This window comes from Mustela lutreola, chromosome 12 (assembly GCF_030435805.1).
Source record: "Mustela lutreola isolate mMusLut2 chromosome 12, mMusLut2.pri, whole genome shotgun sequence".
In the NCBI taxonomy this organism is placed as follows: Eukaryota; Metazoa; Chordata; class Mammalia; order Carnivora; family Mustelidae; genus Mustela; species Mustela lutreola.
Genome location: NC_081301.1, coordinates 72,008,005 through 72,079,332, shown reverse-complemented (window position 1 = coordinate 72,079,332; position 71,328 = coordinate 72,008,005). Strand labels below are relative to the sequence as shown.

Sequence of the window (71,328 nt, the reverse complement as noted above, 5' to 3'; positions counted from 1 at the left end):
TCTTCTGCCTTATTTATCCTAGCAGTTAGAGCCTTCATTTTTTATTGCATCTCCTTAATAACCTTTCTGATTTTGAGTTGTTTCAATTTTAGTTCTGTTATTTCTTCAGAAAGAGATTCTCTAGTGTCTTGCGATGATGTGGGTGGAGCTGGAGCGTATTATACTAAGCAAATAAATCGTCAAGCAAAGACAAATACCACACAATTTCACTCATATGTGGAATTTAAGAAACAAAACAAATTATAAAGGAGAAAAAAATAGTAAGGAAAACCAAGAAACAGACTCTTAACTATAGAGAACAAACTGATGGCTACCAGAGGGGAGATGGTTAAATAGGTGATGGGATTACGGAGTGCTCTTGTCATGATGAGTACTAGGTATTGTATGTAAGTGTTGAATGAGTACACTCTGAGCCTGACACTAATATTACATTGTATGTTAACTAACTGGAATCTAAGTAAAAACTTTAAAAAATTCAGAGTTCTTGGGATGCCTGGTTGGCTCAGTAGGTTAATCCGCTGCCTTTGGCTCAGGTCGTGATCTCAGAGTCCTGGGATCAAGTCCTGCATCGGGCTCCTTGCTTGGCATGGAGCCTGCTTCTCTCTCTCCCTCTGCCTGCCTCTCTGCCTGCTTGTGTGCTCTCTCCCTCTCTCTCTCTGACAAATAAATAAATAAAACCTTTAAAAAAAAATTCAGAGTTCAGGCCAGAATCCCTCAAGTCATTTGTTTGCTTAGCTACCACATATATATAGATTCTGGTTGCTCACTTATATTTGCTTTTAAATGGAACGATTGCCTTGGAAAGTCCCATGCATATGCCCTAATATCAGGGCTTTATGCTTACCCCAAGTTTTAGGATGCTCTTTGTCTCTCAGTGGGCTGTTCTGGATTTCATGCGGTTATTAATGAAGCCCCAAAAATTCATTCAGTATGTCTGCCATTCTAAGAGAACTTCTAAGACAGGTGTGGGAGAAGAGTCAAAAAATTTCCAGACCAAGTGTGTAAAGTCTGTTCTAAATTGGAAGAGGGATACAAATCATTTACAAGTGATACATTCCCTCACCAAATTCTGAGGGATATCGCAAGAGAGGCCATGTACTCTGTGGTGGAAAGACAATGGTGTGGTCTGCTGGGTTGGAAGCTTTCTTGAACCCCAGTGAAAAAGAGTTGGCGATCCCATGGAACCAAGTGGCAGTCAGTCAACAGGATGCTGGGACCTAACTTTGCTCCCCCAAAATGAAACTTCAGATAAGTTTCTTCTTTCTTTCATTTCAAAGTGAACTTCTCAAAAGTGCAGTTTCCTGTACCTCTCCTTCGAAAGGTCATATTTTGCCAGCACACATAAACCCATTGAGGGCAAAAGTGACAGGTTGTGAATTGTGAGGTTGATAAAATCAAAATTATTTATACGCTCTCAGTCTTGAAGATGTTTCATAGTCTCTTCCACTCTAAGCTAAAGAGTGTCTCTTCTAGAATCCATGAAAGATGATTTTTATGTTATGACTAAAAAATAAAACTCCTATACAAAAAGAAATACCATAAATCTTGTTGGAGTAGAGGTTTCGAATGAGAACAAAGGCATCAGCCCATGAATGACCAATAGCAGGTGAACAGGCTGACCACACCAGGACCCCTTGTAGATCTTACCACAGGATGAGTTCCCAAATGGAAAACCAGTCAAGAGAATAATCACACAAGTCAGAAAAGAACCACAAATATCCGGCAGCAAATGGGAAAATGCTAATAAAATAATAAATGTTAATAAAAAGCAATGTATACTAAATGCTAAAATACTAAATGTATACTAAATATTAAAATACTAAATACTAAAATGCACATGACACTGGCAAAAAGGCAAAAATTTAAAAGATGAGTGTGCTCAGTAGCATGGGAAAATAAGCATTCTCATGAACTGTGAGTGAAAACATAACAGTCACAAGCTTTCCAGAGGTCAATCTATCAGTATGATTTCAAATTTTAGGTATCCATACCTTTTGACTCAGCAGTTATCTCAAATTCCCCCAGAAATTTATCCCAAGGAACTAATAGTTCAAATAAAAGAAAGATAAATGCACAAAGATATGCCACTGCAGAATTGGTTATGTAAACAACAAAAGGAACAACTGAAATGTGCATCTATAATGGCTGGTTAATGTCTTCTGGGGTATCCGCGATATTCCAGAGATATACTGTGTTGCACATCTATTCATGCATAGAAAGGTTATCATTCTTTACATATTGATAACAAAACATGTTCACAAAATATGCAGTGAAAGAAACAGGTTACGGGACTGAATGTATTCTCATATATATATGTAGAGATGTATGCACATGTGTGCATGCAAATATGTGTATATACATATATAAACATACATACAAATATATAATATATATGTATATGCATATGTATGAAATATGTGTGTATGCACACACACACACACACATATACTATGTACATTCTATGTACATATCCATAAAGTGTTTTCTAGGGGTGCCTGGCTGGCTCAGTTGTTAAGTGTCTGCCATTGGCTTACGTCATGATCACAGGGTTCTGGGATTGAACCCCTTGTCAGGCTCTGCGCTCAGTAGGAAACCTGCTTCTCCTTCTCCCTCTGCCCTTCCCCCTGCTCATGCTCTCTCTGTCTCGCAAATAAATAAATACAATCTTTAAAAAAAGTGTCTTCTAAGAATGTGTCATCTTATTGACAGTGATTTCTAGAAGTTGATGTTATAATGTTGTTCACTTTCCTTGTATTGTGTGAATATGTGCAATGATCACATGTTGTTGAAAACAGATCATTCCAATTCTGCTTATAGAAAATGACAAAAGCATTGTCATTTGAAAACACAGAGAGTATGCAATGAAAAAAATTATTGAGAAAAACTATGTCAGGTAGTTAATTATTAAAAATTGTATATTCTTTCTCTGGATTTTATAATGTTTAACATAGTATTAGCTTTTTAAAAACTGTTATATGTTGTGATTTCGTTTTCTACTTTAAATAAGTATTGACATTTGCACCAACAATAAAAATGAGAAGAAAGAAGACAGATCATTCTGATGTGAAAAACAGAACAGGGTCTCCCTTTATTTTGTCCTCCCCTCCTGGTTCCCTACAGCACAGAGCCCAGGGGTTGGGAATAAGGGAAACCCTCTCTGTTCAATGTCATCCAGAGAGAGTGTTTGTCGGGGACCGCCTCTGGCTGGGAAAGTCCCCGCCATTACAAGATGGCGCTTGGCTCACTGCCAGCAAAGTACGCTGCAAGTAAACAATGAACTTTCTGGTGAAGCCCGCCTAAAGGAGGACATAGTCATTGGCTGTATCAAATTTAATCAGCATAGTAACAGGACTCTCATTGGCTCTCCCCATTGCTTGGCCCCTTACTGGTCACCCTGCTGCATATAAGCTAAGGAAGTTGATGAAATAAAGGAGAGACCGAACCAGGCTTCTTGTCGTCCTTGTGGGGCGAGGGACACTAAATGGCGTGAAACCCGGGAACTAAGTAAAGGAATCTTGCAAGGTAATCCGCAGGAAAGCGGGGACATTAGCCACATTCAAAAGTGGGAATTCCGCGGTAAAGCAGGGAGTAAAAGTCCGCAGGTAAGCGGGGTAAAGCCAAATGGTGCTGAGACCCGGGAAATATTAAGAAAAATCGAAAACCCTTGCAAGGGAAAGGTCCGCAGGTAAGCGGGGTAAAACCACGACAAAGGTGGTGGGAAACTTGTACAAGTCCACAATAAGAAGCGGGGCGGCCTTAGAGCCGGGATTTAGCGGCGAGTATGGGATCTGGACTGTCAAAGTCGAGTTCTTTGGAAGGATATCCTGACGGGACAATGGAAAGGCCCGGATCCTGTATTAATCTGGAGCAGAGGTTCCATTTGTGTTTTCCCACAGGACAAAGAAGTGCCGAACACAGCAGTGAGAGCAGAGCCGAGCTATAGTACAAGCCCTTATGTCAATAGAGGCTGGGACATCTCCCCAGATATGGCTAAGCATGCTAGATCGGTAGTCAAAGACAGGTAAGATCAGTAGAGAAACATACCAACCTAAGACAGGACAGAGATCATCGATATCTTGTGTCTGATGACGGGTAAGGATGTTTTCTGCTACTGACGACCTAAGACAGGCACTATCTCTGCCATAAAACAAAAAAGGGGGAGATGTCGGGGACTGCCTCTGGCCGGAGAAGTCCCCGCCATTACAAGAAGGCGCTTGGCTCACTGCCAGCAAAATATGCTGCAAGTAAACAACGAACTTTCTGGTGAAGCCCGCCTAAAGGAGGACATAGTCATTGGCTGTTTCAAATTTAATCAGCATAGTAACAGGACTCTCATTGGCTCTCTCCATTGCTTGGCCCCTTACTGGTCACCCTGCTGCATATAAGCTAAGGAAGTTGATGAAATAAATGAGAGATGAAGCATTAACACCAAACCAGGCTTCTTGTCGTCCTTGCGAGTCGAGGGCAATAAGTGTTCTGGCTGGAAAAGTCAGATTCAGGTTCTAGTCTCACTAGGAACTGGGCAGGTGACAATGAGCCCTCCTTCAGCCTCTCAGTAAAAGTGGAGCTCTTAGAAGATATTTAAGATCTTTTCAAATAGCCAAAGGAATATTGAAAAAGAAAAACAAAACTGGTGGCACCACAATTCCAGGCTTCAAGCTCTTTTACAAAGCTGTAGTCATCAAGACAGTATGGTACTGGCACGAAAACAGATCAGTGGAATAGAATAGAGATCCCAGAAATGGACCCTGAACTGTATGGTCAACTAATCTTCAACAAAGCAGAAAAGAATGTCCAGTGGAAAAAAGACAGTCTCTTCAACAAATGGTGCTGGGAAAATCAGAGAGCCATATGCATAAGAATAAAACTGGTGAACTCTGTACTAAGCAAATCATGCCTCAACCTAGAACATTCCTGCCTTTTGCTGCAGGAGTGCACACAGCTCAGATGGAGGAGAGTGGGGAGCGGGAAAGCACATCCCCAGCCAGGACTGAGAAACTAACATCTGAGGGCACGAGTCTGATGCAGCCAAAATGTCCTAACCTATTAGAGAGACTCTGACTTAAGCGTTTGTTAACCCTAATCCTTGCTAGCATCTGAGAAGGACTGGAAGTTAAGGTGATGCCCCTGGATCATAGGACAAGCCTTAAGAGAACGTATAAACCTCAGTTCCCCAGAGTGCATCAACCCTCCGCCACCTCCTTCCATTTTCTGTGAGCTAATCAGCCTTTTTCATACTCAACCTGAATGTAACCCAGACGTTGGGCATAATTACTCTCCACACTATTAAGGACTGGTATATTCCTTTACTCTTAAAACAAATGTAATTTAGAATACCCCAGTGCAAACTGTCATCTCTTTCATTCACGGATACTCTCCTTCTCCCAAGGGCTGTGCAAGTGTCCTGGGGTTTTATAACAATTTGTGTTTTTGAAGCCCTTCGTCATCCCAGGATGTGTGATCTGCCCCCTCCTTGCCTATGGTTGTGCTTGGGAAGCCTCGGAGCACCCCACCCCAGACCAGCCTCACACAGAATGAGTGAGAGCAGGTTATAGCCCTCAGCCTTTGAGAAACCCCTGCCCCTCTCCCAGTGTCGGGGGGAGACTCTTCTCCCTTCTTCCTCCCACGCCACTAGACAAATGGACACTTCATTCCTTGATGACAGTGATCTTATGGGAGGAATTCTCTATCCTTGGGATTAAGATTTTTTTTTTCCTTCACAGTTGGCCTTCAGGGTCCTTGTGGACTCAGGAATTCTAACTGGGCTGTCGAGTGCTGAACAGTGACTCTTACTTCTCTTTGCATTCCTGCTGTTGAAATCTTGATTATCCGTGAGACAAGAATGTCTCTCTAAGGAGGGGACAAGTCCCTAGAAATGGAGCACAAACAGGAGGAGAACCCAGACATATTCAGAAAGTATCAGTCCCCTTGCCTCACACATGGCACAGGTCTGCAGGCGGCTATAGGACCCCCTCAGCATCTAAATACGGTCTCCCCACAGCCCTGCCAACCATACCCAACCTGCTCTAGAGGAAATAACTCAGGAGTGGAGCGTCTTCTGCCAGGGGTAGTGGTTCCTTCACAGAGAAGAGAGGATATTCCTAGAAGTCTGTGCACAGTCACAGAGCACAGGAAGAACTTTCCAGAAATGCTGGAGTGGCCAGGGTGGCAGAGGGTTGGCCATGGTGCCTGGGGCAATGATGTGGGGCCCCAGGGAGGAGTGTGTTCCCTTGGTTGCTGTCCCCAGGACGGAAGCATGAAACATTAGCTGTTGTCCTCTGCAATTCTTTTTTTTAACGATCTTTGCTGATGGCCAGGCTTCCATCCCAGGTCTGCTCTGCCCTGTGTGCTGCCTTGTCTGGAGTAACAACTCCTAAGATCAAACCCTGGCCCCCTACTCCCCAGCTGGGGAAGCTGCCAGGCCCCTCGTAACTTTGGTTCATTCATCTGGAACATGGGAGAAGGGCTGTTATGGTGCACAAAGGCCACCACCCAAAGCAGAGTGTTTGTGACTATGTCCCAGCTATCCATTGGCTTCTAGAGCCCACAAGGAGGTGGAAAGGAGGTTGGCTGCATGTTTTTTCCATTTTGTTTTCATTTATTTCATTTCATTTTTTAGAAAGTACACACTCTAAAGTTACTTGTTTGTTTTTTAATAATAAGAAAAGGAACAGAAGAAGCTGCTGGAAGGCCAGTGGCCATCATCCTCTGAGATCCTTGACCGCAGCTACTACTAAGTCGTTCAGGAAAACTCCAAGGGGAGGAGACAAGTCAGGGCAATGGTGCATGATTGTCCCATCCCCAGGAGCACAACACGGGAAAGTGTGACCCTGCTGCTCACAAGCCAGGTAACTGGTTTGGTTCATTGTTCCTCTGGTAGTGAAACATTCACACTCTTCACCTTTACAACAAACCACTGCATTCCCTTTAGATTCTGGATAGGCCCAGGACATAGAGACTGAAGTTTTAAGATAATCATTTAAGTCATGTTTTCTGGCAAGTCCGATATGCCAGGACCATTTGGAGAGTGAAGCCACTGGAAGTCTCCAAAGTGGCTTTTGGCTTGGTTTTCTGAGAACGTGCAAGAGAAGAGCGGGAAGAACACCAGCTTCCCAGACGGAGCACGGATTAGCAGAGTTCACTGAGGCAAGGCCTGGACACAGCATTGCCTTCTGCCAACAGTCTGCCCCCACACGACCCATTTCAGTGCATCGTGTGCATTTGGGAGCTCAGCGGGCAGGGAAAGCCAGGGGCGAAGCCATGATGATGGAAGCTTGTTTGGTTGAGAGCCTCCAAGGTCACCTTAGTTCTTGATTCTCCATCGGAGTTCTTGCTCCATTTGAGCACAGAGCACCCATGAGGCTCCAGCTGAGAGTTGTGGTCTCGTATTCTTAATCCTTTGCCGGTCTCTGCTGGTCCTGTGACCTCACGTGCTTACGTGCCCAGACCTCAAGGTCTTGTCACATGTTCCATTATTTTTCTGTGTTGTCTGATAATTCCATAATCTTCAGTGATAGATCTAAATTATGACCCCAGCTAGGGTGTTCTGATGGTTTAAGGGCCCTCATAAATTCCAGAACATCTTTAGGAATAACAGTAGTAGCCACATGCAAGGGACTGTGTGCTCACCAAGGTATAACGTATCCTCTATGACCCTCACCATCCCCTCAGAATTAGGCATTTTTTCCATCAGTCTTAAATACTACCCAGTGCTCATTTCAGCACATACCCTCCCCAATGTCTATCACCCAGTTACCCCATCTGCCTGCCCCCTCCCCTGCAGCAACTCTCAGTTTGTTTCCTGAGATTAAGAGTCGCTTATGGTTTGTCTCCCTCTCTGGTTTGGTCTTGTTTCATTTTTTCCTTTCTTCCACTATGATCCTCTGCCTTGTTTCTCAAATTCCACACATCAGTAAGAACATATGATAACTGTCTTCCTCTGATTGACTTATTTCGCTTAGCATAACACCCTCTAGTTCCAACCACATCATTGCAAATGGCAAGATTTCCCTTTTTCATGGCTATGTAATATTCCATTAGAGATATATCCCCTTCTTCTTTATCCATTCATCTGTCTATGGACATCTGCGCTCTTTCCTTAGTTTCGTTATTGTAAACATTGCTATATATAAAATTTTATCTGATATACATAAAAAAGGGAATCAATAGTTTAATTTCTTCTTTACTAGGCAATGAATTACATAGGAAGAAGCTCAAGACACTGTAGAGGTATTTTTGTTTTCCAGTAATTTCTCTGCTACTCTAAGTAAAGTCTTGGTATCCAGAATCACTTCAAGCCTGTCAAGTGGAGAAGAGCAGTCATCTTCAGTTCTCAGGCTAAACCATCCTTCTCCTTGGACTTTAAAAGAAACTCCAGAAGAGAGATTGACTGTGTGCCCAGCCCTACAGAGACTTGCCTCCATGTGTGGAAATCAGGACTCCGCTCTCAGCCATGCATAAAAGCCGTCTTAGTCTGTTCTAGCTGCGATGACAGAATAGCAAAGATAGGGTCTCGTACACAACAGAAATGTATTTCTCACAGTTCTGGAGGCTGAATTTCCAAGAACAAGGCACCACTAAATTTCAGTGTCTCATGAGGGCCCTTTCCCACTTCATAGATGGCCATCTTCTCGCTGTGTCCTCGCTGTGACAAACCATAAGCGACTCTTCATCTCAGGAAACAAACTGAGAGTTGCTGGAGGGGAGGGGGGCAGGCAGATGGGGTAACTGGGTGATAGACATGGGGAGGGTATGTGCTGAAATGAGCACTGGGTAATATTTAAGACTGATGGAAAAGATGCCTAATTCTGAGGGGATGGTGAGGGTCATAGAGGATATGTTATACCTTGGTGAGCACACAGTCCCTCGCATGTGGCTACTACTGTTATTCCTAATGATGTTCTGGAATTTATGAGGGACAATAAGCCATCAGAACATCCTAGCTGGGGTCATAACTTAGATCTATAACTGAAGAAATCGCTGTGTCCTCACACAGCCAGAAGGGATAAGGAGCTCTCTAGACTCGAATCCTATCCCTATGGGCACCAAGCACCTCCCAAACACCCCATGCCCTGATCCTACTCTCGGGGGTTAGGATTTCAATACGTGAATTGATGGGGGACATGAACCTTCAGTCTACAGCAAACACGCCACGGTTCTTGGCTCTGGGTCCATCCCAATGCCTACAAGCCACCACCATCTTTCCATCAGTTTGAATTTGTGGAGAACTTTCCCAGAGCCGATGCAATGCTTCATGTGCATTCGCACAGCTTACCGATCAGAACAAGTTTCTCCTTCCTGTTTCACAGAATAAGAAAACTGGAATCGAGAAGAGCGAGGGGAGCCTGAGGTCCTTGCGCAGGGAAGCTGGCAGTCTGTGCCAGAATCGGCACCCTCCTCTCGCGTGCCCTCTCTCACCTGATGGGAGAGCAGCCATGGGCTTCAGGTGACCTTGGGTGATGTCTGAGAGGCTGTGGGTTTTTTATAGGCCAGCCCGCTGCGCATGCTAGCCAGCGAGTCAGGCTCGCCAAGAGAAACGTCGTCACTTCCAGCCAGGACGGAGCCCAGGGTCCAGGGAGAAACTTCTCCTCTAGAAACCTGGCTCTTGTTCTTCTTGGAGGAAATAATTTCTTCTGCCTATTGCATGGTGCCCACTAGCACTCAGGGCCCTGGGGGTGCACCCTGTCCCAAGGGGGGCTTGAGTCTTTGAAATACTATTGTTTGTTTTTTTTAAGATTGTATTTTCCAGAGATATCCGTATCAATATCTCCAATTACACGTTTTGTTTGTTTATTTCTTTTTACCAATTGACACTGTCACACCTTCCTTGAATGATGGGGTCTGTGTCCTCTCTTCTTGAACCTGGTGGGATCTGGTGACAGCCCCAGATACAGAACAGGGGAAGTCATGCGATGTGACTTACAAGACTGGAACTTAAACACGCCACGTCCTCCCCCAGTTGCCAGGTGGATTCTTATTCAGAAATATTCAATCCCTCGACATCCCTGCGAGAGCAGAGTGTACCTCCCTGCTCAGTTGGGGTGAGTCCATCTGGTTCGTCTGTGTGACTCGCTTTCTCCAGTGTAATAACATGAAAGGGACAGGGGCACCTGGGTGGCTCAGTCATTGGCAGTCATGGTGTGTGCCTTCGGCTCAGGTCATGATCCCCAGGTCCAGGGATCGAGCCCCGCATCGGGCTCCCTGCTCAGCGGGAAAAGCCTGCTTCTCCCTCTCCCTGCTTCTCCCTCTCCCACTCTCCCTGCTTGAGCTCCTTCTCTCGCTGTGTCTCTCTCTGTCAAATAAATGAATATAATCTTAAAAAAAAAAAAAAAAAAGCAGAAGGAGCAGTGTGCCGGTTCTGAGCTGAGGCCTTAAGAGGCCACGTGTGTTTCCGCTCACTCTGTTTAATTTCTGCTGTTGCCCTGCAAGGAGCTTGCGGTGGCTAGCCCAGCGAGGAGGGGAGACACACGGAGCAGAGCCCACGGGCCCAGCAGGTCACAGAACCTCCCGCTGACGCACAGCCTGGTGAGAAACAGGGAGTGATGGTCGTTTTCGGGCCGAGTTTTGGTGTGTGGAGTTTTCCAGCCATAGTTAATTCCAGCAGGACTTCGGTAAGTTCTTGACCCGCTGATGGGACCAGCCGTGGAAAGAGGCTGTGGTTGCACAGACAGACGCGATCTGAGCTCCCATGGTGGGCTTCACCTAGACCTGGGGGGAAGCAGAAAGGTCTCATCAACATCTCGCCCCATCAAGTTGTGAGTCCATCTGCATTGTGAAAGAGTGTGATCTGACCTGGGCTGACATCACCCAGGGAAGCTGTGAGGTTGGTGGTTTTATATGAGCAGCTGCAAATAGATAAATACTGTGGTACTCCGCAAACGAGGCACCTGCCAGTGGAATCAGAAAACGATTTTACCACAGCAGCAACCTATTGGCTCCATGGCCCTGGTGCATTGTTCATCAGAAAATTCTGCAAAATCTTGTCATGAAGCTTTCTCGTGGCTTCAAATAAAGCAAAGTGGCTGCTGGGAAAGCTGAAGGTCTATGTTTTGTCACCACTGCTTGTGCATTCCTGTGCAACCTCAGTGCCTCCTGTCACTAAATGCAAAGGAGAGCCCATGACTGCAGAGATGCAGAGACAGTCTCTCTGCATGAGACGACCGCAGTGCACACTGGTTCTGAGGATATCCTCAAAGTAGCCACGAGGGTCTCAACGAAGATTTGGAGAGAAAGGAGACTTGTTACTGTTCTCAATCGAACGGCACTGCCGACCGTTTCGCATTCCCGGGCAGGCCGCATAAACGAGCCGTGGTCAGCACCGGGTCTGTGCGTGAGCCTCAGACAGAACACAGACAAGGGCAGCCGCCCTCCCTTTTGACTCTGAAATAGCTCCTGACATACGCCCATCCGGGGCACAAAGGGGAGTGCTGGAAACTTCTTATCTTCACCGAGGAAGACACGCAGATGGCGATGAGCACAGGAGGAAATGCTCATCACGACTAGCTGTTAGCGAAATGCAAGGTCAGCCAGGATGACACATCGTCCCACACCTACTAGATCGGGTAGAATAGAGTCGTGGCAGCACCTGATAAGGATGTGCACGGACTGGGTCCCTCAGCCTTGGATGGGAGACGGGAAGTGGTGCAGCCATTCTGGAATGTCATTTAGTGGTTTCTTTTCTCCGTTTTACTGAGATATCACTGACCTATAACATTGTATTAAAGAGTATAACATAATGACTTCATATGTGTATAAACTGCAAAGTGATCACCACAATATCTTTATTTAACATCCCTCCCCTTGTGTAGTTATAATTATTTTTCCTTGCAATGGGGACTTCTAAGTGTTAATCTCTTAGCAATGTTCCAATGTACAACGTGGCATTGTTCACGCCGGTCACCATGCTGGACGTAATGTCCCCAGACTTATTAACTTATTAACTGGAAGTTTGTACCTTTGTCCCCCCTGCCTCTGTATTCCCCTCCTTTATAAGCAGTTTCTTATAAAATCAAAACTTCAGGGGCGCCTGGGTGGCTTAATGGGTTAAAGCCTCTGCCTTCGGCTCAGGGCATGATCCCAGGGTCCTGGGATCAAGCCCCGAGTCCGGCTCTCTGCTCAGCGAGGAGCCTGTTTCCCTTCCTCTATCTCTGCTGCCTCTCTGCCCACTTGTGATCTCTGTCTGTCAAATAAATAAATAAAATCTTTTAAAAAATAAATAAAATCAAACTTTCAATGACCCTGTGACCCAGCAATGGCCATCTTTCCCCCCTTTTCCATCACCCCCTCCTACTCGGGAGTGTTTTTGGTGTTGCCCACCAGACCTGTCCCTGGGACCGAGCTGAGACCTGCCCCTTCACCTACACTCTACAGAGATGATTTAAAACGAGCACCTGCCACAGCCCAGTAGAGCCAATGGAACCGTTCCAACACCGTCTGCGCGATTCGGCAGGATCCTTCCCCTTTTCTGAGGATGCCGTCCTGAGAAGTGGATGAGTCTGTAATTGCCAAGAGTGAGTCTGAGAAGTCCGAGAGCGGAGCCCGGAGCCGGGAGCTAGAGAGGATGGGGGGGGAAGGACTGTGCACAGGGCGCGGCGACAGGGCTCAGGGAGGTTTGTCCCACACCCACCAAGCTTCTGAGGAACTCCCGCTGTGCTTCGAGATCACCTGCCCTGTTTCACATGCAAACACAAGAACTTGTGTGAAAGCATGTTGAGTTAGGCTTCTGTCACCTGGGAGTATCACGTCTAATGGAGAGACCGGGACGTGGACATGGAGCATTAGAAGTAACAGTCTATGAAACGTGGCATCGGCTGAGCTGGCAGAGGGCAGAGGCAGCCAGGGTGACTCTCTCCCTCCCAAGTAAGTGAAGAAGCTGGCAGTGTGTGCTGCGGGGTCGTTGACCTGGAGCCCATCATACCGAGGGATATAGACAGCGCCTAACAAGGTTGGATGCCAGGAAACTTGACAGAAAACCTTCAGAACGTGGGATGTGGCGGTTACTCCTTGCCGCCTGCGCTAAGCTCCAGGACGAATTGCACTTCCTTTTCAGAGAAGCTTCTCTTCCGTGCGTGCCAGCCCATCTGGAAACAGTAGGAAGACAATAAAGCCTTGTTAAGAGAGACCCTTTCTGCACACAGTAATTGAAGGTGTCTCAGCTTCTGCTCATCCCCTTACCCGCAGGGGAGAGGCACTAAACTCTGTGCCCCAGGCTAATGCTGGAACGGCAGCTAAGGATGGAACAGAAGTTGAGATCGCAGGAGGACTCAACAGCTTTTCCTGTCAGGCTCCCTTTTCTTTCTCTTCGTAATATTCTTTACCTTTTGACCCTGCTACCCTTTTCTCCCACCCACAGCCCTTGTATCTGGTAATCATCCTGTGCTTTCTGTGTCCGTGTGCTTAGTTTAGTGTTTGTCTGTTTGCTCGATTTTTGTTTTTGTTTTGCTTCCACACAGAGGAGAGATCGTATGGTATTTGTCTTTCTCTGTCTGACTAATTTCACTTGAGATGGTGCCCTCAAGGTCCATCCATGTTGTCACAAATGGCAAAATTCCGTTCTTTTTTATGGCTGAGTAATATTCCATTGTGTGTATATGCTACGTTGCTATGCATTCGTTCACTGATGGACACTTAGTTTGTTGCTATGTCTCGGCTTGTTTAAGTAATGCTGCGATGAATATGTGGCACATAGATCATCCTTTTGAGTTTTGTTTCCACTTTCTGTGAGTAAATACCCAGAAGCAGGATTTCTGGATGTTATGGTTGTTCTACATTTAATGAGCTGGAAACTCTGTACTCTTTTCCGTTGGGGCTGCACCAGTTTGCCTTCCCGCCACCAGTTGCACAGCGGTGTCCTTCCCTCACATCCTCACTGAGCTGTTCATTCCTTGTCTTTGATGGTGACATCCTACCTGGTGCGAGGTCACATCTCATGGCGATGTTTACTTTCCATTCCTGATGATTAATGATGATGAGCATCTTTTCTTATACTTGTCGACCATCTGTGTGTTTTCTTTGGAAAAATGTCTATTCAGATCTTCTGGCTATTTTTAATTTTTTTTTTTGTTTTGCTATTGAATCCCATGAGTTCTTTAATATTTTGGATTTTAAACCCTTATCAGATGCATGATTTGCAGATACTTTCTCCCATTCCGTAGGTTGCCTTTTCATTTTGTTTCTTTGTTTTGCAGAAGCTTTTTAGTTTGGTGGAACCCCACTTGCTTGTTTTTGCCTTTTTTGCTTTTCCTTTTGGTGTCAGATTCAAAAACACCACTGCCAAGACCTATGTCAAGGAGCTTATTGCCTCTATTTTTTCAAGGCACTTATGCTTTCAGAAATAACAGTGGAATCTCTAACTCATTTTGAGTTCATTCTTGCGTACGGTGTGAGACGGTGGTCCGGTTTCATTCTTTTCACGTAGCTGCCCAGTTTTCCCAGCACCATTTACTGAAGAGTCTGTTCTTCCCCTTTCGTATATTCTTACCCCTTTTGTTGTAAGTGATGTGACCATATACGCGTGAGTTTATTTCTGGGCTTTCTATTCTGTAGCATCGATCTGTGTGTCTGTTTTTATACCAGTAAAAGGGACATTGGATTTCTCTGTATTATTTCTTACAATTGCATGTGACTCTATAATTTTCTCAAAAGAAAAAGTTTAATGAAAAGAAAGCATTTATCTGTGTGTTGAGAAGCTAAATGGGAGCTGCTGTGTTGAACCAAAGCTTTTCTCAGCCACCAGCATCCACTTCCTCTGGTCTTGGTAGGAGCACTGTGGGTTCTTTGGGGAAACTTGTTTCTTCCCCATTGCATGGAGTCTTAATGGGGCTGTAATTAAGATGCCTTCCCTCCCCTAGACATGAGATGAGATATCGATAGACATTGTCTCCCAGGTTTTTGGAAGCAGAATGATGCAAGGATGAAAGAAACACTGTGAATTCTTCCTTCCAGCAACAGAGCCCTGACAATATTGCCTAATAGTTCCTGCTGCTGAGACCCCAGATTTGCCCAAGATTCCAGTTGTTTCGGTCCTGATTTCTGTTTCTTTCTTCAACATTGCTATCAACTCTGTCTATATCCCGATGTCTTTGCCAAAATTCTATTTTTAAGAAAAATGATTTCAATTGCTTTGGGCTACCTATCACTTGCTCTTCAAGGAGATCTTACAACTGACTGCTTGAGCCGTTAATTACACAGGTTTTACATCGAGTCAGTTTTCTTAATCTTTGCATCGACTAAATTGGAATTCCACAACTCCAAATTTCATCTTTGGGAAGGGCAGCAAGTGTTCAAGATTCTCTCAGGTAGAAGTTACTGTGAAAGGAAATGCAGTGATATATTGAAAGCATTTAGCAATGCATAACGTACTGCAAGATGTTGACAAAGATGACCACGGTGACGATGATGATGGTGATGATGGTTTCCTGACTTCTAGAATATCTGAATCAAACGTTGCAAGTAACTTGCTCTTGTTGCTGAGAAAGTGGAATGGTTAATAGTAGCTGATATATTTGTAATTTTCTGGTCATTTGAATGCAGATGACAACGATACTAACCATGTTATAAGCATTTTTTCTACTAAAAAATTCAAAACATTCACTGCACTTGCTTGAACATTTATTTATTATGAAATTCTTTGTTCAATACAGCGTGGAAGGAAAATTCATCTGCCTTGGATGGATTATCACAGTGTATTAGTTAGAAAAAGACACCGGAAGAGATGTAAACATTAATGTGGCTATTTCAGCTCCATTTACTCCTTTTAATGTGACCAAAATCAGAGCCACTTTATGCATGGATGTACTTTGCATAATAGGAGAAATTTCAAAATCTAAAGCAATTGGAAGTCATTTGGCTCTGCTGCCTGTACTTTTCGTGCATCACGTGACCTTATTTATTAATCAAACACCCGTGACCCCGTCATTGAGATAATGGGTTCCGTGGTGTAGTAGACATGAACATGAGTTTGAGGAGCTCATTCCGGCAAGGTTAACAAAAAATTATAAATCACAAGAAATTATAATATAAAACAGGCACCCTGATAGCTTGAAGGTCCAGAAGCTGTGGAAACAAGGAAACTGAGGAAACCCATTTACTGGCTTTTCATAGGGGACTGGAGGCAAGAGCACGATCTCACCAGGCATTTCAAGAGGTGGAATTGGGAAGGAAGGACATTGCAGGTGGGAGGCACTGCTTGGTCAAGGCACTGAGGCACAGGAGAGCTGCTCAGGGCAACAACAGGTCATGGCTTGTCTGGGGTGCACTGCTCCTGGCCAGGAGTGAGAGGCAAGGCTGGAAATGCTCTTCAGGACCTGTAGTGAGAATGTTGGGACGAAAAGATTCTGATGGTAGTGATGGTGCTCCTTCAGAATGGGACACTAGGGAGCGTAAGTGTGGCTCAATCGTTAAGCGTCTACCTGCAGCTCAGGTTGTGATCCCAGGATCCTGGGATCAAGCCCCTCATCGGGCTCCCTGCTCAGTGGGGAGTCTGCTTCTCCCTCTTCCCCTGCCTGTGTTCCCTCTCTTGCTCTCTCTCTCTCTCCCTCTGCCAAATAAATAAAATCTTTAAAAAAAAAAAAAAAAGAGTGGGAGAAAAGGACAACAGGCTCAGCGCTAACCCTGTGAAGGACTAAGTAGCAAACACTCACGGACAATTAACCAGGGAACAATTGTTAGGGCTTCACACCACACGAAATAAAACACTTCCTGCCTATATCGCGTGAGGGTGGCGGGACGTTGCCTGCTTGAGGAACGTCACTGTGAACATCTCTTCGACTTCCTGTTAATGGATTTTTTTCTTCTATTAATGGATCATTCTGGTGCTACCCAGAAGATACGAAATATTTGGAAATTATAATGAATGTGATAGAAAATTTAAAAGTATGAAAAAAAAATTTTTAAGGATTGTATTCATTTATTTGACAGAGAGGGAGAGAACAAGCAGTGGGAGCAGCAGAGGGAGAAGCAGACTTTGTGCTGAGCAGAACCGGTTGCAGGACCCGATCCTGGGACACAGAGATCATGACCTGAGCTGAAGGCAGACGCTTCACCGACTCAGCCTCCCAGGCGCCCCAAAAGTGTGAATTTTAGATGACTCGTAGTCCCCATAATTTGGATACTGAACCAGATGGCTGCCCTCAATAAGTGGCTCACTGAAGTAATGAATTTTTAAAGATAGATTTCCCCAAGATGCATAAACACATGGTAAATCCTTAAAAGCAAGCACGTTGTATGAAATGACTGACATAGTTTAGTAGAAGCGAGATCCCTCACATGGAGACACAGGCTTTCCAAACACAAAAGTCAAATACAGAAGAAAAAAACCTGCTTTTCTCCGGAAAGAAAGTCAGTTCCCTCGTCTCCCCCTCTCTTGCTCCTTCCCAGCAGAAGCCTCCCTGGGAGATGTTCTAATACTTCTTTAGAAACACTGACTAAGTAGAATGTGATATTATCTCTAAGGATCCAATAAAATATTTATTGTTTTACAAATAAAACGTGAGATCAGTGACTAATGGTTCTCCCTCGGCTTTAAAGATGGAAGAATGGTATTAAACCCTGTGTCAGCTGAGTGCCTTAGGATAATGTACAGAAGAAGAAAGCAAGTTCCGGGCAGGTGAACAGGCTTCCCAGCAGCTCATCCTGAGTTGGGGCTGCTCTGTCTGCTGGACTGCTGTCCCTGTGGCTTTGGATGAACCCAGGCTGCAGGTGCCAGGAACATGGAGAAGCCAGAGGCCAGATTTTCATTTCCCAGCTGCACGTCAGAGGGAGACCTGCTGTTGCTCCTTTTTCTCACCGAGTCAAGGAACGCAGATGTTAACAGTCTTCCTGGGGGCACAGCTCTAGGGCCAGTAGAAAGATTCTTGGCTACTTGCTACAGATTTGTCTTTTGAGAGAAAAGGCAGGAATCTGCTCAATATCCTGATACAGATTTCTGGGTGTTTTTTTTTACAATGTAACTTTTTTTGCCTTGATCTCAAAATTTATCCTGACAAAGTTTCTGTTGACGTAGAATTTTGCATAGGGTAAAATGGATAGGTCTTATGTATATAGGTGGGTAAGTTTTGATTAATGTAGGCACCCGCGGAACTAGCCCCCAGATCAAGATACAGAATTTCCCAACTTTCTAATACATTTTCTTATGCCTCCTTCCAGCTCATAATTCCCCTGCAAGACCATTGTTCTGATATCTGTCACTGCAGATTAGATTTGCCTTTTGAACTTTATATAATACAATTAATTATATGTACTTTTTAATATGTACCTTCTTTTGCTTGACATGGTGTTTTCAATGACGGGGTGTTGGAGCAGAGGGAGAGGGAGAGAGAGGGCTCCACACCCAGTGTGCAGTCCCACATGGGGCTTGATCTCATAGCCTGAGATCATGACGGGAGCCGAAATCATGAGTTGAACACTTAACTGACTGGGCCACCCAGGCAACTCCTGACGTAGTGTTTTTCAGAATCATCTCTGTTGGGTTGCCTGGTGGTTGAGTCGCTGGGGCCGTTTCTTTCGGTTCGGGTCATGATCTCGGGTCCTGGGACCGAGCCCTGAGTCAGGCTCTCCGCTCAGCAGGGAGCCTGCTTCTTCCTCTCCCTCTCTGTCTCTCTCAAATAAATCTTAAAAGGATCATCTGTGTTGGTGCACACAGAGAAAGCTTCTTCCTTTCAATCGTCAAGTGTGAACATACTACAGGGTGTTCGTTCATTCTCCTGTGTTTTCCCGCTGGAAGTTACAATGCGTAAAAGAACATGCTCACGTGGGTAGAAACCTGACCCTAGAAATGCTGAGTTAGTGTCGGGTGTGCAGTTCCTGTTATAAGAAGCCGCAGAGCCCCTGCCACAGTGGCTTACTGTTTGCACCCGCACCGAGAGCGGCCGAGAGTTCCCACGACTCCACGTGCTCACACACACAGGTGTTGCCCCTCGTCACTTTCATCCATGCTGCTGGGTATGAAACATCATCTCGCTGTTACCCCGACAGCTTTTAGAGAAACATCAGCTGCCTTAGCACCTTCGATGACCTCCTAAACTGTGATAGGCAAAATAAGCTATCTGTAGTTGAAAATGTGATATTAGCTCTAGCATAACGGGTCAAACGTGAGACAACATTTTAGGGACTGTGAACATAGTCCTAGGATATGTGTGTCCCTTATATATCAATTTGGGAGCAAGATTTAAGAATGTTAACTAGAGGGGAACCTGGGTGGCCCAGTGGGTTAAGCTTCTGACTTTGGCTCAGGTCATGGTCTCAGGGTCCGCATCAGGTTCTCTGATAAGCAGGGAGCCTGCTTCCCCCTCTCGCTCTCTGCTTGCCTCTCTGCCTACTTGTGATCTCTCTCTGTCATAAATAAATAAAATCTTTAAAAAAAAAAAAAAGAGTGTTAACTAGATGTAGCTTGGCTTTTTAACATATAGCCTTACTTACCTATACTTTAGGGTTCATTTCATTATGTGGTTACCTGGCTCCCAGGATGTAAAGAAATAAGTAGGAGGCCCATGTAACAATAAATATGAATAAATATTTTCTGAATTAAGTGAGACCTTTGGAAGGATTTTCCCTTTGACCTCACAAGAAAGCAGTATGGAGTGAGCTCTACTCTATGCTAATGCATGACCTGTGTTAGCTCATTCAGTCTCACAAGCATCCTCTGAGGAAAATCAAATCACTGCCCCACATTCTGCACAAGGAAACTGAGTCTAGGGGTGCTGCAAAGCCTGCCTCGGTGGGGGGCTAGTTGAGACGGGCAGAATTCTCATGCCGGCCCCGCCCTGACTCCCGGCCCCTGTATGGGACCCCTTTCTCCCCTGCCCTCCCTGAGCAGAGCAGAGAAGGGCTGGAGATGTGTGGAGGCTCACTAGGGGGTCTCACGGACGGAGGTCCAGAGAAGGAGGCTGTGACCCACTGTCTAGACGCGTGGAGTCGTGTTCCTAAGAAGAGCAAACTGGTCATCAGAGGGAAAATTCATGGTCTGCTGATGAACGCTTTTTTTTTTTTTCCTCTTTAGAAGAGCTGATTTTCTAAAACATTTAAATTTAAATCTCAAGAAAAGCACATTGGACACTGAGAAACACAATCATCCATGAGGCAGAGAGAGGGGGGAAAAAGCAGTTTCTACCTTCCGTCTTTCTTCCCTTTGTTAAACCATATTTATCTGGAAGTAAATCATTTCTGTTGATTTTGAGAAAGGCTTGGGAGGGAGGAAGAATCCCCGTGGGGGCAGTCAGGACAGGAACATTCCAAAACACCACACCATCCCTGGACACTCCTGCCATCAGTCCCTTTGCTGGAAAGCACTTGAGCCTTGCCCAGGGCATACCCTGTTTGGACAGTAGCCCATTGTCTCCAGATTCTCCCAAGAGCAGAGGCAGCCCCTCCTGAAACAGTGATAACAACTATCCCCCGAGGGCTCTACTTCCTCCAGCTGCCCCGTTGCTTGGCATAAACAGGAACAATAAGAATAGATTATCCTGTTCTCAGTCCTCACGGAGATTTTAACCAAAGACTAGAGGATAGGCAGGGTGATGCTGGAAACCCACTTGGGGCTCCCTGTGAGCCTCTTTTTGTGAACCACCTGCCAACACATAAATTCCTGTTATTTAGTTGATCAGGGTCCCTAGGAAGGTGCTGGATCCCCTTCTACAGGGCTTTCCCAAGTCCTCTCACTTGACTTTCCCGGGTCCGCTGAGGCAGGCACAATCTCCCCTGGGACAAGTAGGGACCCAGCTATCACATGCCCCAAGGCTCCCCCACCTCCAGGGCACAGAGACTCCGCCCACAGGCAGGCTCAGCCAATTGCTATGCAGGCAGGTGCCAGGGGCAGGACCAGCAGAGCCAAATCCCAGGCTTAAATGGACAGTCTCCTACCCATCAGCAGGCATACTGGACACCTCCGACCTGCACCTCTGACTGCACCTGCCTCAGGTGAGATCCCAACCTGGACCCGAAGGGAAGGGCTACCCCTTAAAACATGGGGAGGTGGGTACCAGCCTTGGGGGCCAGGGGTTTAGGGCTCCGGGGAGGCACTCTTCCAGGGCCTGGTCCCTCCAGGCATGGCAGCTTGACCCCTACACCCCAGACTCAGGGCTTGTCACTCCCTGTATTGCCACCTACATGCTCTGGAAGCAGCAGGTGGGTTGCGGGTTGCAGGGCGGGGAACAGGCCAGCAGGCCCCCTGCACGCGCCACCTCTCCACAGCCCCGTGGAAACACTTGGGAGGAATAACGCAATGTCTTTACTGTACCAGAGTGGCTCTAACATCTCAGAATAAAGGATGGCTCTTTAGATGATTTGGTCTAATCCAAAACTCATTTCATTTCCCTTCCTAGGTTTTGGAACATGCATCCTTCTCTCTACTTAGCTGCCCTTTGCCTGGGAATAGCCTCAGCTGCTCCACAACTCGATCAGAGCTTAGATGCACGCTGGTCCCAGTGGAAGGCGGCCCACAAGAGACTATACAACAAGGTTGGTAACATCTGAGCTGTCCACTGAGACCCCAGGGAATGTTCCATGCTGGTGGGAGTCCACAGTGGAGAGTAGCTTCTGGAGGCCCCTGGTACCCAGGCAGGAAGTAGAGTACTGTGACTGTGCACGATGGGGACAGATATCCTGCTGTGTGGTTGCTGGAGAGCAGCTCCTGGAGCACCAGCCCAGCCCCAGTCAAGGTCTCTCCTCCCCTCTGTGAGCACATCCACTTGGTGCAGGTGAGCTGGGCTTAGAAAGAAATCAACAGGATGGGTTGTATGTCTGTCTCTAGGATGAAGAAGGACGGAGGAGAACAGTGTGGGAGATGAATCTGAAAGTGATTGAACAGCACAACCAGGAGCACAGCCAAGGGAAACACAGCTTCACGATGGCAATGAATGACTTTGGTGACCTGGTGAGTGCAGCTGGAGTTGCTGAATGTTTTGTGCTTCCTCTAAGGATTTTTTCCAAAAAATCTCATGCTTGTCAACATTCTATTTCCTTTTCCTTGAAGACCAGTGAAGAATTCCAACAGGTGTTGAGTGACCTTAAAATCCAGAAGCAAGAGGAACAGAACGTGTTCCAAGCACCTCTCTTTGCAGAGATCCCCTCATCTGTGGACTGGAGAGAGAAAGGTTACGTGACCCCCGTGAAGGAACAGGTGAGACAGTACTCAGCTGCTCCCTTTCCAAGAGCAAAGCCAAGACGGACCAGTGCCCTCGTGATGGAAGTTGAGAAACCATATACAGTTTGTTATGCTTTGGAAGAGTTTTCAGATGTAAGGGCTGTTGTCAAGGCTTGCTATTAACTTTGTAGACTAAGAGCTGTACCATTTTGTTTTCAGGGTCAGTGTCAATCTTGTTGGGCTTTTAGTGCAGCTGGTGCCCTTGAAGGACAGATGTTCCGGAAAACGGGCAAACTTGTGTCACTGAGCAAGCAGAACCTCGTAGACTGCTCTTGGTCTCAAGGCAATGAGGGCTGCCGCGGTGGCATGATACATTTTGCCTTCCAATATATTATGGACAACGGAGGCTTGGAATCCGAGGAATCCTACCCGTATCTTGCAAGGGTAAACAGACTTCCTTATCTTTTATCAAGTTGAGTATATTCAGTAAAACAAAGCCTATATTTCATATTCTCATTTTAGACTGTAGACTCTGTATCTGCACATAGTCAGAACAGATTAAAATCTGTTAGCCTGGCACAGTTCTCCACCTAGAGGATTACCATATAGGTGTTCCCAATTCTCAGCCACACAGCAATACAAATATCGTTCTAAATACAGTACAGATCTCCAGAGTGAAAAATCTATGCACAAGTAGACCAAAAGAGTGTCTCATTAAATAGATATTGCCTCATTTCTCAATTTCAAAACAAGCAATCATATTTTGCCTCTTGAGATGTTTTATAACACACTCGACTTGGACATCATTCAGCTGCAAACTGTCTTGAGCTCGTGTTCCCCAGGAGGTGGACGGTATTAATCAAGTCCCTTCCCCTTTACCTTTGAAAGAATGGCTACTGCAGATACAGGCCTGAGAAATCTGCCGCCAATATGACTACCTTCTTGCACGTCTTAAGTGAGGAGGATGGTCTTATGACCGCAGTGGCAACTGTGGGGCCCGTCGCTGCTGCTGTAGACTCAAGCCCGTATTCCTTCCAGTTCTATAAATCAGGTGAGCATTTGTCTATGTAGAAAATTGGCCAGAAAATACAGGTAACCAGCATGACATACAATAAGATGAGCTCTTTTGTATGTGGGACTCAGGAGGGTATGGATTTAGCATGGTGGCTCATTCTGTGTATGTAGTCCTTGTGCTTGTTGTCACCATTTGACATGACTTGACCCATATCCCCAGGCTTTTAAGCACTTCAGAAATATATTTAATTATTAAAAATATTTTATTTATTTATTTGGCAGACAGATCACAAGCAGGCAGAGAGGCAGGAAGACCGGGGTGCAGGGCAGGGAGCAGGCTCCCTGCCAAGTAGAGATCCTGACATGGGGATCCATCTCAGGACCCTGGGATCATAACCTGAGCCAAAGGCAGAGGCTTTAACCCACTGAGCCACCCAGGCACCCCTACAAATATATTTAAATGACTACATAACTTGACTGGTATAGTTTACTTCACTTTTTTCCAATGTTTGGACCTTGAAATTTTCCAAGGAATTTTACTACTGAAATAGACACTGGAAAGAACCCCTTGACTCAAGTAATTTTCTGTTCTCTGCTGCTTCTTCGGCTGACATCGTATGGTAGAATGACAAAGTTTCAACAAGTGCTCTTTTACGCCTCTCACTGTTCTTCACAAAAGAGACTGTGGCAACATATATTTCTGGTAGTACTAGATGATGTCCTAAATCCCTAGCCCAGCTAAACGAAAAGATCTGATTTCTAAATCTTATCTCTATAGATATCACAACCGGATTTTGAGATGCCGCCCTTGCTGTGGTCACTAGGTTGTTGTCACATGTTATCATGTCACTTGGGTGTTCCCGCTCAGCACTGAATCTCTCTTCTCCAGGCATTTACTATGATCCAAGCTGCAGCAATACACGCCTGAATCACGGCGTTCTGGTGGTTGGCTATGGCGTTGAAGGAGAAGAATCGGAGGACAAAAAATACTGGATAGTCAAGAACAGGTATAAAGAGCCAAGAACACCTACCTTGGAAATTGAAAAGGGAATTCTTTCTAGAATCAGTGTTTGGAGGCAGATCCTCAAACCCTTGAGCACGCTTCTGAAATCCCTGACGTGTTTATGCCATTAAGGGGGAAGGGACATACTCATGTGATGACGGCAGTAGCTTGCTAGGGTCCTGCCATGGTTTTGCTACCATTGCGTTTCTCAACTTGAAAATTTTCTCATTTCTGCAATGCATCTGGCCCCAAGAGCTTCTTTTTTCTGTGTTTCCATTCGTCGTCTGCAAAAGGTCTGGGGACGGAATCCTGTGCTGGGTTAGAACTCAAGCAGGAACAGGAACGGACTCTCCGGATTCTTCCTGAATCTGTCCTGGCCTCTGGTGCCCTGCTCAGGGTCGGGTGTGATGGTTCATGACGGGAAATGTGGTTGATTGTTTGTAATAAGTGGCAAACCCTGTCTTCTTTCAGCTGGGGTACAAACTGGGGCATGGAGGGCTACATGCTGTTGGCCAAGGACCGGGACAACCACTGTGGAATCGCCTCCATGGCCAGCTTTCCTGTCGTGTGAGATGAGGGCGTACAGAAGGCTTGACTGGGAACCGAATATCGAGAAGATGAATTTTGTTCGAAAGCCGACCACTTCTTATGATATGGAATAAAAACACTTGAACCATTGAAGACCCAAGCTGGGATTTGACTGTGTGGATTTTATATGAGGAATGTTACCACTTCGCTCGTTACTGATGTAAAAGCCTTTGTATGACAGACTTGTCTAATAACTTTTGGATTTTCATTTTTTAAAAAAATGTATGAAGTTTTATTTTTTAATAAAAAACTTCAAAGTAGAAGGGAGGTAAAATGTTACTACATTAACTCTTTATAGAGACAAAATGTGACTGGGCTCTAGGATATCGGTGGATAGGCCAGTGGTCCACTGGGAGAATACTGGGTGGTCCGATTGTTTTAAGTATAAATGATTGTTACATCTGTAACATTGTTACAATGTTACATTAGTTTCAGGTGCACAACCCAATAATTTGCCAACCCTGTACAGTACGCTATGCTCACCGCAAGGATAGTTGGTGTCTGTCAGTCTCACACTGTACCTTTACGGTGCTATTACGACACCATTGACGATATTCGCTATGCTGTGCCTTCTATTCCCGGGACTTACTCATTCCATAGCTGGAAGCCTGGACCTCCCATTCCCCTTCACCCCTGTTATTCATCCTCATTCTAATCTATGTCCTCTTTACTCTTTGCAGATTTCCCACCCCTCATTTACTAACTGGGTTTCTCTCTCCACAGTCCCCAGCTCAGCTAGTAGTCTGTAAACATATCGGGGAGTTTTAGAGGAAGAGACGGTGGGGGCCAGGGAGGACACCCCAAAATGCGTCATAATGGTACATGGATTATCTGGATACGAAGCTCCTTGGGAGACAGCGGGTGTGAGGGCGCCCAGGGGTCCTCTGTCCCCAACAAGCAGGAAACGAGTCTGCCATAGCACAGGTGCCCTCCCTGCACTGCGAAGTACAGAGACAGCCTTTGCCGCACACTTGGGACTTCAAAGCTGGGAAAGCTGTAGAAAGAAACCTTGTGGCTTTTTTACTAATCTACAACTTCAGCACAAATTCCACTTAGCATTCCTGCTGGTTGAAAGCTCCCACATAGCAGGAAAGCTGGCCACGGTGGCCATTCTACACTGGTTGTCCAGGGCCCTGGCCATCAGCATGGAACCCTGTGTGCCCCAGTCCGTGCCCCAGTTGAAAGAAGCCAGGGTTTGCCAATGATTCCAGAGGAACAAACACATTTCCCTTCATGAACAATCACACCTGACCCTGAGCAGGGCACGAGAGGCCAGGACAGATTCAGGAAGAATCCAGAGAGGCCGTTCCTGTTTGTGCTCGAGTTCTAACCCAGCACACAGTCCTTCTTTCCCAGACTTTTCACAAAACTGAAACATGAGCAGGAAAAGGAAAATCTTTGGGCCAGATGTGTTTCAGAAAATTTTAAAATCCAATTTAAAAATCCAGTGGTGGAAATCTATCGCAGGACCCCCCCGCCCACCTTGAGATAGTACCTTCCTGTGGTTGTCCCATGATATGCCTGTGTTCCCGCCACGTGGGATAAACGCTTCTGGGATTTCACAAGTGTGCTCAAGGGTTGGAGGACTTGTCTCCAAGCACCAATTCCAAAAAGGATTCCCTTTTCAATGTCCAAGATAAGTATTCTTGGCTTTCTATACCTGTTCTTGAGAATCCAATAGTTTTGTTTCTCGGATTCTTCTCCTTCAGATCCATAAACAAACAGCAGAACGCCGTAATTCAGGTCTTCACTGCCTCGGTATGGAGCACAATAAATGCCTGGAAAGTAAAATCTAATGTTGGGCTGAGGTTTCCCATGTGACATGCGATAGTAGCAGCCTATCAGCCTATCAACCACAGTAAGGGAGATGTATCAAAATTCAGTTGCACTATAAATCCAGCTAAGATTAAAAGTCAGATAGTTTTGTTTAGGTAAGCTAGGGGTTTAGGCCCTCCTCTGATTTTAGCAGAAACACAAAGTGTCGCAATCTCTTTTGTAAACAATAGTCAAGAGGCATAAAAAAATGCCTCTTGTGATTCCCCTTAAAGGCTGTGAGCCTACGGAAACAGCAGAGAACACAAAATGACTTGCCTAAGGGCTCCTTTCCAGTGTTAATCTCAGTAGTAACATTCTTTAAAATTTTTCAAGGTGTAAGAATTGGAAAAAGGTATAGCAAGCTATACCAATCAAATTATGTAGCCATTTCCATATATTGATAATGTGTTTTAAATTATGGGGATTTGGGTCCAGTCATGACAGGTGGAAACAGGTATCAGTGTTAGGGGTGCAGGATGAACTGTGTGAAATCCACAGCCCCCCCCAAGTTCTACATTGAATTCTGCATACCATAGTGTCACTCCTGCTATATCTTAGGGTGGTTTTCCAATCTTTCTACCTCTATTTCTCCATAGACAGATGCGTACCCTCTTTATAGAACCCGAAGGTGTCCAGGCTTGCACGGAGAGCAGCAGAGACGGGCCCCATAGCTGCCACCAGGAGCATAGGGGACTCCTCCTGCGGAGGCATGCTCACCGGGCCGGTGGCGCTGGCAGCAGGAATTCCCGGGTCTGTATGTGCAGGGTCCGTCCTTTCAGAGGAAAAGAGGAAGAGACTTGATCACTACATCCACCTCATGGGGAGCATGAACTCAAGACAGCTTACAGGTGAGAGATTTCCAAGCCAAATTTGTCGTAAAGCATCCCAGGAGCTGAAATGCTATTGGTTGTTTTGAAATTGAAAAACTACCTTGTATGTGTTCAATGAATTATTCAGGGTCTACGTGTCCTTACGAACTGGTTCATTCCAGAGAAATCTGTACCCTGCAGAGAATGGTATGTATGTCTCCCTGTAACATAGAAATAAAAATAGTCATGGGGTCCCCACTTAGGCAGGCACTGTGCCTGGCTTGTCTGGTTTAATGACAGTCCTGATAGTTTGCAGCTGTAGGGTTCACCATTTAACGTGTGAATATTATGGGAGCCTGGGTGGCTCAGTGGGTTGAGCCTCTGCCCTCGGCTCAGGTCATGATCTCAGCATCCTGGGATTGAGCCCCTCATGGGGCTCCTCCTCGGTGGGGAGCCTGCTTCCCCCCTCTCTCTCTGGCTGACTCTCTTCCTACTTGTGATCTCTGTCTGTCAAATAAATAAATAAAATCTTTTTAAAAAGATAAAATAAAATGCAAATATTAAACATAGTATCTGTGTTCTTCAAAAGCATGTGACTCTGGGAGCAGAACTGGACGGAGACACGTGAAAAGCTCCACTGACCCCTGGACGATATGGATAGGATTCCTCTGAGTCCAGGCCTTCATTGTTCAGAATGTACTGGAAGGCATAATTCATCAGGCCACCGCAGCAGCCTTCACTGCCTTGAGACCAAGAATAGTCCAGCGGGTTCTGCTCACTCAGTGACACAATTTGGCCTGTTTTCCAGAATCTGTGTACTTCGAGGGCACTGGCTTCCCTAAAAGCCCAACCAGAAGCACACGGACCCTGAAACCAAATTAGAAAGCTCCCAGCCTAAGCAACAAACAGCAAGCCTTTGCCAACAGCCCATGAATCTGAAAACTCTTGTAAAACACAGCGAGGGTGTGTTGTTCCCCAGCAGGGACCCATCGAAGAGCTGCTGTTTTCTTTTCGGCTTTACTTTTGGAAAGAAGTGATCCTTTTTTTTGGTGAGAAGGGATCCTTCAAACTCATAGGACTTACCCCGGCTGTCTGTCTCCTGTCCACAGGTACAATGAAATCAGCAAAGAAGGGTATTTCAAACACTTTCCCCTCTGTGTCCTTCTGGATTTTAAGGTCATTCATCATGTGTCTGAATTCTTTACTGGTCTTCAAGGAAAAGAAAGTAGAATGTTGACAAGGATGAGAATTCTTTGGCGAAGTACCAAAGAGAGAGAGAACAAAAGGTTCAGGAACCCCAGCCGCCCTCACCAGGTCACCGACGCATTCACCGCCATTCGAGCGTTTTCCGATTCCTCCCCCACACTGCTCTCCTCCGTCTTTCACTCTAGAGACAAACATATAACCTACAATTTTTATTTCTATTTAAAGCCAACTCACCTACTCGAAGTGGATGTGCTCACAGAGAGGAGGAGGGGCCTGGACCAGGGCTGGGCTGATGCTCTGGGAGCTCTTCTCCAGCAACCACAGAGCAGGACATCTGTCCCCATCCTGCACAGTCACTGGGTCCCGTTTCCTCTCTGGGTAAGAGCAGCCTCCAGAGGCTACTCTCTGCAGTGAACTCCCACCAGCGTGGATGTTCTCTGTGGGGCCCTCCAGACAGCTTAGATGTTCCCAACCATGCCATAGAGTTTCCCTTAGGTTGCCTTTTATTGGATCCACTGAGCATCTAAACTTCGACCAAATTTTGTAGTAGCTGAGACTATTCCCAAGCAAAGCACAGGCAGGAAGAGAAAAGGATGCATATTTCAAAACCTAGAAAGGGAAAAGAAAATGAGCATCTGAACAGACCAATCTGTGTAAAAAGCCATCCTCTTCTTATGAGCTGTTAGAGCCACTAGGATGGACTAAAAGCATTGACTTTGACTTAAGCCTCCCAATATATACACAAGGACGGGACTGGCCCCACCAGTGGGGGGAGGGGGTCCTCACCTGACTGTAGCTCTGCAGGTGTGACAGCAGGTGTGGCTCCTAGGGGGTTCTCTGATGTTGGGCTGTGGCTTTAAGGTCATTCATCGAAAGCCCTGGGGTTTGGCCTGGCTGGTCCTGCCCACACCACCTGGGCACACTGTGATCCTGTTGGTTTTGCTTTTGTTGGCCAAGCCGATGACTTCTATTCTGATGTTTTCTTGATTAGATCTTGTTTTTAACAGAATAAAAACATCTGGACAATTGTGTAGACTTGTATCCCTACCTTAACTGGTTTGACTAAAAACAGTGAGCTCACAGTGATTCAGTTAAGTGACTAATGAGTTCGCAAGGGTCTGGCTTAGAAAAACAAGTCTATGCATATTCAGTAAGGAAATGGATGTCCAACTCCTGTTAACTGTCATGATAAGACAGGAAGGAAGTGCGCCATAGAAGCGCATTGAAATGTATTTCGTGATCGCATGCTATCTACTATGTGTCTAGCACTGGGAAAAATAATCTGTATTTTTAGACATTTTTCTTACAACTCAGGGTTCCAGAATCCTGCAATAAAGCAATAGCATAATGAAGTGAATTAAAGAAATTTTTTGGTTTCCCATTGCATACACAAGTCAGGTTTACCCTCTACTGTAGTCTATTTAGTGTGCAATCGCTTTATGTCTAAAAAATGCACAGGCATTAATCAAAAAACACTTCATTGCTAAAAAGTGCTAACCAAAATCATGTTTCAGCAAACATGATCGTTCTGCTGGTGGAAGGTCTGTGCCCATGTTGACGGCTGCTGTCTGATCACGGTGGTGGATGCTGAAATTCGGGGTGGCCCTGGCAGTTTCTTAAAATAAGACAACAGGGAAGATCGCTGCAATCGCCTTCTCTGGGGCATGCAATGCTGTTTGTTAGCATTTTACCCACGGTAAAACTTCTTTCCAACAGAGTCCCACGCCCTATCACAGCTTCATCAACTCCGATTATGTAATATTCTAAGTCTTTTGTGGTCAGTTCAATGATCATCATAGAATCTTCACCAGGAGAAGAGGATGCTTTTCCATCTCCAGAAACCATCTTTTCGTTCATCTAAGAAGCAGCTCCTTATCTGTTCAAGTTTTTTTTGTACACATAGGATTTTATTTTATTTTATTTTTTCACATAACAAACAATGTATTCTTGGTTTCAGAGGTAGAGGTCAGTGGTTCACCAGTCCTGTATAACACCCAAGGCTCAGTGCACCGCGTGCCTTCCCTCATGGCCATCACCCAGTCGCCCCATCCTCCCCCCCCCCCCCAGCAACCTTCAGTTCGTTTCTTATGATTACGAATCTCTCATGGTTTTTCTCCCTCTGTGACTTCACTTTCATTTATTTTTTCCTCTTTTCCCCTGAGATCCTCTGTTTTGTTTCTTAAATTCCACATATCCGTGAGATCATATAACTGTCTTTTTCTGATTGGCTTATTTTACTTAGCATAATACCCTGTAGTTCCATCCAGCTCGCTGCAAATGACAAGATTTCTTTCTTTCTTTCTTTTTTATGGCTGATATATATAGATAAAGAAATACAGACAGATATAGATACATAGACATAGATATATATCTAGATATATCTAGATACAGATATTTAGGGTTTATATAGATATATAGAGACATATATAGAGAAATATAGATATATATCTAGATATCTGTGTCTATGTATCTGTATCTGTCTGTATCTATATACCTATATCTATCTATAGATATATATCTATATATCTTTGCTGTGCAAATGCTTTTTATCTTGATGAAGTCCCAATAGTTCATTTTTGCCTGTTTCCCTGGCCTTTGGAGATGTGTCTGACAGGGGCGCCTGGGTGGCTCAGGGGGTTAAAGCCTTTGCCTTCATCAGCTCAGGTCATGATCCAGGGTCCTGGGATTGAGCCCCAAGTCAGACTCTGTGCTCAGAGGGAAGCCTGCTTTCTCCTCTCTCTCTGCCTTCCTCTCTGCCAGCTTGTGATCTCTGTCTGTCAAATAAATAAATAAATAAATAAAATCTTTTAAAAAAAGAGAAAGATGTGTCTGACAAGAAGTTTTTATGGCTGAGGTCGAAGAGATTGTCACCTGTGTTCTCCTCTAGGATTTGATGGATTCCTGTCTCACATTTAGGTCTTTCATCTGTTTTTGAGTCTATTTTGTGTGTGGTATAAAGAGATGGCCCAGTTCATTCTTCAGCATGTGATTATCCAATTTTCCCAGCACCATTTTTTGAAGAAACCGTCTTTTTCCCACTGAATAGTCCTCCCTGCTCTTGTCAAAGATTAGTTGACCATTCCATTTCTGAGTTCCTATTCTATTCCATTAATCTATGTATCTTTTTCGGTACCAGTACCATACTGGCTTGATGATTACAAGTTTATAATAGATCTTGAAGTCCAGAATTGTGATGCCACCAGACTTCGATTTTTTTTGTTGCATTTCGTTTTGTCTTTTTTAGATTTCATTTTCTTTTTCAACATTCCTTTGGCTATTCAGGGTCTTCTCTGGTTTCATACTCATTTTAAGATTATTTTTCCCACTCTCTGTAAAAAGTTAATGGTATTTTGACAAGGATTGCATTGGATGTATAGATTGTCCATGGTACCATAGACATTTTAACAGTATTTGTTTTTCCAATCCATGAGTATGGAACATTTTTCAATTTCTTTGAGTCTTCCTCAATTTCTTTCATGAGTATTCTATAGAGTTCTGAGTATAGATTCTTAACCTTTTCGGTTAGGTTTATTCCTAGGTATCCTGTGTTTCTTGGTGCAATTATAAATAGGATTGACTCCTTAATTTTTCTTTCTTCTGTCTCATTGTTAGTGTATAGATATGCAACTGATTTCAGTACATTGATTTTATATTCTGCCAATTTTCAGAATTCTTGTACGAGTTCTAGCAATTGGGGGTGGAGTATCATGTCATCTGCAAAGCCGAAGAGCTTGATTTCTACTTTGTCAATTCAGGTGCCTTTTATTCCTTTTTGTTGTCTGATTGCTGAAGTTAGGACTTCTAGTACTATGTTGAATAGCGGCAGTGATAGTGGACATCCCTGCCATGTTCCTGACCATAGGGGAAAAGTTATCAGTTTTTCCACATTGAGCATGACACTCACTGTGGGCTTTTCATGTACGGCTTTTATGATTGAGGTATGTTCCCTTTATCCCTACACTGTGACATGTTTTAATAAAGAAAGGATCTGCTCTTTGTCAAATGCTTTTTCTGCATCTATTGAGAGCATCATATGGTTCTTGTTCTTTCTTTTATTAATATATTGTATCACATTGATTGATTGTGGATGTTGACCCAACTTTGCAGCCCATGAATAAATCCCACTTGGTCATGGTGGATAATCCTTTTAATCTACTGTTGGATCCTATTGGCTAGAATTTTGGTGAGAACTTTTACATGTTCATGTTCATCAGGGATATTGGTCTGTAATTCTCCTCTTTGATGGGGTCTTTGTCTGGTTTTGGGATCAAGGTAATGCTGGCTTCATCCACTGAGTTTGCAAGTTTTCCTTCCATTTCTGGAGTCGGACGCCTGTTCCTTCCTCCAGATTAGGGAAGTCTCTCCTATAATTTGCTCCAGTATACCTTCTGCCTCTCTCTCTCTCTTTCCTCTTCTTCTGGGATTCCAGTCACTCTAATATTGTCTTGCTTTATGATATCACTTATCTCTCGAATTCTCCCCTCATGATCCAGTAGTTGTTTATCTCTTATTCTCAGCTTCTTTATTCTCCATTGTTTTGTCTTCTTTATCACTAATTCTCTCTTTGCCTTATTTATCCTAGCAGTTAGAGCCTTCATTTTTTATTGCATCTCATTAATAGCCTTTCTGATTTTGAGTTGTTTCCATTTTAGTTCTGTTATTTCTTCAGAAAGAGATTCTCTAGTGTCTTGCAATGATGTGGATGGAGCTGGAGAGTATTATACTAAGCAAATAAATCAGTCAAGCAACTTTCTAGAAGTTGATGTTATAATGTTGTTCACTTTCCTTGTATTGTGTGAATATGTGCAATGATCGCATGTTGTTGAAAACAGATCATTCCAATTCTGCTTATAGAAAATGTCATTTGAAAACACAGAGAGTATGCAATGAAAAAAATTAATGAGAAAAACTATGTCAGGTAGTTAATTATTAAAAATTGTATGTTCTTTCTCTGGATTTTATAATGTTTAACATAGTATTAGCTTTTTAAAAACTGTTATATGTTGTGATTTCGTTTTCTACTTTAAATAAGTATTGACATTTGCACCAACAATAAAAAGGAAAAGAAAGAAAACAGATCGTTCTGATGTGAAAAACAGAACAGGGTCTCCCTTTATTTTGTCCTCCCCTCCTGGTTCCCTACAGCACAGAGCCCAGGGGTTGGGAATAAGGGAGACCCTCTCTGTTCAATGTCATCCAGAGAGAGTGTTCTGGCTCGAAAAGTCAGATTCAGGTTCTAGTCTCACTAGGAACTGGGCAGGTGACAATGAGCTCTCCTTCAGCCTCTCAATAAAAGTGGAGCTCTTAGAAGATATTTAAGATCTTTTCAAATAGCCAAAGGAATATTGAAAAAGAAAAACAAAACTGGTGGCACCACAATCCCAGGCTTCAAGCTCTATTACAAAGCTGTAGTCATCAAGACAGTACGGTACTGGCATGAAAACAGGCACTTAGATCAGTGGAACAGAATAAAGATCCCAGAAATGGACCCTGAACTCTATGGTCAACTAATCTTCAACAAAGCAGAAAAGAATGTCCAGTGGAAAAAAGACAGTCTCTTCAACTAATGGTGCTGGGAAAATTGGAGAGCCATATGCAGAAGAATAAAACTGTATAATTTATTTATACCACACACAAAAATAGACTCAAAATGGATGAAAGACCTCAATGTGAGAGAGGAATCCATCAAAATCCCAGAGGAGTATACAGGCAGCAACCTCTTTGACCTCAGCCACAGCAACTTCTTGTTAGACACTTCTCCAAAGGCAAGAGGAAAAAAAAACAAAAATGAACTATTGGGACTTCATCAAGATTAAAAAGCTTTTGCACAGCAAAGAAAACAGTTAGCATAACCAAAAGACCACTGACAGAATATGAGAAGTTATTTGCAAAAGTTTTGTCAGATAAAGGGCTAGTACCCAAAATCTATAAAGAACTTATCAGACTCAACACCCAAAGGACAAGTAATCCAATCAAGAAATAAGCAGAAGACATGAACAGACATTTCTCCAAAGAAGACATTCAAATGACCAACAGATACATGAAAAACAGCTCAACATCACTCTGCATCAGGGAAATAAAAATCAAAACCACAATGAAATACCACCTCACACCAGTCAGAATGGCTAAAATTAACAAGTTAGAAAAGGCAGATGTTGCTGAAGTTACAAAGAAAAGGGAACCTTTCTACACTGTTGGTGGGAATGCAAGCTGGTGCATCCACTCTGGAAAACAGTATGAAGGTTCCTCAAAAAAGTTGAAAGTAGAGCCACCCTATATCCCAGCAATTGTACTACAGCATATTTACCCCAAAGATACAAACATAGTGATCCGAAGGGGCGATTGCACCCCAATGTTTATAGCAGCAACATCCACAATAGCCAAACTATGGAAAGAGCCCAGATATCTGTCAGCAGATGAATAGATAAAGAAGATGTGGTGTGTGTGTGTGTGTGTGTATACACACAATGGAATAATACTCAGCCTTCAAAAAAAGGAAAAATAAATCTTGCCATTTGCAATGAGGTGGATGGAACTAGAGGGTATTAGGCTAAGTTAAATAAGCCAATCAGTAAAAGACAATTATCATATGATCTAACTGATACATGGGATTTAAGAAACCACATAGTGGATTATAGGGAGAGAGAGGAAAAAATGAAATAAGACAAAAGCAGAGAGGGACACAAACAATAAAAGGCTCTTAATTATAGGAAAGAAATTGAGGATTGCTGGGTGGTGGGTGGAGGGATGGGGTAACTGGGTGATGAACACTGGGGAAGGTATAATATAAAACTGATAAATCATAGACTTGTACCCTGAAATAAATAACACATTGTATGTTAATTAATTTAATTCAAATTAAAAAATAAAATCAGAACAACAACAAAAAATAAGATATTTAGGATCTTTCCCAATTCCATTTTAACTTTTTCTCCTCCCAAATAACACTCTCTGCTCTTTGAAGAAAAAAAAAAGAAGTTTCTCTTGTAACCTTTCACACAGGTCAGCTTAGATAGTTTGACTATGGCTAGAAGAAAGACACTCAGGTTCTCAGGTAAATCTGTACTTTGTAGTTTTACAAAATGGAGTAAATGCCTTACAGGGATCTCCAGTTTACCAAGGGAAGCTCTAGGAGTAACAAAGGTCCATCAGGGGGCACCTGAGTGGCTCATCAGTTAAGCCTCTGACTCTTGGTTTTAGCTCAGGTCATGATCTCTTGGTCATGACCCCTGGATCATGAGATTGAGCCCCAGGAAGGGTTCCGTGCTGAGGGCAGGGTCTGCTTCAGATGCTCTCTCCTTCCCCTTCTGCTCCTCCCTGCACTTGTGCTCTCTCTCAAATAAGTAAGATCTATTAAAAGAAAGAAAGAAAACAAGAGAAAGAAAATCTCATTAGAGTAGTATTTTTGAAAATGTTTTTTTGACTATGACCATTAATGACAGATGCATTTTACATATAATTCAGAGCCAATGTGTGCAAGCATGCACACACACACCAAAACAGACTGTCTACTGTGCTCTGATATTTTTTCATTCTTTTCTTTTTTATTCAGTTCCAGTTTGTTCTAATGTGATATGATCCATTCTGTTCTGTTCCATTCCATTTTTTTAGACTGCATTTTATTTGAAAAAAAAAAATGTTAGTAATGATCCGTTAAATGGATTTTATGACCCATTAATGAATTTTCACCCACACTTGAAAAAGTGCTGAACTGGGCAGCTTCTTAGACATTTTACTACATCATAAAAGTAAGCTACAGATTCAGAATGGAGGCAGTGAGACAAAAATAAAGGGAAGTGTGCATTACATACAGAACAGGTTAACATCACTCAAATAGCCCATGGATGGCTGCGATTATTGCATCCAGTATGTGAATTAGTACGACTCATGCAGTTGGAACTAAACAGCAGGTTATTCTGATCTCCTTGCTCAATAACAGTTGTTCGGTGGAGCAATCCCTCCTAGAAAACAGAAAGTCAGTGTTCACATATCATGGAAAAGGTAGGCTATTGAGCACAACATATTAATCAGTATTTCCATATCAATTTAAAGATGAGACCCCTCTCAACAGCAAAGGAAGGTACATATTCCCCAACATAAAGCAAGTCTCCAGAATCTTCCTGTTGTTTTTTAACGTGTAACTCCAGATTTAATATACATCTTCCCCTAGCATAAAAGGAGTTGTTTTGTCTCTAGGTGATTTTGGTTTTGCTTGCTTGCCTTTTACACAAAATCCCTTACAAGTTCCATAAATCGAAAACTAGGTATTGGTTCTGGCCCAGAAAGTTTAGTCTACATGTAACAGCAGGACACCAGTGTGAATGCTTGATAATTTCCTCAGGCCACGCTTGATAGTCCAGGGAGGGATTTTCTTCTTAATGTAAAACAAAAACAAAAACAAAGAAAGAAAGGAAAGAAAAAGATCATTTTGATGGAAGTGCTGGTTCAGATTGGGAATTTCCAATTCTAACTGATAAGACAAGCAGAGTTACAGTGAAACCCGAAGTTGGATTCCAGAATTTCCTCCTATAGATACAAAAAGGAATTGTGACTTTGGACAAAGAGGAATACCTTTAACAGAGCGGTGGGCATCTTCCTGGATATGGTGGAGGTTGGCAGTGATCCCTTAGAAAGATTAAGAGGAGGGAGAGGAAAGATGGCAGAGAAGTAGGAGACCTAAATATCCCAGAAGCTCAGCTAAATAGTTATCAAAGCATTCTGAACACTCACAAACTCATCAGGAGATAAAGAGAAGAGCAACAGTTCTAGAAACAGAAAATCGACCACTTTCTGGAAGGTAGGACTTGTGGATAAGTGAATCTGAGGCAACATTTGGGAATATAGAACATGGGGAGAGGGGCTGGCTCCCAGCAAGCAGTAGAGCAGCAGAGCACAAAGTCAGGACTTTTAGAAGTCTGGTCCACTGAGGGATGTTGTTCCAGAGGCTAAGTGGGGGGTGGAGCCCTCGCAGGGACAGTGTGGTCTCAGGACCTGAGGGGTCACAAAAAGACCTGGGGAGTCTGAGTGTGGCAGAGCTCCCAGGTATCAGATTGGGGAGGCTGGCTGCAGAGATGGGGCTGAGGAGTGAGTTCACAGCTCGGAGTTACCTTAAACCATGATCTGAGACACAGTTGGGCCACAGTTCTTTGAGCAGAGATCCCACAAGTGGCAGATCCTGAGTGACCCTCTCCTTCCTACTCCAGAAGTAGCAGTGCAAGAGTACACTGGAGGAATCAGCTGGGTTTGGAGACTCCAAATGGGGCCATTCGCCAAAGATAGAATGCTCGGTCACAGCCCAGGTGAACTCAGAGTGTGGTAGGAGACCAGGAAGAAGGGAGGGATTGACTGCTTTTCTCTGAGGGTACACTGAGGAGTGGGACCCCAAGCTCTCAGCTCCTATGGGACTGGAGATTGGGAAGCTGTCATTTTCTTTCCCGTCCTCCATAGCTATATGGAAAACATTTAGGGAACAAAAGCTTCTGAGAGAAAACCTGAGAAGATTACTTAGCCTGGCCCCTGACAAAGGTGGTGCAATTCCACCTCAGGCAAAGACATTTGAGAATCATGGCAACAGGCCCTTCCCCCAGAAGATCAGCAAGAATATCCAGGTAAGACCAAGTTCTCTAATCAATGAGAACTGCAGAACTCCAGAACTAGGGGAATGCAACACATAGAATTCATGGCTTTTTCCCCATGATTCTTTAGTCTTTTAAAGTTAAATTTTTAAATTTTATTTTCTTATTCTATTTTAAAAATTTTTCCTCTTTCCTATTTGTTTTAAAAGATTTTATTTATTTATTTGACACAGAGAGATCACAAATAGGCAGAGAGGCAGTCAGAGAGAGAGAGAGGAGGAAGCAGGCTCCCCGCTGAGCAGAGAGCCTGATGAGGTGCTCCATCCCAGAACCCTGGGATCATGACCTGAGCCGAAGGCAGAGGCTTTAACCCACTAAGCCACCCAGGTGCCCCTCTTTCCTATTTTAATTTTTTAAATTATTTTATCTTATCAATAAAATTATTTTATCTTATCAATAAAAATCTTTTAAAATTTTCATTTTATGGTCATATTCTATCCTTTCATTATATTTAACCTTATTTTTTGTATACACATAAGTTTTTCTTTCTTTAAAATTTTGGGATATAGTTTCTTCTAACAGATAAAAATGTACCTAGCTATATCTAATGTATGGCTGTGTTCTGTTCTCCAGCCTGATCATATTCTCTCCTTTCTTTTTCTTTTCTTTTTTTTCCAAACAACTTCTTATCTTATCAATTACTTTTTTAGAATCTTTTAAAATTTTCATCTCTGCAGTCATATTCCATCATTTCATCATGTTTACCCTTATTTTTGTGTATATATAAGTTTTTCTTTCTTTAAAATTTGGGGATGCAGTTTCTTCTAATAGACTAAAATATACCCAAAACCAATGTGTGGCTATGTTCTAATCATGATATATCATATAATATATCATATGCATGCTGTTATATGTGTTATACTATTATATATCATATATATGCATGTGTGTGTGTATTTTTTTTCCTTTCTCCTTTCTTCTCTCCCTGTCAGTTTCAGGGCTCTTCTGATTTCGTTAGCATATATTTTTCTGGGGTTGTTGCTACTTTTTTAGTATTCTGTTCTCCCATTCATCAATTCTTATCTGGATAAAATTACAAAGAAAAACTCACCACCCCCCCAAAAAAAGAACAAGAAGCAGTAACAATGGCTAGGGACCTAATCAATACAGACATTAGCAAGATGTCAGAGCTAGAGTTCAGGATGATGATTATCAAGGTGCTAGCTGGGTTCAGAAAAAGCACAGGAGATACTAGAGAATCCCTTTCTGGAGAAATAAAAGAACTAAAATGTGACCAAGTTGAAATAAAAAGGCCTATTAATGAGGTGCAATAAAAAATGGAGGGTCCTTCTGTTAGGATAAATGAGGCAGAAGAGAGAATTAGTGATATAGAACACCAAATGATGGAGAATAAAGAAGCTGAGCAAAAGAGAAAAAACAAATACTGAACCATGAGGGAAGAATTCGAGATAAAAGTTATACCTTAAGATGAAACAATATTAGAATAATTGGGATCCCAGAAGAAGAAGACAGAAAGAGAGGGGCAGAAGGTATATTGAGCAAATTATAGTAGAGAACTTCCCTAATTTGGGGAAAGGAAAGCATCAAAATCCAGAGGCACACAGAACCCTCTCAAAATCAATAAAATCAGGTCCACACCCCATCATCTAATAGTAAAACTTACAAGTCTTGGTGACAAAGAGTAAATCTTGAGAGCAGCTCAGGACAAGAGGTCTGTAACATACAACAGTAGAAATACTAGATTGGCAACAGACCTATCCACAGAGACCTGGCAGGCTAGAAAGGACTGGCATGATATATTCAGATCACTAAATGAAAAAAATAAGCAGCCAAGAATACTATATCCAGTGAGGCTGTTATTGAAAATAGGAGATCAAAACCTTCCAGGACAAACAAAAATTAAAAGAATTTGCAAACATCAAACCAGACCTATGGGAAATATTGAAAGGGATCCTCCATGGAAATAGAGAACCTGAAAGTAACAGACCAGAAAGGAACAGAGACAATATACAGTAACAGTCACCTTAAAGACAATACACTAAATGGCACTAAATTCATATCTTTCAACAGTTACCCTGAATGTAAATGGGCTAAATTTCCCCAATAAAAAGACATGGGGTATCAGAATGGATTAAGAAAAAAAAAAAAAAAAAGACCCATAGATATGCTGTCTATAAGAAACTCATGTTATACCCAAAGACACCTCCAGATTTAAGTGAGGGGGTGGAAAGCAATTTACCATGCTAATGCACATCAAAAGAAAGCTAGGGTGGCAATCTTTAATGTCAGATAAATTGGATTTTAGGCCAAAGACTATAATGAGGAAGGACACTATATCATACATAAAGGGTCTGTCCAACAAGAAGATCTAACCATTTTAAATATCTATGTCCCTAACATGGGAGTCACCTATTATATAAACTAATTAATAACAAAATCAAAGAAACACATTGAACAATACCACAATAATAGTAGGGGAATTTAACACCTCCATCACCTAAATGGACAGATCATCTAAGCAAAAGATCTACAAGGAAATAAAGGCTTTATATGACACACAGGACCAGATGGACATCACAGATATATTTAGAACATTCCATCCCAAAACAACAGAATACACATTCTTCTCTAGTGCACACGGAACCTTCTCCAGAATAGATCATATCCTGGGTCACAAATGAGGTCTCAACTGGTACCAAAAGACGGATCATTCCCTTCATATTTTTAGACCACAATGCTCTGAAACTAGAACTCAATCACAAGAGGAAAGTTAGAAAGAACCCAAATACATCGAGGCCAAAGAGCATCCTACTAAAGAATGAATGAGTCAACCAGGAAATTAAAGAAGCATTTAAAAAATTCATGGAGGGGCACCTGGGTGGTTCCCTGGGTTAAAGCCTCTGCCTTCGGCTCAGGTCATGATCTCAGGGTCCTGGGATCGAGTACCTCATCAGGCTCTCTGCTCAGCGGGGAGCCTGTTTCCCTTCCTCTCTCTCTGCCTGCCTCTCTGCCTACTTGTGATCTCTGTCTGTCAAATAAATAAATAAAATCTTATAAAATTTTTTCTAAAAAAAAAAATTTCATGGAAGCAAATGAAAAAGGAAACACAACCATTCAAAATCTTTGGGACACAGCAAAGTATATAGCAATACAAGCCTTTATCAAGAAACAAGAAAAGTCTCAAGTATACAACCCAGCACCTTAAGGAGCTGGAGAAAGAACAGCAAAGAAAACCTAAACCCAGCAGGAGAAGAGAAATAATAAAGATCACAGCGGAAATCAATGAAATAGAAACCAAAAAACAGTAGAACAAATCAATGAAACTAGAAGCTAGTTCTTTTAAAAACTTAATTAGATTGATAAATTCCTGGCCAGACTTTTCAAAAAGAAAAGAGAAAGGACCCAAATTAATAAAATCATGAATGAAAGCAGAAAGATCACAACCAACACAAAAGAAATACAAGCAATTATAAGAACATATTAAGAGCAACTATACAACAGCAAATTTGACAATCTGGAAGAAATGGATGCATGCTTAGAGATGTATGAACTACCACAACTGAGACAGGAAGAAATAGAAAACCTCAATAGACCTATAACCAGTAAGGAGATTGAAACAGACATCAAAAATCTCCTTACAAACAAGAGCCCACAGCCAGATGGCTTCCCAGGGGGAATTCTACCAAACACTGAAAGAAGAATTAATACCTATTCTCCTAAAACTGTTCCAAAAAATAGAAATGGAAGGAAAAATTCCAAACTTATTTTTTTTAAAGATTTTATTTACTTACTTGTCAGAGAGAGAGCAAGCGAGAGAGCAAGCACAGGCAGACAGAGTGGAAGGCAGAGTCAGAGGAAGAAGCAGGCTCCCTGCGGAGCAAGGAGCCCGATGTGGGACTCGATCCCAGGACGCTGGGATCATGACCTGAGCCGAAGGCAGCTGCTTAACCAACTGAGCCACCCAGGCGTCCCATTCCAAACTTATTTTAAGAGCCCAGCATTACTTTGATCCCAAAACCAAAGACCCCATCAAAATGCAGAATTACAGACCAATATCCTTCATGAACACAGATGCAAAAATTCTCATCAAAATACTAGCCAAAAGGATCCAAAAGTACATTAAAAGGATTATTCACCACGACCAAGTGGGATTTATTCCAGGGCTGTATGGTTGGTTCAAAATCCGCAGATCAGTAAATATGATACAATACATTAATAAAAGAAAGAATAAAAACCATATGATACTCTCAGTAAATGGTGGAAAAGCACTTGACAAAGTACAGCATCCTTTCTTGATCAAAACTCTTCACAATGTAGGCATAGAGGGTACATACCTTAATATCATCAAAGCCATCTATGAAAAACCCACTGAGAATACCATTCTCAATGGGAAAAAACTGAGAACTTTTCCCCTAAGTTCAGGAACAAGACTCAGATGTTCACTATCACCGCAGCTATTCAACATAGTACTAAAAGTCCAAGCCTCAGCAATCAGACAAAAGAAAGAAAGAAAAGGCATCCAAGTCAGCAGAGAAGAAGTCAAACTTTCACTCTTTGCAGATGACATGATACTTTATGTGGAAAACCCAAAAGACTCCACTCCAAAACTGATAGAACTCACACAGGAATTCAGCAAAGTGGCTGGATATAAAATCAATGCACAGAAATCAATGCAACAACAGCAAGACAGAAGAAAGAGAAATTAGGGAGTCGATTCCATTTACAATTGCACCCAAACCATAAGATACCTAGGAATAAACCTAACAAAAGAGGCAAAAAATCTGTACTCAGAAAACTATAATGTATTCATGAGAGAAATTGAGGAAGAACAAAGAAATGGAAAAACATTCCAAGCTTATGGATTGGAAGAACCAATATTGTGAAAATGTCTAAGCTAACTAAAGCAATCTACACGTTTAATGCAATTCCTATCAAAATACCATCAATTTTTTTTCAAAGAAATGAAACAAATTATCCTAAAATTTATATGGAACCAGAAAAGGCCCCGAATAGCCAGAGGACTATTGGAAAAGAAAGCCAAAGTTGGCAGCATCACAATTCCAGACTTCAAGCTCTATTACAAAGCTGTAATCATCAAGACAGTCTGGTACTGGGACAAAAACGGACCATAGATCCATGGAACAGAATAGAGAGCCCAGAAATAGACCCTCAACTCTATGGTCAACTAATTTTCAACAAAGCAGGAAAGAACGCTCAATGGAAAAAAGACGGTCTTTTCAATAAATGATGTTGGGAAAATTGGATAGCCACATGCAGAAGAATGAAGCTGGACAGTTTCCTCATACCACACACAAAAGTAGATCCAAAACTGATGAAAGACTTCAATGTGAGATAGGAATCCATCAAAATCCTAGAGGAGAACACAGGCAGCAACCTCTTCAACCTCAGCCATAGCAACTTCTTCCTAGCAAAATTGCCGAAGACAAGGAAAGCAAGGGCATAAATGAACTATTGGGACTTCATTAAGATCAGAAGCTTTTGCACAGCAAAGAAAACAGTCAACAAATCCAAAAGACAATGGATCGGATGGGAGAAAAGATTCACAAATGACATATCAGATAAAGGACTGGTATCCAAAATCTGTAAAGAACTTATCAAACTCAAAACCCAAAGAACAAATAATCCAATTAAAAAAATGGGCAGAAGACATGAACAGACATTTTGGCAAAGCATACATCCAAATGGCCAACAGACACAGGAAAAAGTGCTCCTCATCACTCAGCATCAGGGAAATACAAATCAAAACCACAGTGAGATACCACCTCACCCCAGTCAGAATGGCTAAAATGAACAAGTCAGGAAAAGACATATGTTGGCAAGGATGCAGAGAAAGGGGAACCCTCCTACACTGTTGGTGAGAATGTAGGCTGCTGCAGCTACTCTGTTATGGAGGTTCCTCAAAAATTTGAAAATGGAGCTACCCTGTGACCCAGCAATTACACTACTGGGTATTTACCCTAAAGATACAAATGTAGTAATCCCAATGGCCACTTGCACCTGAATGTTTATAGCAGCAGTATCCCCCATAGCCAAACTATGGAAAGAGCCCAGGTATCCATCAACAGATGAATAGATAAAGAAGATGTGAGATATATATATATATATATATATATATATATATATATATATATATATATAATGAAATACTATGCAGCCATCAAATGAAATGAAATTTTGCCATCTGCAATGATGTGAATGGAACTAGAGACGATTATTCTAAGCAAAATAAGTCAATCAGAGAAAGACGATAATTACATATCTCTCTGATATGAGGAATTTGAGAGGCAAGATGGGGGAGTCGTTGGGGGTAGGGAGGGAAAAAATTGAAACAAGATGGGATCAGGAGGGAGACAAACCATAAAAGACTCTTAATCTCATGAAACAAACTAAGGGTTGTTGGGGAATGTGGGGGTAGGGTTAGGGTGGCTGGGTTATGTACATTAGGGAGGTTTTGTGTGGTGAGTGCTGTGAAATGTGTAAGCCTGTTGATTTACAGACATGTACCCTGGGGCAAATAATACATTATATGTTAATTTTAAAAATTAAAAAAATAAAAGCATACCTCAGGGCACCTAGGTGGCACAGGTAAGCATCTGACTCCTGGTTTCTGCTCAGGTTGGGATCTCAGAGTCCTGTGTTGGGCTCCACACTGAGTGCTAAGCCTGCTTAAGATTGTCTCTCCCTCTGTCCTTCCTCCCACTCTCTCTCTCTATAAATAAATTAATCTTAAAAAGTATACTCAAATAAAAGAAAATGGAATCTAGATTCTCCCATATAGGAAATACATGGAAACATTCCTCATGCCTCAAATTTTTTGTTCTGTAACATGGAATTAATATACTCCTCCTTCTCTCACACATCCTTGGGGAAGATGGATTGGTTGATATTTATTTATATCTCTTTGAGACACAAGCAATGAATATGGTGTTATTGGCTTAGTAAATAATAACTTTTGAAAAAGAAAAGTAGCCGCACAAATTTCTCTTTGCTGCTTCCTCTACTTTTTTATGTAACCCTCTGGAAAACCAGTCATACAGAACATGATTTGGTATGATATTTGAATTTGTGTTCCTATGAAATAAAAGCTGTAACTTGGTGGTTTCTTTGATAAAGAATTTAGAATCGAGAGCCATAGTTTCCAGAACTGCTGGAGTGACAGGAAGGTATGGTATCAGTGGCCTGGCTCTCCATGACCACTCCTTCCCCACTCCACCTTCTGCCATGGAACACTTCCACTGATCTTTGGCCTTATGGAGCAGAAATGAAACTGGGACCAAAACCAAGCAGAACCTCCAGAGTAGGACATGTCTCTGAGATTCAGGGGAAATTGAGGGAGACGGTGGGCTTTCTACAAAGGGAGAAACCCCATCACACGCTCTGACTGGAGAGGACAGGAAGCTAATTCTGTGGAACTTTCTGGTCTTTGATCATTGGTGTCGCCCTCGGCCCGCAAGGACGACAATGAGCCTGGTATGGTGTTAATGCTTCATTTCCATTTATTTAATCAACTTCCTTAGCTTATATACAGCAGGGTGACCAATAAGGGGCCAAGCAATGGGGAGAGCCAATAAGAGTCCTGTTACTATGCTGATTAAATTTGATACAGCCAATAACTATGTCCTCCTTTAGGCGGGCTTCACCAGAAAGTTCATTGTTTACTTGCAGCGTATTTTGCTAGCAGTAAGCCAAGCGCCTTCTTGTAATGGCGGAGACTTTCCCGGCCAGAGGCAGTCCCCGACATCTCCCCCTTTTTTGTTTTATGGCAGAGATCGTGCCTGTCTTAGGTCGTCAGTAGCAGAAAACATCCTTACCCGTCATCAGACACAAGATATTGATGATCTCTGTCCTGTCTTAGGTTGGTATGTTTCTCTACTGATCTTACCCGTCTTTGACTACCGATCTAGCATGCTTAGCCATATCTGGGGAGATGTCCCAGCCTCTATTGACATAGGGAATAGCTCTAGAAGGGAAGCTGGTTGCACACGCATACTATTTACTCGAGTTATCTCAGCCAGAAGGATTCATGTGAAATTTTGAAAATCGTCAGACCAAGCACCCTGCAAATACTGGGAGAGCTGTTGGGAGGAATTGCTGGCCTTATTAAATTGAGAGAATTTTACAGGGGTAACACAAAGCGCAGAAGAAGGAACAATAGAACCAACACTCAGTATATCAGCTAGTGAAGAACGGGGGGAAGATAAAGGAAGAATTAGTTAAAGGTAAAGAATAGGGCCAAGCCTTCAGAATAGCCCATAATTCACGTGTCGCCATCGGGAGAATTAGGAATATCAGAGTCCCCCACGACAGTAGGAGGATCACGGCTTCCTCGGTCCTCATCCTCGTTCTCAGGGGCCTTCCGGACCAATCTCTCTGGAATCCAAATCGGCACTTCTTTGTCCTGTGGGAAAACACAAACGGAGCTTCTGCTCCAGATTAATACAGGATCCGGGCCTTTCCATTGTCCCGTAAGGATATCCTTCCAAAGAACTAAGGGCTTGGGGGAAGAATCCATACGGGCTGAATGTCTTTCAGCTGCTGCTTGACCGTTTTTATCGAGCGTCAAAAAATTTGAAATAAATAGAATTGTATTTAGTTTGTCTTTAGGGGACCAGAACGTGTCCCCTATTCCCCCTTTTTGTTTTAAAAGAGTTTGTTTGATGGTTAAGTGGGCACGTTCCACGATGGCCTGTCCTTGAGGATTGTAGGGAATACCATGATTTAGGGTAATGTTTAGTTGAGTAAGGAAACCGTGAAATACTTGTGAGGTGTATGCAGGTCCATTGTCTGTTTTTATTTGTCGAGGTTTACCCCAAGCGGCGAAGGCTTGAAGGCAGTGGGGAATAACATCTTTGGATTTTCCCCAGCATGGATAGAGGCGAATATGACACCAGAACATGTGTCCATGGAAACATGCACATATTTTAGTTTGCCAAATTCAGGGATGTGAGTAACATCCATTTGCCATATATGGTTGGGTAACAGGCCTCGTGGGTTAACTCCTAAAGAGGGGGATGGCAAGAGGGTAACACAGTTTTTGCAAGAGACTACAATGTCCCTGGCTTGAGCTTTAGTTATGTTGAATTTAAGTCTGAGAGTAAAAGCATTAACATGAAATAGCTTGTGAAATTGTTTTGCTTGTTGAATATTTTCCATTAAAGTGAAGATAAATTGCTCTTTGGTTAACATGTCTGCAGTGCGATTGCCTTGAATATCTTTTACTGAGCGACATTCATTCGCCCATTGTGTACCCTTGCCACATCTAGGACATATGCCAGGTTGCTTTACTGTTGGGGGACCCTTGCTGTCAGGACATTCTCGCTTAAAGTGCCCCTGAGCTCCACATTTGTAGCATTCCCCAGAATTTCCTTTAGCACCCTTACGTTGGGGTAGCTGAATGCCCTGAAGGCCTTGAGTAATGGCTGAAGCAAGTACTTGTCCTTGAATAACACTGTCATTAATATTCCTGCATACCTTGATGTATGTGCTTAAATCTTTAGCCTTCCATGGCCTAAGGGCCTCTTTACACCATTTATTGGCTTGCTCATAGGCCAGTTGTTTAATTAGAGGCATGGCTGTGTCAACATCCCCAAATACTCTCCTAGCTGTTTGCATTAATCTTGCAACAAAATCAGCATATGCTTCATTTGGTCCTTGTATCACCTTAGATAGTTGACCCTGCAAGTCCCCACTGCCCTGGAGGGTTTTCCATGCTTTGGTAGCAGCAGCCGCAATCTGCATGTATACCGCAGGGTTGTATTGCAGTTGGTCATGTTTACCAGTGTATGGCCCCATGCCCATAAGCATATCCAGATTCCATTGTGGATTGCCTGCCGCGGCATTACGCCATGCAACATCCTGGGAATGCTCTTGCCATGCTGTCTTCCAGACCAAATATTGCCCTCCAGAGAGGGCTGCCCTTGCTAAATTCCCCCAATCTTTGGGGATTAAATTCATGCCTGTTATGGACTCCACTAGAGAAATAGTAAATGCTGCCTGAGGGCCATACTGCATGACCGCTTCCTTTAATTGTTTAACTAATTTAAAGTCCAAGGGCTGGTGATACCGTTGATGATTTTGGTCCTCTAGAACTGGGAAAATCGAGCTGCTATTGGCCCCCCTCCACGCGGTCTTCCAATCCTCATTAGCAGAGGGATGACATTTACATGTTATCTCCCCCGCCAGGGGATTTTAAGGAGGCGGAGCATTAGGGGTCACTGCTGAACAGGGAGGGTCTGGTTTTAATTTGAACTTCCACTCTAGCTCCTCCCCCGACATTTCTTCTTCCCCTTCGCTAGAACTACCCCTTTGCTAGAACTACCCCTTTCTGAAGCAAGAGATGAGCGTTCTTCTTTCACTTCCTCGAGTGCCTCAGCGCCCTCCTGAATAACTGAATCACATTTCGGCTTATATCCTCCCAGGCACCCTCTGACTAGAGTCCATATAACTAACGTTCCCTGCGGCAATGGTTTATTTTTATCCCTCTTCTTAAAATCCTCACCTAACTGGTCCCATTGGGGGATATTTAGCAAGCCCTCGTCCAGAAATCAAGGCGCCACTGTCTCAACTGTATTCAAGAATGTCCTAGCAGTTTTCGTTTTTAATGGCATGCCATTGGCCTTTAGAAGGTCCTTTAGGGAACCCTCTAACCTCGACTTTGACAGTCCAGATCCCATAATTAGAATCCCAACCTAATGGCTGTTCGGTATATACTCACTGCTAAATCCCGGCTCTAGGGCCGCCCCGCTTCTTATTGCGGTCTTGTACAAGATTTCCACCACTTTGATCATGGTCCCTTCCCCGCTTACCTGCGGACTTCTCCATTGCAAGGTTTTTCTATTTTTCTTAATATTTCACCCTCGGCCCGCAAGGACGACAATGAGCCTGGTATGGTGTTAATGCTTCATTTCCGTTTATTTAATCAACTTCCTTAGCTTATATACAGCAGGATGACCAATAAGGGGCCAAGCAATGGGGAGAGCCAATGACAGTCCTGTTACTATGCTGATTAAATTTGATACAGCCAATGACTATGTCCTCCTTTAGGCGGGCTTCACCAGAAAGTTCATTGTATACTTGCAGCATATTTTGCTGGCAGTGAGCCAAGCGCCTTCTTGTAATGGCGGGGACTTTCCCAGCCAGAGGCAGTCCCTGACAATTGGCTTCTCATTCCCACCCCCTCTAGTTTTCTTATTTGCTTCCCTCCCCTGGAAGATTGTCCCTGTTGTGTTTAGTACTCACTTCCTAGTTATTGATACAAACACTGGCCTTAGTTCTAGATTTGAAGGGTGTAGGACTTGGAGGGGCTCCTTGGAACATCTTAGATATTCCATGGCGGGGGGGGGGGGGGCTTGAGAATGTCAGAGAAAAGCAAAAATGGTTCTTCCTTTCCCAGCACAGAGAAGCAGAGCGACAGGGAGAGGAGATATGTCTGTAGCACTTGCCTGGCTGCAAAGCTCAGAAGCTGGACCCTGACCCCTCAGCTGTTGGGAACACAGCCATCATGGCGGCCCATGACCCTGTTGCTTGTTGAGGAATCAGTCAAGTAGCCTTGGGGATGTTGGCTCCAGAGCTGGAAGAACTGGGTGCTCCATTCTGTGGGCCTGAATCAGCCACCAGGTTGTATTTTGGTGGGAGTTCCTGTTGCAGCCTCTGGAACCCAACCTAGGGGAGATGTTGCTGCCACCTGGAGACAATCACGTGCAGTTAGTGGTGAGCCGTTTTGCTACCTGCCAGAACAAGCACTGTGATGTTTGTCAGCTCTGTGGTCGGTAATACTCCAAGACCAGAAGAGCTGAAACTCAATAAGCATGATGACAACCATACTGAATCTGGGAAGGGGGAATTAAGGGCATTATCCAAACCCAGAATCTGAAGAAATGAATGGAGTGCACGTCTGACCTGCCCAGACAACACTCCACATGCTGGGGCACTAGCCCTTAGGGGACTCATTTCGAACCATGCCCAACACTTGTAGGACTGTTTGGTGTTGATGTTCTTTGTTCCTTAGAACCTCGGCTTTTTGCCTACTCTAGAGAAGATCCCGCACATGTGGAGGAATTGTAACAAAATCTACTGGCGATAACACAACATCGAAATGATGAGCACTGGGTGTTATATTCAACTAGTCAATCGCTGAACATTATGTCAAAAAAATTTTAAAATAAAAATAAAAAATAAAAATGCAGAAGAGGAAAAGAAAACCCACAGCCTTAGAATATTGAGCTCATGGGAATGTGATGCTGCTAATATCATGTTCTTCCAGAATCAGTCCAGTGACTGAAGGCCTCAGCATGAGGCTAATGCTTAGTACCTGTTTCTGCTTCTGTCAGTGATGAGAAGGCTATTTGTTTAGCTAGAACAACCAGACCCATAGTCCAGCCCAAATTTGCCCAGAGCTACACTAGGACATTCACGACATCATCATGTCCCCTCTTATCCCTTTAGTTCCCTTCAAGCAGGGTCCCATTTATATAGGAACCATATCCCTACGGAGGAAGCAGTGCCCAGGCCCTTGAGTGAGTTATGTCAACAAATGTTTCCAGACAAAATATTCAGCTGGGACGGCTCCTAATTTCAGAACAAGCTCACACCATTTGGGGCTTCTATTTGTGGGTGAGCCGTTGGAGTGAGAGGCAGGAAGGCATTCTGCTCTTCTGTCTTGATTACTAACCACTCTGACCTGCGGGAGGAAGGTCAGGTCCTCTCTCCCATGATATGGGGTCTGGTGGGAAGGCATGTGAGTGGGGCCTTCTCACTCTGACACAAACCTGAAGGTCACTGCTGGATCTTCGCACTGCCATCGACCTCCTCCATCTGACCAACTCATTTATGCTCCCTAGTGATTTAGCAGTTCTGTCCAGAGTGGCTAAATGAAACATCCAAAAAGCATTCTAGAAATGTTCAAAATCCTTTCTAGAAAGTCATCAATAATTGATCACCAACGACACTGAAACTATCTTAGCCATATATTTTAGAGACTGACATCTTGGGCAAGAAATTTCCCACTTGAGGCTAAAGTCAGCTTTCCCCTCTTGAAAAATGATTTTTTTTTTCATGGTTTCTACTTAATTCATATTTCCCAGCATTAAAACAACTTGAGCTGATTGATCTAGAATGTAGGATATTTAAAAAGTAAAAACAATTCTACAATAGTTTCAATATGAAGTATTTCTAGAATGCAACAAAGAATTCCCATTTCTGTTCCAGGAAACCACAGAGCTGACTGACTGCCTTAGGAGCCAGGAGGCAACTTCAATATTTCAATGAACTACCAACACAGCAATGACCTACGTTTCCACCTTATGCCTCTGTTCCCCAATCTGGACAGGAGATAGTGTAGGTTTTCTCTCGCTTCTGTGGGCTGTTCTCCGCACATCTGTATGGACCAATCTCCCCGAGTGCCCACGCCAGGACTCCAGGATTCCGCCTGTGTTTGGGTCAGGCAAGAACAAGGGAAGGGTCTCCCTTCTTTGAGTGACAACAAAGGTGAAAACCCTCTGGGCTCTTCCCATCTCCCTGTACCATTCCCAGTTTTAGTCACAACGCCTCCCAAATAAGTTGGGTGTGTCCATACGGGGGTTCAGGTTCACTGACTTTCTGGACTTCAGTGTGGTTTGTCCGCTCTGTGGGTACCGCGGGGTGAAAATAAAACAGAGATAAACGATCCCTTTTGAATGAAAGACCAACAATCGAATGCAACAAGCAATAGTTTATTTATACTAAAAAGAGGGAAAAGAAAAAAAAGAGAAGTGAGAAACCAACATCTTTTTACTACATTTTATAGATTAAGTAAAAATACCTGTATTCATATATATGTATATACATACTGCATATTTATATATATATATACACATATACACACATGGAATGGAACATTAAAATTACATGCTTCCCAGGACAGAAGAATTAGGACACGTTCCCTCATATCAACTTAAAACTCCATCACAACTTAAAATCACTGCAAGGAAACTGACTTCCTTCATCTTGTTGGACTTCAAGTACACAAGGTTACGGAACCAGGAGCTAGATGTGAAAATCGTCCGCTGTGCACCGATGACAACAGACTGCCACACGCCACGGGGCAGGGGTCTTCCGAGTTCTCCCACAGGCCTTCCTCACCTGCAGCTGTGTCACCTTCTACCTGAGATGCTCAGGAATGAGGCAAGGGAACCATGGGCAGGTGCCGTGTGGACCTGCACGCCGACGTTTAAACAAGAGCAACAAAGACACGTCTTTCTGTGAAAAAACCACCAGCCGTGAAATGACTCAGAAGAAGGTTCCTTCCTCCCCTTTCCTTGCCAAGTGAAACACAAAAACTACTGGGGGACAAACCAGCTCAGAACGCAGCACCTCCAGCGGTGATCAGCAGACAGCAAGGGACAGAGAGGAGGCGTCTCCTGGCGACAGCTCCTGGCTGACCCGGCTGCTCTCAGACACACTCTCTTCTGCAAAGGCACTCACATGTTGTCTGTTTATGAGGGATACAGTGGGAGTCCGTGCATGGGAGTCCTTCCTACAAATACCAAATAGGTAAGCTGAAGACGTGGTCTAACAGGGACAAGAGAAAAAGAAATACATATTTTGGATAAATGCGTGCTTTTTAAAAGAAAGGACAATCAATATAGTAGTTTTTTTTAAATAACTGATTAAAAAGTGAGGAATTCCGGGAAAATTATCAGGAAGGAGCAAGGTACTTCAGGACACTGCAGGTGGACGGGAGGCGGTGAGAACAGGGCAGCTTCTGTGTCTCCTCCCCAGCAGCCTGGCCCGCGCCTTGTCCCTTCCTGGGACACTCTTGTCCCCACCTCCTGCTGCTTCAGGCTGGCTTCGTGGGCCCCCCACGTGTGGGTCAGGGGTGCTGCCCTGATTCTTCCTGTCCGCTGCACCTCCCACACCTCAGTGCCAGAGGCGGACCCTGGGGAATGCATCTCTGAGGTGCCCCTGTCACTTCGCTTCTGGTTGGGGTCAGCCAAGGGGAGGCACTGGACAGGCTGAGGGGAGAAGGCCCAGGTACTATGAACTTCCTCTTCGCTCCCTTCTATTCTCTGACAGCAGCTGCATGTCTGTGACTCAGACACATCCCCCCGCCCCCCACCCCCAGCAGCTTCACCCTGGGGCTCCAGCTTTTTCAGGAACAGAGTATCTTCCTTTGGTCTTTCTGCCCCAGGGGAGGGAATGGCTTCCTTCTGTCCCAGGCCTTGAACACTTCACTGTCTCTGCGATGCTCCCCTGACTGTGCCCATGACACTGTCCTTCCATTAACGTCCCCACCAGGACTCTAAATGAGGTTGATGAAGCTGTCCCACTCTGGGCCGTGAGATTGTGTCAGGCTGACCGCGAAGAGGTTCTACCCACCAGCAGGTCAGCTTGTCCCAGGCAGAACAGACAGAATTTGGAAGGCACTCCTGAACCTCACTGAGTTCTCGTTAGGACAGCGTTTGTGTCCCGTATCATAAAAATGATAATTTCACACGGAGACAGAGGCACCAGAGGGAAACCGTTCATCGTTGCTAACTGCTGACCCCTAGTGGTGTGAAGCGGCAGGCAGGCCCGGTGGAGCAGCCCCCTGGGCACCCTGAGCATAGACAGAGCGCCCCTGTGTTCCTCTCTGGGGACCGCAGGCCGCCTCCCCTGCAGGCTCCTCCTGGACACCTGCTCCCCCTCTACTCTGGGTATGTCCTTCCTGCTGCAGACCCACAAGGCCACAGCCACGACCCTCCGCTGGCCACAGAGCGAGTCTGGGTGTGGCCACCAGACCAGCTCAGTGGGGAAGACCCAGGGGCCCCGAGCAGGTGCACACGGAGCAGCCGGGATCCACACGTGCCCCCGCTCCTGCGTCCTGCCCAGTGGCTCGGCCCTTCTCCCCCTGCACTTTCAGGAGCCAACAGCGCCAAGGGCCAGGCGTCTAAGTCTGAGTGATCTGTGGTGCCCACGGGGGTCTCTCTCCCAGGGAAAGGAAACAAGCCTGGCCCTTCTCACAGGGCTTGTGCGGACCAGGGGTGTGGCCTGGGAGGGAGCAGAGCATGGCCCCCCAGGCATAGCAGAGCCTCTGTGCACTGACAGAGCTGGATTCAGATATTTCTTGGAAGCCACCTTGGCCCCATGGATCCTGTCTACCCAAGGAGGCTCTCATGGCACCTCCTATGTGCACCGTAGTCTGCCTTTCTGACGACTGCCCTGATACTGCTGAGTGTCAGGAGGTGACGGGTATGCTGGCCGCCCTGGGAGGGGCAGGCTTCGGGCTCCACGTGCAGCTGTCTCCAGCCGCCCCTACTCCAGGTCCAGGCTGTGCTTGTTACACGGCCTGCAGACACAGCTTCTGGCTCTTCCCTGACCTCAGGCAGATCTACAGTTACCTGCAGGTGGGTCTTGTCACTTCCAGGGACTGTTTGGAGGGAGACTCTCCCTGTCCCTTGGGGCAGACCGACCCCCTGGGCATGAAGCCACATGGACCCCTGAGGGGTTTCCCATCCAACCCCTGCTTATCTAGACCCTCTGGGAGACCACTGGGCTCTGGGCCTCAGATATGGGACTGAATTCCACCTCCGGGGTAGGTAGACTGGGGTACCTTAGTCCATGGTCACACACTCCAATGCCTTCCTGAAATGTCATTTCTGTCACAGGACGAAATTTCACACATGTAGGTAGTAGCCAGTTTCTCTGTCCTGGTCTATGGGACTCTGGGTGAGGGGCTGGGGGCAGGGGGTTGAAAGACAGGAGGTGCCCCTCTGTCTGAGGCAGCCACCCTCCTCCTCGCTGACCAGCCTCAGGCAGTAATGTGACCCCCATGTAGCTGAAGTTTCCAATTTTCCACAAGAAACCGATTATTCAAGTTTTTAGTGGAATCTTCTGAGGTGTGAATGTCGGCAGCTAATCCTATTTTCCTCCCCCACACCCGCTCCTGCACACAACACACCGCGCCCAGGCCCCGGGTTTCAGCCTCTGCCTGAGGCAGACACATTATGTCTCTGAGCCCCCACTTCTTTCTCTCTGAAGTGGGTTATGACACAACCTCAAAACGACGTGAGAATCCAGTGAGACGACATGTGTGCGGGACCCGGATCCAGGTCAGCACAGACCATGTCAACCTCACACACCACTTTCCACGCTTCCCGGCTTCCAGGTTTTACTTGGTTTCCCCAGAGACCAGCCACTTTGCCCGCTGGACATCCTTTTGGTGTCCCCTGGGTCTTCTCTCCTGTCTTTCCTGCATTTGTCACTTTCTTCAGTCTTATGAATCCCTGAGGGGATTTCCTTTTACACAAGTGACCACGGAGAGCAGAGCTCTGCCTCCTGAGAGAACAAGGCTGTCCGCTCCCCGGAGAATGGAGTACAGTTCGGCTCCTTCTGGTAGCAAAGCCAGCGTCCTCAGGGATGCTGGGAGACCAGGAGAATTCTGGAATGGACTCACATGGGACACAAGAGAGGGCAGTATTTGCCTCCTAACAGTCCTGTCGGGGAAGCCGAGCCCCACCAACCTGCTATCCTGACAGAAATTTGCGTGTTCAGCCTGGATATGCAGCTCTGAACCAGGGGTGGTCAAGAGAATGGGAGAAGCAGCCTCCCTAGGGGACCCGCTGTGTTTCTGTGCTGACCGTGGCTGGCGAGGCTTCTCTGGTCCAGAGCGGACATGGTCCTGCCAGAATCTTCCGTCACTGAGTCCCATGACCCAGTCTCTCTCAGCTCTGGCTGAAGGACGCCGCCACACTCGTGACCCTGGCTGATAACATGGCCTTCCTGAGCCACAGTTTATCAAGAATCTACTTCCAGATTCTTCCACCTGTGGAAGATGAACGGAGACATTACTTCTCAGGGATGAGGGTTGAGAAGGAGATAAAATCTCACCTACTCGGGAACCTACATGTCACTTGACGTGTGGCTGGTTCAGCTCCTGGGCTTGGGGGTCATAACCTTCATACCAAATGAGGACTGAGGAAAATTCCAGATCAGAGCTCTAAATAGATCTCTCTGTCTCGGTCTGTCCGCCCTAACTCTCCACCCCTGCCTTGTGTCTCTGTCTCTCTTTCTCTCTCTCTCTCTCTCTCTCTCTCTCTCTCTCTCACACACACACACACACACACACACACACACACACTCCGCAGTGGCTCAGTCTGGAGGGAGTTTACCCCACAGCAACGGAGAGCTGGCTCCCTCTAGGGGTGATACGGAATTCTGCCAGGAAAGCTGACCCTTCACTATCCACAACACAGGCTGGTCCACACAGATGGTGAAGCTAACCATTAAACGGGGAACACTACTGGCTCTGGAAAAGGTGTAACCCGTTTTACATCCCCAAACTGGATCAAGATTACAGTAGAAAATGGAAAACATGTGGTTTAAACTAGGTGTCACATGTACCACATTTTACCCAGTTCCTGGCACACAGCTAATGCTCGTTAAGAATTAGAAATGTACGTTGACGGCATGATAATCTTTCTAATTAGAAATTCATTTTGGCAGATATTTCTTCCCCAAGTTTTTTCTATTCCTGTGCTCAGGGAAAAAAAAAAAACTGAAAGGGGCATGTAAATCTCAGTCAACTGTCCCCCAACACAACAAGTGCTCTCCAGACATCTCTCCTTACAGAGACAGGAGTTACACAGAAAAAACTTCAAGTTTCAAAACATTTGTTTTCAACCTGAAGGAGGCATAGGACACCTTTGTCATATCACATACAGAAATGCATCTGAAGCCCAAAACTTCAAAACTGACATTGTGTGGGAAACTCTTTGAAGATCTCTATTCCTTTTTTTTTTTTTTTAATTCTGTATTTAAATGAAGGCCTCTGTTCTTACCTGTGCAAAATGGAATTCCCTCACTCCAGAGCACTTAGGAGAAATAGCATCTCAAGTGGTACAGTTCCGTCATGCCTCCTGTGGGTGCTTCTCAGGCATCCACAGGCCACCCTGCACTTCTTGCCTGTGGGTGCTTCTCGCCTGTGGGTGAGAATCCCCCCACAGCCGTGTCTGCAGACGGAGGGGGAGCACAGCAAAGCCCACCTCCCGGTCAGGCTTCATGTGAGTGGACGGACAACCCATGACATCATTAAGGAGCCTTTCAAAACCACCAACCAGCGTTGATATGCCTGGGAGTGGAGCTTCCCCGGGAACCCAATGCTGCTGCTCTCCACTGGGTGTGCCCAGCTTCTTTCTTCCAAGAAGAAAGCCTAAGGGGAAGGGCCCATTCTGTGGCCAGTATTGGATCTGTGCAACCTGAAACCTGTGTTCATCCAAGCTCAGTGTGTCTCCAAGGACTGCTTCCCAAATTAGAACACGACACCATTCTGTGATTGGCACATTTGCCGTTTGGACCTCTGTGCCTGTGACCGTGATTTTGGGAAGGCCCTGGCCTTGCTATTCCTGGGCAATCTGGGAGCACAGGCCAAGAAGCAAGTGCACACAGGACCCAAAGCTGGGCTAGACACCTAGAACCAACAGGGCAGTGAGATCCGGTCACCACGGGCCAGGGAACCAACACAAAGCCACTAGTCACCCTAGACCTTGACACGGGACAGCACAAAAACCAGCACCTCGCACAGAGACAGGAGCCAGGGTGGAGGCTCCTACCTGCGGGCTTGGACGCCAGCGGGGAGGGCGGGAACCTGGTGGAGCTGGCAGAGGACAGTCTGGGCCGGCGTCTCTGGAAGAAGCTTCTCAGCAGCCCACACTTGAGCAATTCCACCAGTGTGGTTTTCCCGGAGCCCGAGTGGCCAAACAGCTTCAGTTTGATCCTGGATTGGAGGTTCTGCGTGGGTCGCAGCTGCTGGATGAAGAGTCCCCGGTGAGCGTCCTAAACACAGGTGCAGGGGGGCCAGTTAGTCACAGAACAAGAGAAGGCTCTGAGCAAATTGCCAGCGCGGATGCTCCCACTTTGGAACCCCCTCGCCCTGTCCTTCTCGATCGGGATTTCTTTGTGAGGAGAAGTTTTAAGAGCCACTGTCTTAGGAACTTTCACACGTGCCATGCAGTGTTAGTAACTGTGGTCCTGTCGTGTACAGTACATCCCGGCACTCATTTTCTAACTGGAAGTTCGTATCTGGTCCACGATTCTTACCCATGGTGCACAGAGGTTTCGTGGTGTCCCATTGTAGCCACAAAAAAATTCACGTAAAGTGCAAGTAACATACAATTCCCTGTTTCAGCCATTTTAAAGAGAACTGAAGCTCCGAGGTGTTACTACATGTATGATGTGTGCAACCAGCCCGGCTCTCTGGTTCTGGAACATTCCATGATGTAAGGAAGCTGAGCCCATCAGCAGTCACTCCTCCCTCCCATCCAGTCCCTGAAAACTACCCATCTGCTCTCTGTGCCCAGGTCCGTGGCATTTTGGTGCACAAGGAATTGGTTGGAGCAACTCCTACGAGGTCACTGATTACCAGAAGAAGCAGGGTTGGCCTGTCTGCCTGGCCAGGGCCATCTGCTGCTCTCTGCGTGGAGGGGTCCTGCTTCCCCGGCACTGTGACTGTACCAGATGCTGAGAAGGAGGGCATCACTAGGTACAAAGACAAATACGGTGGCGGTGTGGGGCCCTGATAGCCTTGCGCCTGTCCAATCTCTCATCCCTGCAGGGAGAAGCAGGAGAACTCACAGACTCACTCACTCCCTCACTCGTCAGCATTTACAGAGGCCCCCATGGGCTCCACACAGTGCAGGGAATAGGAAGGTCCAGACCCGGCCCATATCTGTGTCCTGGGGACACACAGGTATGTAAACACTGACACCAAACACGGCAAGAGTGCTTCTGCAGGGACAGTATGGGCAGGGGCTCTGGGCACCCATGATGAGGGAGCAGGAGGCTGGCTGAGGACACAGCAAAAGCTGGCGCCTCAGCCCACCAAACCTCACCTAGGTTCTAGAACTTCATCACCCAGACAGCTCACCTCGAGGCTGCACAGTGAGGCGTCACTCCCGTGCCCTTGACTCCATCCGGCCTCACAGGCAGCCTCGTTATCCGCTCCCAGAGTGAGCATGGCTCCAGAACAGGGGCCCACTGGAGCTGTGGGGTACAGCCTCAGGGGAATTCCTTCCCCGACCCAGAATGGTCCCACTCTCTAACCTATTGACGTCCGGCATCCAGGGGACACCTCCTGCTGGGATCCCTTCAGGAACATTCTTCCCCGGGAGGCTCTGGCCCAGGTGCGGTTCTCCATTGTGACTCCACCAGACTGTAGGGTGATGTGGGACGCTCTCCCCTTCTCGACTGGGAGCCAACTTGAGGGCAGAGACCGTGTCCCCAGCACCTGGCAGGGAGATGCTCAACAGAGAGGTGTGCGAGAAATGACAGGACTCAGGGGGACCCGGCAGGAGCCTCTGGGAGGAAACTGCCCGCTCTTGGTCTCCTGGGACCTCAGGTCTGGCAGACACTGTGCCCACTTCCAAACCTGGGGAAGGAGGTTTCCTGCTGCTGTCCTCCCACTGAGCCATTGTGGCTTTCTCCACCACCCAGCAAGCTTACCTGCTAGACACAGCTCTGCTGAGGGTTCCCTGTCCTACCCACCCCACCCCCTCGCCCCCCGCCCGTCTCTGTGTGGGATAGGGACTTTCCTTCTCCACGCCACAACACTGCCCCCTAGCGGGTGTGGTGGAAATGGGTAGCGGCTTTCACATTGAGAAGGGAGTTGGGGGAAGTGGGTAGGACCTGTGCCCCTATGTTCATACAAGGTCCCAGCACCTGGAATTCTCCTGAAGCCGCCTGACTTCTGAGTGTCTGCTGAGCATTATGCAGGAGAACAACCAGTTCATGATTATCTAGGCTTAGGACACCTGCATTTTACATAGAACGATGGTTTGGGGGAGAACATGGTTTAATACATGCTAATATTTCCAAGAATGTAACTTTTTAATAAATTGATAAAAGAATATATATATCGGTATAGATATCTTTACTGAGCTCTGTCCCTTACTTTTGAAAATCATGTCACCATGTTCCTGTCATGTTCGAGTCACTATCCCAGCCACCAGTATGAAAAGGGGGCCCTAGACAAGCTTCCTACCTGCCCCACAACTGGGACCCTGTGACATTCAAACATACCAGTGAGTTCCCCTCATGCCTTTCCTGCCGTACCCCACCTAATCTCCAATAAGATCCCTTGGCAGGGGTCCTCCCTGCTTCTCTCACTTGGATGGGCTCCCACCCTGTGACCACCGTCTGGTCGGACTCTCTCAGCCTGTGAGTGTAAGAAACTCCCCCCCATTCTGCCTGTTTCTGCGCCCGCCCTTAGGCGACCAGCTCAGAGAAGAAGGCAAAGCAGTAGGTCCGGCAAGAAGCCCGCACCTTGATGTTTCCTCTTAGCAATTTCCATCCATCGACCCACCGGCTCCATGACTCTACATCCCCAATTGTCCTTGCTGGGGTCCAAGCTGAGCCACTCTCTCTCCTGGCTACAAACCCCACCGCAGGCCCCAGAACACAGTGTGCCTCACCATTCCAGCAGGGGTCAGAGCGCTAGTGTGTGCTCCCTGGAAGAACCTTGAACAAAGTAGGAAATCCTTTTTTTTTTTTTTTTTTTTTTTTTTTTAGGAAATCCCTTTTAATGACCTCATTCTTCAGAACTCTCTCTCTTTTTTTAAAGATTTTATTCATTTATTTGACAGAGAGAGAGAGATAGTGAGAGAGGGAACACCAGCAGGGGAAGTGGGAGAAGGAGAAGCAGCTCCCCATTGAGCAGGGAGCCTGATGTGGGGCTCAATCCCAGGATGCTGGGATCATGACCGGAGCTGACGACTGAGCCACCCAGGCACACCCAGAGCTCTCTCTCTTGATTGAGCTCTCGTAGTTTAGTCATAGGAATTCGCTTACATTCCCAGCCCAATGGTGCCTGATCAGTCCAGGCTAATTATGAGCCAATTTCTATTATGTTTCCTCACCTTATCCCTTGAGTGTTGCTTCTGTCCATATAATCATCCACATCGCAAGATGCTCCTAAGTAGAAACTGCCCTTTTCTCTCCCTACTGTCCCATTTCCAAGTATGACCCTGTGGAGGGCTGCAGGCCCTGAAATTTAGCATCATGATAGAACAGGAAGTCCCATAGATTCTCTAGCAAAACCCTCTTGAAAAATATGTTTCTAGGGTGCCTGGGTGGCTCAGTCGGTAAGCATCTGCCTTCAGCTCAAGTCATGATTCCAGGGTTCTGGGATCAAGTCCCACATTGGGCTCCCTGCTCAGCGGAGAGCCTGCTTCTCCCTCTCCCACTCCCCCCGCTTGTTTCCCTCTCTCACTGTGTCTCTCTCTGTCAAATAAATAATAAAATCTTTTAAAAATATAAAATAAAATAATAAAAAATATGTTCCTAATAACATGGAGGCCATTAGGAGAAGCAAAGGAAAAGTGAAGTGGGGGAAATCGGAGGGGGAGACCAACCATGTGGACTCTGGGACACAAACTGAGGGTTTCAGAGGGGAGGGCAGTGGGGGGTGGGTGAGCCTGGTGATGGGTATTAAGGAGGACATGGATTGCTCTGAGCACTGGTTGTTACATGCAAACAATGAATCATGGAACACTACTAATGATGTATTGTATGCTAACAACATAATACAATAAAAAATGTTCTTAGACTTGTCAGCTGATTAGAAGTGAAAACAATGGGGCATTTCTGTTGCCAGTCTAGGCCATTTGCATACCTATGGAACGATAAGGCAATTTAAGACCACCCCCCCTGCTGTGTAGATACAGACTTCTCCCCAGGAATGTGTTTAGGATCCCAGGAGGGGTTGAACAGATGATGGCTCACCCCAGGGTGTCAGGAAATGCATGGAGGTGATATTTTCTATTTCACAATGAATGGGGAAGGGGAGGCACTGAAAGGAGCTGCTTGGGGTCCTCGTGCCCAGCAAGGTCAAGAAGTCCCACCAGCCCCAAAATGCCCCCCTCCCCCAGAGAAACACTGGGAACATCAGGGAGGAGAAGACGTGGGAAGGAAATGGGGACAAGAGGCTCCTAAGTCGACACTGTCCTCTTCCTCTCCCTTCTCCGACCTCACGGCTTGGGAGCACTCTCCTCTGCCATGTGACATGAATCACAACAGCAAACACGTCCACTGGCTTGGCTTCTCTGTGGGGATTGCTGCCCCTGTGACAACCTACCACACGTCCCTGCTGACCTATTCTCCAGGTCCTTCCTGTGACGTCTCAGTCATTTTCAAGAAACAGATGCCAGTACCGGTTGTCCCTAGACTCCAAGCAGCTACTTATTTGGAAAGTGATTGATTGACTGATTGATTGATTTTTTTTTTAAGACTGTGGTTAGAAACACATGGCAGCCAACTCCCCCCTGTCTGGCTCATCAGGAAGCCAGGGTGTAGGGCCCTTTGAGGGAACCAGACTCGCGGGTCTCACTGAACACGGAGTCGAGGACATGCTCCTGAATGGAGCAGGACCTGGTGAACCCAGGAAGGAGATCAGGGGCTTACTACACAGCAAGTGAGCTCAGCCCCGGAGAAGGACCCCTCTCCCCATAGCTGGGGAGGGATCGGCACAGATGCCTTGAGCCCAATGAAGGGCACAGGAGACAGACAAAATCAATCCAGTGGATCTAAACGGGGATGGGAGGGGGTGTTGCTCGGTGGCTCGGTAGCTCGGGCCCTGATTCCCGGGTCCTGGGGTCGAGCCCTGTCCTGGCCCAGGGGCTCCCTGTTCAGTAGAGTCTGTTTCTCCCTTTCCCTATGCCCCTCCCTCTGCTTGTTCTCAATCTCTCTCAAATAAATAAATAAAATCTTATTTAAAAAAAAAAAAAAGTGAATCCTCACAGTCAAACCTGTGTTGTTCAAGAGTCAACAGTATTACAGAAAATTTGGAGAAAATACATTAACATTTAAAGCAAAAAGTGTGAATCACACTAGTAAAATTTCAAACACCACTGTTAACACTTTGTTTTTATGCTCTTAAAAAAAAAAAAAAAAAACTTACAATGTGCACATAATATTATCTTCTGCTTGGAAGCCAGGAAGAAATTAAGCATTAAAGTCCAGTGGCTAAAACCTCTTCAAAAATATTTTAATGGTCAAAACCTGCTTATCCTATAGCTGTATAAGAATTTACCAGATTGTTGTTGCCCTGATGTTTTTCATTTTTATAACTGTAGTATAAATAACACTGCTGTGAATATCTTTCTGCATAAAACTTTTTTCCCTACATTTTTCATTTCTTTAGGATAGAGTGCCAGACACGGAGTTCCTAGCTTAGAGGGTGTGACTATTTCGAAGACTCCTGATACACATTCCTATGATGTGGGCTAGAAAGACACCCCTGCATTTACTTATTTGTATCCTGTTTCCTTAAACCTTAGAGCAACAATGTGTTTCCTAAACCCGAGCATATCATGTGACATCTTGAAGCTCAAAACATTAAGAAAGAAAGAAACTGTCAGCTTTCTCATTTCCTGTCTACTTTATGGGAACTGTTATTACAGAAGCGGTGGGAGGAGGGAAACCAGGCACAGAAACTGTAAGGAAGCCAAATGATTTCCAAGTCCAAACACAGAAGAAGAAACCGATAGGGAGCTGATGCATTTATGCTAACGGTATGCAAACCACAGGTCAGGGAGAGATGCCTTTCCTACAGCCTGTGTGTCCAAAGCCTCATTTTGTTCAACTCATTGTATAAAAGGAAAAAGACAGAATTTTTCACATAAAAACAGTACCAGGCCAAAAAAAACCAGAATTTCTCACCTTTCGGAGTCTTGCAAGCAGACCTGCTACGTGTTCGTGCTGCTCTGATTTAGCGAGCTCTTCTGCTATCTTCCCGTCCTGTTGGAGAAAAACCGTTAGTGTCTTTCCTGCACGGGAGGCTGTTTGTTCCATCCACTGGTTCTGCTGTCAGAGGCAGAAACAAGAGTTAACAGGCCTTAGAAACAAAAAAGGTGGACATAGTCCTCGATTCTTTCCCTTTCTGTACGGTCCTTATTTCATTTCCTTATTGGTTCTGCAGGGAGGGAAGGTGATAATTAAGGAAAAAAACATGTGCACTGGTGTCTCGAAGTCCATCCGTGAGATGTCTCAGGCCCACAGGCTTTCCTCACACTTGGCACCTCACGGGGTGGTGACAGGGGGGTGACCCCAGATGCTGAACCTCCCTCCAAGGCAGACGATGCAGACTTTCATAGATGCCAAAGTCCAGCTGGTGCTAGCTAGTGTCTTAAATCCCTTCCACAGACAAACCTGAGCACTAACGGAGGATGCTAGTTACTGGAAATTTCTGTGCATTTCAAAGAAAAGCCTTAGTTTCACAGATGATTTTGATGTAAAGATTTTCAGTGAACATAAGAGGAGGAAATCAGAGATCCCGGCACCTTTTAAATAGAGAATTTTCACAAGGCTGCGGTTTCCCAGCGAGCAAATTCACTTACATTTCTGCGCCCGCAGTAAGCAGGAGCCGGGCTGACACGGAGGCCGGGACCACGACGCGCAGCTCGGGTTTGGAGGGCGGGGGGCGCTCGTGGGAGAGGAGCTCCGGCTGCTCATCCCCCTTGGGCCACCAAGGGGGAAACAGAGGCTGAGGGGCTGTTCTGCTACAGTTTTAAAGTCTTTATTAATTCAGAGTAGAAAAGGCCAGAGGCCATTTCCGTGCAAATAAAAGCAATCTCCTTTCAACGAGACCGAGAAGCATTTCGATCCCTCTCCCGCTCGGGGCCCCTCAGCACCGGTCACAGCTGCATTCCCGAGGAAGCTCGGGGCCACCCGAGTCTCACCGACAGCACATCTTCCGCTTTCTCCTGTGTGGGGCTTCATGAGACCAGTGTTTCTCAGCCTCCGCACTGCTGACATTTTGGACCGGATCATTCTCCGGCGTGCGGGGCGGTCCCGGGCACTGCAAGGTGTGGAGCGCCACTGTCTCTGGTCTCTGCAAGGCTCGTCCTCCCCGATTCCTGACAACTCCAGGTGTCTTCAGACGTGGCCCTGGGCTCCCTGGGGGGCGCGAAATCACCCCAGCTGAGAACCGCCGCCTTAGGCTGAAGCTGGAGGCTCACGTGAGCGCTCGGGGGAGCAGTCTTCACAGTGCGCGGCCCACCTCTGCTCTCCCTTAGGGCCCCCAGGTGTCTCCAGGGGCACAGTCATCTTGTTGACCTGCAGGGGGCAGCAGAGGACAGGCCGGAGCAGAGGGAGAGGCTCCTTGGGTCCTTAGCACACGTTTTCATATATATATATTTAAATAGAAAGGAGAAGGAATTCCTCTCTAGAGAGTACATGGCCAGCGTTGTTTTCACGGAAAAACACGTCTTTGTTGCTCTTGTTTAGACAATGTGCGCATCCACGCGGCACCTGCCCACGGTGCCCCGGCCTCATTCCCGCGCATCTCAGGTAGAAGGCGACACCGCTGCAGGTGAGGAAGGCCTGTGGGAGAACTCGGAAGACCCCTGCCCCGTGGCGTGTGGCAGTCCGTTGTCGTTTGCGCAAAGCGGGTGATTTTCACATTTAGATCCTGGTTTGATAACTTCCAGTCTGCGAGGTCTAACAAAGAAGGTGAAGGAAGCAAGATTTCCTGCAGTGATTTCACATTGTGATACAGTTTTAAATAGCTATGAGGGGGTCGCCTGGGTGGCTCAGTGGGTTAAGCCGCTGCCTTCAGCTCAGGTCATGATCTTGGGGTCCTGGGATCGAGTCCCATGTAGGGCTCTCTGCTCAGCGGGGAGCCTGCTTCTCTCTCTCTCTCTGCCTGCCTCTCTGCCTACTTGTGATCTCTCTGTCAAATAAATAAATCTTTAAAAAAAAATAGCTATGAGGAACGTGTCCTAATTCTTCTGTCCTGAGAAGCATATAATTTTAATTTTATGACATCTATCTTTTATCTACCTACATAGTGTGTATATGTGTATATCAATAGAGTTATTTTTACTTAATCTATAAGTCATAGTCTTGGAAGTTGCTGGTTTGCCTTCTCTTTCTTGTTCTTTCTTTTTCCTTTTATTTTATTTTGTTATAAATAACGTTTCTTATTTCATTAATTTGTTGAACTTTCATTCAAAAGGGATCCTTTATCTCTGTTTTGTTTTCCTCCTGTAGTACCCACAGAGCAGACAAACCACACTGAAGTCCAGAAAGTCCGAACCTGTACCCCCATATGGAAACACCTAGCTTTATTTGGGGGTTGTTATTACCAAAATTGGGAATGGTGAGGGGAAACGGCAAGAGCCCAGAGGGTTTTCACATTTGTTCTCACAAAGAAAGGAGTCCCTTCCGTTGTCCTTGCGTGACCCAAACACACGCCGAATCCTGGAGTCCTAGTGTAGGCACTCGGGAAGCTTTGTCTGTACAGATGTGCGGGGAGCGGCCTGCAGGAGTGAGAGAAAATCTACAGCAGAAGATGCACAGCTCCCGCCCTTCCTTCCACACTGAGCCCACAGCGTCCAGCCATCAACTGGAAATGCCAGGTTTGACCTGCAAGGTAGCACTAAATGACAAAACCGGCATTTAGGGGGCACCTGGGTGGCTCAGATGGTTTAGCATCTGCCTTCAGCTCAGGTCATGATCTCCAGGGCCTGGGATTGAGGACCACGTTGGACTCCCAGCTCATCAGGGAGCCTGCTTCTCCCTCTCCTTCTCCCCATCCTCCTGCCTGTGTTCTCTCCGTCTCTCTCTCTCAAGTGAATAAATAACATCTTTCTTAAAAATAAAAAAAACCCTGCATTTAATAAAATCTCAAGACAGTTTTAAACAAAAGAAAAAAGATTTGAAGGAGAAGACTAAAATCGTAATGATTATTTTCTTTGTGGGCCTGGGAATACAGTCCACTTCTGTTTCGGCCAAATTGTCCACCATAAACATGGTCTATGCTATAATGAGAAAAAGAAATATAAATGAAACTAAACTAAAACCTATACGTAAATATGCCTGGAAAGGACCTCACTGATTGAAGCTGCGGTCGCCTCACAAGAGGGGATGCTGTTGTCTTGTGTCACTTCTCTCCTGCTTCATAGAGAGCGTCACAAGGAAGGGACATGGCACTAGGACACTGGACCCAGAGGATGGTCTTGGAAACCATCTGTATGTAAATTCCAGAGAAGGATCAGGTCCCTCAAGGGATCTGGAGCAGCCCTGCACAGAACATGGAGGGCGGGGAGGTGGAGTCCTTGAGGGTCTGGCCCTGGGGACCCCGGGGTGAGGTTGGGAAAGGAGCCCTTCTTCCCAAGAAGAATGTTCTATTAACAGGGGAAAGGGGCAGAGGGAGGATGCGGGGCAAAGAAGAGCAAAGGACCGCAAGCGTCTATACTTGTCTTTGATGCAGGTGCCGGGCTTGGCGCATGTTCAGAAGGATGTGGGCTACTTGGGCTCCTGGAGTGTTGAAGCCATAATGGGAACCATGACAACCCAAATCTGAAGGGCTTCAGGACCATGGAGCTTAAAGCCCCTTCCTGGGAAAGGCCATGGGGGCCTTTTGGGGTCTTCAGTCATGAACTCAGATGAGGCTGGAAGTGTCTGGCAAAGTCCCACCATAAGCAGCCGGCTCCGCCTCCTGCAGGAGGGAAGAAACCAGAACACAGGTCACCTCGTGAGGCCACAGTGAGACCGTCAGTGCAAGGTCCCAGGAGCCACAAAGACAAGCCTCGTAGGACCTTTTTCTTAGTGTCACAGTGAAGGGCACTGGGTGGGGAACAGGCTCCTCAACCTCTCTAGGTGGCGTTGCTCTTTGGTACAAAGCCCCCTCCGGGGCTGCCCTGGGTGGCCTGAGGTCTCCATATGGACAGGAGCTTCCCAGGGTCTGAAGCCTCTGTGGAATGTACTGGAGGCCACCATGGGAGTTCTGATTGGCTCCAACTCTGGAAGGCACATTTCAGGAAAAAGAATCAAAACTATAGGTGGAGATTCTGGAGGACAGTTTCGGGAGGACAGGTTTTTTTTTTTTTTTTCTTCTTCTTCTTTTCTTTAAAAAAAAATTTTTTTTTTAATTTTATTTATTTGACGGACAGATCACAAGTAGGCAGAGAGGCAGGCAGAGAGAGAGAGGAGGAAGCAGGCTCCCCACTGGGCAGAGAGCCCGATGAGGGGCTCAATCCCAGGACCCCGGGATCATGACCTGAGCCGAAGGCAGAGGCTTTAACCCACTGAGCCACCCAGGTGCCCGCAGAAGGGGTTTAATTACAACTTAGGAGTCCCTGAAGTGACAAAACCACATTTGGCCCCATCGATGTCCAGAGTCCCCATGGGTTTTATTGAATCTTAACAGTGTGGCCCTAGAAAAGCCACAAAGTGAGTTCACTCTTTCTACATGCACAGCGGCAACGTGCCTGTCAGGGAGTGTGGTCAGGAGAGCTGAGCTTCGAGAGGAAGGCCTTAGTGAAGGGGAAAAGCTAATTCAGTTTGGAAGATGAAAATGATCTGGGGACGGATGGTGAGGCTGGTGCCCAGCGCTGGGCGTGTGCTCACTGCCCTGTGCCGCACGGGGAAATGCGGCTCAAACAAACAATTTTATATTCTATTTCACTGCAACTTTTTAAAGTAGAGAAAATATATAAAGCTGGAATGTAAAAATATCCAGGTAGCAATAAGGATTGCAGAGGAATGTGCAAGATTACCTTACCAAAGCTAAGGTGTTTGGAACATCCAACAAAGCAGGATCCCCACAAGGGGGGGGAATAGAAAAAAAGATACATTTTGTTTTGGAAGAATTCATGTTCATTTTATCAAAAAATATTTTCTTTAAGATGGTATCATAGGAAGAACAGATAAGAATTTTGTTTGGCATGTTTTCTCTTTTTCTTTCCTACACAATTTTCCTCCTTCAGTTTCAACTCATACTTGGGATAGCGCCATATCTTTTCAGAACTTCAGATTCTCGAGGATGTAATCAGGCCAAACTTTATGAGGAGTAATGTCGTCTGATTGATTATCCCCCAGATGTTTGCTGAGCACCTATTATGAACGCTTGCTCCCCGGGCTCACAACAAGGACACAGAGACAGGTGACAGTGTACCTGCTCCCCCAGGCCAGTCACGGGGCTCAAGCTAACAGCCGCCTGAAAAATGGGCTCCTGGGGGCTCTTTCCAGAGACTGTAGCTGTGCTCTGGCTACCACCTGAGGGTGAGGTCCGACTTTATCTTTGCAATGAAAAGTTACGCACTGCTGAGAGGCTGGAGCCCCAAACCCCTTGGGCCCGGGACTCAGTGACTTCCAGACATGGGCCAGGACGGGGATGGAGCGCAGGTCCCAGCTGAACACCCTGGAGGAGGGAGGGCCAGAGAGGAGTCCCTGAAATGGGATTTTAAGGGGTAGTCAGCGCTGTCCCAGAGCACCCCTGGAAATGTGCATGGGGCAGAGCCAGACATGCCCCAGGGGACAGCCGCTGATCTTCCGGAAGGCCCGCCTCAGAGGGCTGGTGGGGACTGTTGCTCCCAGGGCCATGTCTCTGCTCTGTAAGGATGAAGTAGAGTGTGGGCATGAGGAGGAGGGTCAGGAAAGAAGTTCCACAAGGATTGACAGCAGAGGTGCCCCGGGATGGGGCTGTGATGTGCCCTCACCCTGGGGGCTGCTGTTTGGTGAGGGGGGCCTGGCTGGGGGCCCAAGGCTGTGACTCCAGCCATGGGGCTCCTGTACGGGGGCACAGAGCAGGGACTGAGTTCACTCTTGGTGGGTAATGTGCCTTGTCCTTGAAATCACAGAGTCTTACAACTAAAAGAGTCTTACAAATGGTTTGCTTCAACCTCAGTCTTTGGGTTCTGAAAACAAAGGGTTTAAGATTTAGACCAAACTAGACCATCAGTCATTAACAATCCGCACTAAGTGTCAGGGCATCTGACCGTACCTGGGGCCCGTTATTCCCGTATGGTATTCATACGGTAATGGACTATGTGTGCGTCAAGTTGTACGCGTGTATGAGTATATTGTGTGACTATGTTTGCATATGTGCGCATTTGTCTATAAATGTGTGTTTGTTGTGTGTGTTGTATACAAGCACATGTATACTTGTGTCTGTGTCTCATGAGGTTAAGGATTCTCTGGCCCTGAAGACATGTTCTCCTGGCCCAGTACCTTGGCCCTGAGCGATTCATCCACGGATGCCCATTTCCCACAGTCGGAGACAAACAGAGCCGGGTGAGGACTGTTCTCCTCCCCACGCCTTCGTGCCGTCCCCACCCGAGGGAGACGATGGGGTTCAGCAGGGCCTCTGGTGGCCTAGCGCCAGGGCTGATGGGGATCTTTCTGTCTTCCAAGAAGAGGTGGCCAGTCACCCTCAAGGGAGGCTGCTGCCAGTTCCTGGGAGTCATGTGACTCTGTGACCAGTCCTCACACGGGAAAGAGAAGCCTGGAATTTATTGCTGACAGTTCAGTGTGCTGAAGGTCAGCAGCCTAAACCCTTCAGGGTCAGCCCTCCCTGGAGCTCGGGCAATGACCCTCTTGGATTTGGGGGCAATTTGATGTAATGAAAGTTTTTATTCCCTTCCATTTTTTTCCTAGACATATTTTAATGTAACTGAAATAATATAAAATGTACAATTGTATAACCTGCCTTTTCTTATTTTTACTTAATGTGTCATAATAGCAATAATTCAACGTTCCGCCAAAGCTCTTCAGAAAGCACAGTGGTAAGGGCTGTGCACTGGGGTGGTGTGGCCATGTCCCAATTCCCGACCCTGAGACACTCAGTCATTCTTCCCTATTAGAAATAAAGATGCGATATACACTTTCATGAACGCTTTCCCTCTATTTTGGAATTGAACGTAAAACTTCTTTTTTTGTTGGTTTGTTTTGTTTTGTTTTGTCTCATGACGATTAAAATCCAAGGAGAGCAGTACTTCTTGCCGAGGGGAAAAAATGCATTTGTCGTGCTCACTCTGTTTGGTTTCCATTTTTCCCAGAAAGCATTATTATATTAAAAAACTGTTAACACACCTTCTAATCCTTTAAATACAGTTTTTGCTACCTAAAACAGATTTTTTAATACTCCTCTGAGCAAAACAGAAAGATTATTCAATCATTCCAACATCATGAGAGATGAAAATGATTAGTTAATCATTATAATTATTGATAGTTTAGAAAACTTTCAGCTTCAAAACTCATTCTTGGTAATGCCACGCACATTTGTAGGATTGGTTTCAAATCCGGTGAACCCCCATCGTGTGTTTTTGTTTTGTTTTTTGTTTTATTTTTTGTATGTAAGCTGTAAGGTTTCCCGACATGTGGAAGTTAGTGACTCATTTAGTGACTCAGCAGAATTCTCATTGAACTGACAACACACAACCGGTCTGTGGTGGTCTGTGTCCTTGTCTG

The 71,328-nt window shown here is 45.4% G+C and overlaps 2 protein-coding genes and 1 long non-coding RNA gene across 4 annotated transcripts; 1 reads left to right on the top strand and 2 right to left on the bottom strand.

Moving 5' to 3' along the window:
- Positions 1-21,323: 21,323 nt before the first annotated feature.
- On the top strand, positions 21,324-24,867 carry LOC131812148 (procathepsin L-like). Its single transcript, XM_059141241.1, has 7 exons — positions 21,324-21,453; positions 21,746-21,868; positions 21,968-22,114; positions 22,298-22,522; positions 22,967-23,129; positions 23,982-24,099; positions 24,567-24,867. Exons 1-7 carry the CDS (start codon positions 21,328-21,330, stop codon positions 24,664-24,666), a joined length of 1,002 nt encoding a protein of 333 aa, XP_058997224.1. The 5' UTR covers positions 21,324-21,327; the 3' UTR covers positions 24,667-24,867.
- Positions 24,868-51,857: 26,990 nt separating this feature from the next.
- On the bottom strand, positions 51,858-57,250 carry LOC131812558 (uncharacterized). Of its 2 annotated transcripts, none has more exons than XR_009346398.1 (3): positions 56,925-57,250; positions 55,725-55,909; positions 51,858-52,677 (listed from the first exon to the last, which is right to left on the bottom strand). It is a non-coding gene; the product is annotated as an uncharacterized LOC131812558 (long non-coding RNA). The 2 variants fall into 2 exon arrangements; XR_009346399.1 differs by having other exon boundaries at positions 51,858-52,642.
- A 295-nt stretch (positions 57,251-57,545) lies between these two features.
- LOC131812147 (death-associated protein kinase 1-like) lies at positions 57,546-64,116 on the bottom strand. The gene is made up of 3 exons (XM_059141240.1): positions 63,796-64,116; positions 57,696-57,918; positions 57,546-57,553 (listed from the first exon to the last, which is right to left on the bottom strand). Exons 1-3 carry the CDS (start codon positions 63,925-63,927, stop codon positions 57,546-57,548), a joined length of 363 nt encoding a protein of 120 aa, XP_058997223.1. The 5' UTR covers positions 63,928-64,116.
- Between the last annotated feature and the right edge of the window lie 7,212 nt (positions 64,117-71,328).

Excerpts from the sequence above, each read along its gene's own strand:
- LOC131812148 (XM_059141241.1), top strand. The coding sequence starts at position 21,328 with ATGCATCCTTCTCTCTACTTAGCTGCCCTTTGCCTGGGAATAGCCTCA. Across the intron at positions 22,523-22,966 it reads CCTACCCGTATCTTGCAAGG|AATGGCTACTGCAGATACAG; the intron begins GTAAACAGACTT and ends TACCTTTGAAAG. Across the intron at positions 24,100-24,566 it reads TACTGGATAGTCAAGAACAG|CTGGGGTACAAACTGGGGCA; the intron begins GTATAAAGAGCC and ends GTCTTCTTTCAG.
- LOC131812147 (XM_059141240.1), bottom strand. The coding sequence starts at position 63,927 with ATGGAACAAACAGCCTCCCGTGCAGGAAAGACACTAACGGTTTTTCTC. Across the intron at positions 57,919-63,795 it reads TGCTTGCAAGACTCCGAAAG|GACGCTCACCGGGGACTCTT; the intron begins GTGAGAAATTCT and ends ACCTGTGTTTAG.